At 46.0% G+C, this 69,029-nt stretch overlaps 2 protein-coding genes, 1 non-coding gene and 3 pseudogenes across 3 annotated transcripts; 2 read left to right on the forward strand and 4 right to left on the reverse strand.

Moving 5' to 3' along the window:
- Positions 1 to 7,798: 7,798 nt before the first annotated feature.
- Positions 7,799 to 18,578, forward strand: LOC120689066 (annotated as a pseudogene).
- Positions 18,579 to 19,364: 786 nt separating this feature from the next.
- Positions 19,365 to 20,741, reverse strand: LOC120693315 (annotated as a pseudogene).
- Positions 20,742 to 22,978: 2,237 nt separating this feature from the next.
- LOC120692856 (2-oxoglutarate-dependent dioxygenase 11-like) lies at positions 22,979 to 26,492 on the reverse strand. The gene is made up of 4 exons (XM_039976252.1): positions 26,096 to 26,492; positions 25,764 to 26,011; positions 25,304 to 25,634; positions 22,979 to 23,415 (listed from the first exon to the last, which is right to left on the reverse strand). The coding sequence occupies exons 1-4, from the start codon at positions 26,354 to 26,356 to the stop codon at positions 23,170 to 23,172; spliced, it is 1,086 nt and encodes a 361-aa protein (XP_039832186.1). The 5' UTR covers positions 26,357 to 26,492; the 3' UTR covers positions 22,979 to 23,169.
- Positions 26,493 to 31,267: 4,775 nt separating this feature from the next.
- On the forward strand, positions 31,268 to 31,804 carry LOC120689067. The gene has a single exon (XM_039971411.1). The coding sequence runs from the start codon at positions 31,268 to 31,270 to the stop codon at positions 31,802 to 31,804; it is 537 nt and encodes a 178-aa protein (XP_039827345.1).
- Positions 31,805 to 33,315: 1,511 nt separating this feature from the next.
- Positions 33,316 to 41,263, reverse strand: LOC120689068 (annotated as a pseudogene).
- Positions 41,264 to 58,379: 17,116 nt separating this feature from the next.
- On the reverse strand, positions 58,380 to 58,486 carry LOC120693710. Its single transcript, XR_005683164.1, has one exon. It is a non-coding gene; the product is annotated as a small nucleolar RNA R71 (small nucleolar RNA).
- Between the last annotated feature and the right edge of the window lie 10,543 nt (positions 58,487 to 69,029).

The raw sequence follows: 69,029 nt of genomic DNA on the forward strand, positions 1-69,029 counted from the left end.
ATGAGTTGGAACACTTCACGGGGTGCTCAGATCGGACCAGTCCGAACTACATTGTTCCAGAATAGTCTTCACGAAAATGGGCATAAATCTCTCCATACAGCGTGAAGTTGGAAGTCAGATCGGACCGGTCCAAACTATGTAGTTTTGGAACAGTCTTCACCAAAATAGGCATAACTCTCTGCAAACAGCTTCAATGTATGTGTGGTTTGTTGCATATGAAAGTAGACTTCAAGAAGCTTCCAATGGTGTAGGATAAACATTTTTTTGAAGGAAAACTATGGGGGAGTTCCCCACAGCGCTTCATTTTAATTTTTTTTAAAAAAGGAACTGTACAGAGAATTGGGATACTCACAGAGTTACATTAGGGGGGAAGAATGTAAATAAAAAGATCAAAAACTCTAAACAAGCGTATCTAGCCATTGTACAATTTGTGGGTGCAACGATTGCTTCACTCTTAAGAGCTGAAGGTGAACTTGCTTCTTGAAATTGAATAACCATCTAGACCTACTAATTATCTGCTGATAAAAAATTCTATCATTTCTGATCTTCCAAAGCTCCCAAGCAGCCACCAAGAAGATCTCCATAAAGAAAGGGCTATTAAAAGCTGTCCTGGCAGAGAGAAGTTTAGCATGTATATCATGATCATCTGTCCACTGTATCTGAAGAGAGAGCCAGCAACTTGTTGCAAAAGGACAATAAAAAAAGAGATGCTGAATGTCCTCTTCAAGATCATGGTTACACATCACACGTGAGTAGCCAGCATCAATATGGAAGTTCCTTCTTCTCAGCATATTTCTAGTATTAAGCCTATCCACAAGTAGGAGCCACCCAAAGAATTTTATGTGAGGAGTACATTTTGATTTCCAAAGCCAGGTGAAAGAGCATGGTACTTGCAAATTTCTGAAGGCCAGAGCATAGAATTTCTGAGAAGAATAAACATAAGAACCCCACGTGAAGGTCCATCTATCCAGATCTTCAAAGTTATATGGGACTGATACTACATCAGTCTGCAGTGTGTGCAATTGACTAAAGGCCTGCTCTGAGAGGGGGACAAAAAATAGACTATCAAGATCTTCTGTCTCCATGACTTCTTTGACAGATATTCTTTGATTCTTCACAAAAGAGAACAGGCTTGGGTACTTCAGAGATACTACTTCAGTGTTCCAAAGGTCTTCCCAAAACATGGTGAAACCTTCTAGATTGCTACAGTTCTTGCCTTTAACTTCTGTTGCAAAATCTGGTGCCATCACAAGGCCTACATCTTGCTCTCTGTCACTTGGACAGACTTCCCATGGCCTGCTCTTGGAACCTAAGGACAAGAAAGGAACTTCCATTAGGTAGTAAACAATTCTTAATAGAGGGATGTTCACATTCATTAAGTACTAGATTCACCTCATCTTGTAGAAGTTGTACTCTTGCTTGAGTCAACAGTTCCTTGTAGACATCTTTATCTTGTCCATCATGTGGGTTGTCATGTTCATCATTTGGGATGTCCTCATCACCCACGGCCATGGCGACCACACGCGGAGATGTCTCCTCCATTGTCATCCCAACGTCCTGGTTTGCCTCAGGGAGGGAGGGGGAGTCGGGCACGATGACATACGGGATCACCACCGCAGGCTGATCTTGGCCACCGACAGACGTCTCCTCCCCGGGGACCGATTGCTCAGGGGGGGATGGCCTGGGTATCGCCCTCCTGGTTCGCTGCCTGCAAGGGTGCGGCGCGGCCCGGCTGTGCGCCCGCCAAGGACGCGGCCCCTGGTAGCGCCTGCTGCTTCCTCACGACCTTCTTGGGGGCCAGCTGCAGGGATCCGAGCGAGCCCGGCATGCTGCAAGAATGACAAACAAAATCAGAAATAGGGAAGCAAAACGCAACAAGACGAGCCGAGAAGCATCACAGACACGAGTTGCTCATCACGCCCTGGACGACCGAGCCTTCTTCGGGACCTACTCCCTTGATGAGGACTCGACTCCACCACGGTGTTTCCCTAGCTTGCCGGCCGGGGCCTACAAGCCGAGCGGTGTACCCGAATCCTCGGGGGCGCCGGATGCCGCCGGTGGGGGAGAGGGCCTGCGCGCCGCATCGACGGCCGGCTGTAGGTCCGCCACAGACTCCTCCCGGCTCGGATCGCCCCCTGACCCTGAGGGGGGAGGAGATTGCCTCGTCTCCACGGCGGCGGGCGGTTCACTAGTCGGCCCGCCGGTCTGATCGGGGTTCCCGACACCATTGCACCCGAGAATGCCTGCGCGTTCCTGGCGCTGCTCCCTTCCCCGTCATCCCTCGACACGAGGTCCCATTTGATGTCCTCGTACTCCCCTAGACTGTCATCGCTGTCGTCGCTGATGGGTCCTCTGGGGATTCGGCCTCGCTGTGGACTTGCTTGCCAGCGTTCCTACGCCTCGCACAGTCAGCCTGCCTCTCCTGTTGGGTGACGTTCCACTATTTCTTGGTGTTCGTCTTCTTCTTCTTCTCCTTCTCAGCGGCGTCCCGATTCACTGCCCGCTGGACCTCATCCCCGGGTAGCGGAACCCGGGTGACCCGGAAGTGAAACACGTCCTGAGTACGCACACCAAGGGGAGCTCCCATTACCTCGCAAATCAAAGAGGAAGTTGGAGCAAGAAAAAAAATCCTGAGAAGGAGGAACACTCACCATTGGGACGAATCCTTCCGCTGGACGCATCACAGGATGGCGAGGGTCGGGGTAATCGGGGATGGGTGGCTTGAAGGCCCCTCTGAGCTGCTGCTAGATCTTAGAGTCGCTGACATCCTTGGTCGCCAACACCGTCCCGACGAGCGCCTCGGGCGAGGCATCGGGCCTCATCTCGTCCAAGGCGAGGGTCCGCACCATGATTGGCGCAACCCGCCTCTTATGATAAGCACCAACTACGCCACCACCAGTCAGGCCCCGCCGCTTCAGATACCTGATAGCGGCGATGTAGTCGGCGAGGTTCTCCTTCTCTTTCTGCTTCGGGCCACGGGCCCACTCGAGTTCCTTCTCAACCGGGGACTGGCCTGTGTAGAAGGGAAGGGAAGCGCCCTCGTAGCTCTTAACATAGAACCACGTGGAGTGCCACCCCTTGTTGTTTCCCTTGGTGAGGGATATGGGCATGTACTCCTCCTCCCGAGCTTCACTGCCTCTGCTGCGAAGGTGGATACTGGTGCACCCAATCGGGGCGGGCTGGTAAATGTTCCCCACCTTCCCCTTGACGAATGAAACGGCGAAGAAGTACTTGAAGAGGTGGAAGACGGGGCGGACGCCGAGAATACCTTTGCATAGGGCGATGAAGGCGGCAATGTACTGCATCCCATTTGAGTTCAGGTGCTACAGTTCCAACTTGTGGTGATGCAGCAGCCCCCGAAAGAACTCGTGGGAAGGGATGCGAATCCCCGCTCGTGGCAGTGGGAAAATGAGACCACATACCCGGGCGGCGGTTTTGGCACCCGCTCGCCTTTGGGGAGGATCCACTCCTTCGCCTCCGTAAGGGGCACAAGAGCCCCTTGGCCACCAGGACCTTCATGCACGACGGAGTCACGTCGGAGGGCACCCAAAACATCAAGATGAAGGTTTGTGCGGAGACGGCTTGAAGGCTCTGGGGCTCGCTGGCGCAGAGGGCTCGAGGGCTCGCCGGCGATAGGCACGACGGCGAAAAGGTGAGGGGTATTCCTCTTTTCTCTCCTTTGTCTTTTGCGAATGAGAGCAGGGGTGGCCTGCCGCCCTCGTGGCTCGGTATAAAGAGGGGGAGAAGGCGAACCGCCTCCGCGATTCCCGTGGAAGACATCATGACGACGCTCCCCACAATGCGCTGCACCCGCCAGAGCCGGGACCCACGTTCCCAACAGTCGCGGCCCGTTGGGTGTCGCGCTGAATGGCAAAAGATCAAATTGCCCCAGGTAAGAGGGGATCTGGGCCAAAAGCAAGCCCAGACGGCCCGCCAAAGCCTTAGGGTTCGAAAGCCGGCCCACCTTTAGGCTCGAGGCTGCCCGGGGCACCACTGAGCGAGGGGTAATGACGGATGGGTCCCAGCGGCCAGTACCCAGGCGCAATTACGTGTCCTGGGCACCTTGATTTACGTCTGAGTCTTGATTAATTCCTGACCCGTGTTTTCCCCACGAGGGAAGGCTGCGATCCGTCGGGATCGGTCGAACGACCCTGATAACTGTGATGGTTGGGGTATCAAGAAGTTTGGGGTAAGTTGCAAGCCGATTCACTCCCCCCCCCCCCCCCCCCCCCCCCCGCACTCGAACTCGCCGGTTACTAGCTCCACGAGCAGCACGCTTCGACCTACGACGGAAAGCATGGTCCGGCTCGACCCTCCCTCTTTGAGCGAAAGAAGTGTGCGGAGGGATAAAGCGAAATAAAAACGAAACAACTCCCAGCCAGTGACCCGGAAACGAGCGGGAAGCCCGGGGGGTCGGCATCGCAGAGTAGATCTAAACAAGATCGCAATAAAGCAAGGGTCGGATTCCTGACCCTTGTCGCCCCAACCCCTTGGGGTCGGGTCTCGGGAGCTTGCATAATCGGCACGAATGACAAAAATCCCGATCCACAAAAACAAGGAAATGACTTAACGATAACTCGGATTGATAGCGCGATTATATTACATAAGAAGTTCCAAAAGACCGCGCAGGGTCGGAAAAGGAGACTACTAAGCGCCATGCACATGGCGTCTATCCTAGGAACGAAGCCGGGGCTCATTGAAGGACGTCTGAAGCTGATTGGTGAAGGTTCCAGAGATTCCTCGCCACCCCACCTCCTCCGTGGCACCAGGCCCGCCTAGCCAGCCACTACCGCTCCACCCAACGCCGCCAGCTTGCTGCAGGAGCTCGGTATTGTCCGTCTCAGAAATGATGTGGGCGGTAGGTCCACCGAAGTCGCGGGCAAGCGACTCCCGCTCCTCCATGGTCATCCTCGAGGGGATCCTGAGCCTCAGGAAGCGGAGTTCCTGGCTGGACCGGAGTTGCGTCGCGGTGAGCGCCATGGCCGCGCCGCGGTGAACGCTCAGGTTCATCGCCCGCCCCCACGTGGGACGGGAGGTCGTGGAGGCAATAGACCACCTCCTCCCCAGGCACCCAAACCGCATTCATGGCACGGAGCGCGGTGCGGTTTAGGATGTCAAAGCGACCCTCAAGGTCGTCGTAGCGGCCCCCAGTGTCGCGAACTCGCGGCGCATGGAGGCGAGATCATCCTCTAGGTCCTTGACCTGGGCGCGGGCCTCGGCGACCTCACCCTGGGCAACCGTCATCGCCTTAGTCGACGTGACGAGGGCGGCCGCCAGGTCGGCGACGTACGATCGCAACCGGTGGATCTCCTTCGTCGCGACGGAGTAGCGCTCCCTGGCCTCGGCACAGTCCCGCACCAGGTCCCGAATGTCCCGGCGGTGTCCCTCGCCGGCGTCCGCGAAGGACGATGTGCTCGGCGATCTGGGTCTCGAGCCTGCGACGCACGAGCGGCGGCCCTAGCCCGAGAGGGAGGGCCACGGCCGCACCCGCTGGACCCCTCGATGCAGAGACGCTTGTTCTCTGCCATGGAGACAAGATAGGCAAGAGCAGGAGAAGGCTAGCAGCAAGAGAAGTTGCTCAGAGAGACGAAAAGGAGGGCAGGGATTTATAGCCGCGCCGTGATGTTTCGCGTCCAACGCGAGGTCCCAAGCGCCGCACCCTCTTAATCTCTCTACGCACATTCCCAGGAACGCCGCGGGGGCGTCGGGAATGGCGGACCCAAAAATTTTGTAGAGCCTGGGCACACACATACGGACCACTAACGTAAACAATAGATTGATTTTGGGGAGTCCAACATGCTGCAGTCTGCATATTGCTGTGTTGGATGCAGTCTTGCCCGGTTACTATTGGCCCATGCTAACGATAATTATTTTGGGATTGTCCGGCTTAACTAACTATTGTGTGCAGCTGCTTTGGCTCGCTTGAGCCCGGGCACATGCCCGGGATCGCCGGGCCCTGGGTCCGATGGGGAAATACGATACCTTAACTCCTCCGCACAGGAACCCACAAAGCACGTCACGTGCTTTGGCTCGTCATCATGATGAATTATTACAACGTTCATGGGGCGCAGTGTCAAGGGCTCAGGGCCAAGGCCCCTACAATCCCAGCCACAGCCCAGGTGTGGCTCACGATTCCACGAATGAAGCCAACTCAGAAACTGCGAAACACCATACATCTACTTAGTGCCCAACGAAAGGGACACAAGAAAAAGGATAATCAGCATTTTATTCATGATGGATAAAATGGTACAAAGAACATGTGGCCAATAGCCATTACAATCAGCAAAACCATTGTCCTCCACCGAGGATGACAATTTTGCCTGTCTTGGGGGAGATCACGACTAGAAGGAGGCAGGTTCGGGGGAATGCCCTCCTCGCAAGCCTTCTTCTAACTTCTCCCCATCCATAGGCACTGCGGCCGGTGAGGTACGCGGCCAGCTTAGCCGCCACTGCTGTCGAGTCACCTACATTGATGGCGCGCCCTGGAGCTGGAGGGAACGAAGACATCGGGCGTACTCATTGCCTTGGATGCTGCGAAGACATGTCCCAGCTGCATAGCAACCCAAGGACTCTCTCCAGCAATCACCCGCCGCTCGCAAGCATTCTTCTAACACCAAGATATGGGAGATCCACAAACTCCCTCTGGAGGGCGAACAAGGGCAAAGCAACAAGCCATTCTATAAAGCACAAGTGTGGGAGACGAAGCTAAGTTGGATGAGGAAGAAGGCCCAAAGCGGCCCTATTTATAGCCAAAGGGAGGGCAGGAAACCAGTTCGAAGGAATCTAGACCCCACTCGGCAGAGGCACAATGCCTCATGAAGCGAACAGCGGTCGTCTCCGGGCGGCGCGCTGCAAGGTGACCGATCAGGGTGGGCCCCGATGGACGGGTCCTGTTTGGGGCAGACCCCCGACCGCTGCCTATCTAGACAGACCTCGCCACAGACCTACGGGCATGCCTGCGAGTCCACCGATCCGAGAGGAAAATCGCCGACTATAGCCTCTGACTGATTCTCTGATTCGCTCAGTGGCTCGGGGGCTACACCCACTGGGTGCGCTCGCGCGCACCCATTGGAGGCAAACCGACCAGCATCGCATCCCATCACCGGACAGCTGGCTCAAGCCAGCTGCTGCGGTCCCAGAGTCTTCTGAGCGAGGCCAGAGGCTGGCGCAGAGACTCGGGGGCTGCGTCCACGATTCCCCCTTGTGTGTACACACCAAGAAAAAGGGCGGCGGCGTTGCGTCCCGTCAACACCGAGGGTCATGCCCATAATTACGGTCAATGAACCCACTGAGCGAATCTTCACATCGGCAGATGGAACATCAAAAAACGAAGGGGCGATCCTTCGCATCGGCAGACGGAACCCCCCAGCATGCCCTCATTATGGACGCGAGCGGGGTCGGGGGCTACTGATGGGGGTAAAAGTAACGGGTACCCCCTAATCACGTGTCAACACCAGAGGGATTAGACTAGCACGGCCCAGCAAGGGGACCCGAGTCAACCTCGGCCCATCAAGTGTGGCCCAAAGCATGATGAGGCGGCCCGTCGGCAGCAATCTCGGCCTCGTCCGACCCCAGTGAGAGCGTCTCTCTCTCCGACTCCCGCAGGGAGGGCTCCGCCTCGCCCGACCATCGTAGGGCGGGAAGGATTGCGTCGCCATGTGGCAGCCCGCCTACTCCGCTGTGCGGAGACTATCATTGGTCAAAGAAGAACCCACGAGGGTGGATGTGACCGGTCGCCCATGCCTCGGCACATGCCGGAACAGGCGCAATAGGACCCGGACGTGACAGCGCCTCACCGATGGGAGGGTACGCAACCACTCCCCCAGAAGTCAGCACCAATGACGGGAGAACCATCCAGATGAGAATGAAGACTAGACGACCGTCCCCTGCTGACACCAACGTCATCGACAGGGTGTCCGCTGACACCATCACCGCCAACGGGGCGTCATCTACAGTGCGCCAGGCCGTTTCCCATCCGCCATGACTGTTATAGGATAAAGAATGGGGAAGGATGACTGCCATCAATGTCAGCAAGGACCGAGGGCCCCACCTTGATTACAGGATGAGGAAAGGGGGGGTCAGATCACGTTCGACCCCCATGGTTTCTCCCTTTTTACCTTTCCACCATCTTTGTATCCGACCCCCCGCTTTCCCTGGGACTATAAAGGGAAAGGGGGGTACCCCTGAGTATGGGACCGAACTCTCACACGCACACACGCACGCTCACGCAACTAGAGACTTGGGAGCCTGTTCCCTCTCTCACCTATTTGTAACTCCTACTACAAACTTGAGTGCAAGAGCGCAAGAGCTCAAACTGGACGTAGGGACATTTTGCCCGAACCGGTATAAACCTTGTGTTGAATCCTTGCATTACCATCCGAAGTAGTGACACGCACACAAATTTACTAGCCGGTGATACGTAACACCGACAACAAGTGATCGTGAAGGATGGCCCAGAAGATTAGCTACCATTTCCGCTTTCTGATTGTTTTCCTTTAGCCCAAGGGGCTTGTAATCGGAGACTCGTATTACAATCCTTTGGATTATGTAATAAATAAGTCCTTGTAATGACTTTGTCGAGAAGTATGACTATGATATGTAATTGAAATGAGTTCTGTATGTGATAGCTACTGATCCAGAGACTATCACGAAGATACAGGGAGTCAGGTTCTCCTTGGAACCCTATTCATTTCACTTAAGTTATTCTGTCAAGAACAGTTTGCCGCTAGATCGGTTTGTGAGACCCCAACTCGAGTGCTTAATTAATTCATCTGCAATTTTCCAGATTATGTTCTTCTTTGTTCTTTCTTGTGTCTTCGATTCGCAGGCAAGGATTAGCCTTTGTGGTGAGATTCGTGCAGTGCACGGTTGATAACCAGAGGAGAAGTGGTGCTACGATTGCAGAGTTCGAATTTTATTGTTTGGAAGCCGAATCGTTTGTGACAAATTGGCAAATGCCCACCAAATCGATAGTTATCCCCATCTAACGAAAGCATGCCTAGGCGGAAGGGCGTGCAGCCTGTGCGGCCGCAAGTTTAGAGCATGAAGTTAAAAATATGCACTCTAGCAGACTCTCTACTAGACCCTCTATTTCATGGAGACCTCCAAATCTCCTCCTCCTTCCTCCATTCCTAGTGGGTCTCTACAGAGCCCTCTATCGTAAGTTACAACTGAGAGCTATTGTTGGAGTTGGAATAAATTTAGAGGCCTCTAAAAAATAGAGGCAGCCACATTTAGCACTTAGAGGGTCTGATTTAAGGACTGCTGCTGGAGTTGCTCTTAGCCAATCCAAATGTAAGTGGCAGACGTTGAACACGTGCCCCTAGCCAAAAGACCTACTAGTTTGCCCTGTTGGCCTCGAGTCTTTGCAGTTGCCAATTCATCTTCACACAATCACAACTTGTGCTCGAAGCCAACAAAGCAGCAGCAACGGTAGGCGATGAAACCAGGCGGCAGACAATGATCACGACGCCGTGCGACAACCAGGCGGCAGCACTTGGGAAGGCATGCGACGTGATATAAAGATCACTTGAAGTCATATCTTCCGCACAAGGCACCACTTTATGCGAGCACGACCCTGGACGTAAGATCGGGACCCCCTGATCCCATCAGATTCAACCGGTGCCTAGTCATTTATTCACTTGATCGCCTTGTCAACTTAGCATTGCTCCGAAGCATATCTTCTAGTAGTGTCGGTTTAACCGGTGTCGTTGGTTTTTCTGCACTTGGTCGTGGTTGCAATTTCTCAATGCACCGCCCTGTTGATTCTTGATACCGTCGGTTCAACCGGTCCACTAATTCTTGCTATCCTTGTCCAATTCATCTCAGCTGTCATTTGGATACTTCTAAAATATTCGATCTCCATTTTTTCACTATATTTTTGGACACTTGACAGCAATTCGGACACCTTGACTATGGATTGGACTACATCCGTGAGACTTGAAAATCCTATAAATATGCACTCACAAACTTTGTTAGTCCCATTGATTATATTATCACACAATCATCAAAATCACAACTATGGACTAATGGGGCCATGTTTCTTACATAGCACTACCAATAAGATTATATGCAAGGTTGCAAATAAGCGGGTTATAACATTTAGCAGGCTCTAGCGGCTATAGACAGCTATAGCGAGACACAGCGGCGGCTATTTCATTTGCTAAAATATATAAAAATGTTCTATTAATTATGCATAGAAACTTAGAATTAAGTAACTTATATATGAATACAAATACTCGAATATTTGTTTTGGGCTCTATCAGTGCAAGTTTCATATCATTACTTCATAATCAGGAACATAGTTAGAACTGTAAGTGGGTAGCATCATATTTATCCCATACTGTTAATTGTTATGTTTGCAGTATCAACATCTATTATTTTATTAATCCAATAGTTTTATTCCATACTGTTAATGGTTATGTTTGCAGTATCAAAAATGGCGAATTGAAGTTAGAAGACATTGTTCTTACAAAATCAATTCTGGAGAACACTAAATGCTTTTTACTTGATTGTGGGACTGAGCTATTTGTGTGGGTTGGTCGGGTAACACAGGTGGAGGACAGGAAAACTGCCAGTGCGGCGGTTGAGGTAAAACCTAGAACCCAAATTGCTTGGTTTGTTGCCTTGTTAAAAAATGTTTCCTTATATAAAAATTACCTCCTGTAGAAATTCATTATTAAAGAAAATAGGCCAAAGACAACAAGAATAACTCAAGTGATTCAAGGTTATGAGAATCATACATTCAAGTCTAAGTTTGAGTCATGGCCAGTAAGCAACACGGCGGGGAATGCCAGCACGGAGGAAGGCCAGATAAAAGTTACAGGTACAATATTTATTTATTGGTATATTAAAATTGACCTTTTGTCATTATTAATAGCGTATGTTTTATGTAGCACTACTGAAGCAGAAAGGCGTCGATGTCAAAGGAATCTCAAGAAGTAGTGCGCCAGTAAATGATGAAGTTCCTCCTTTGCTAGATGGTGGTGGAAAACTTGAGGTTTAGCTGAACTTGCTTTGTACTTTCTAAGTTGCATTTTCTTATCAAGTACAAAAGGGATTAGGTAATGCATTAATAGAAATGAAACCATAAGAACAATCTGTATATTTCAGGTTTGGTGTATTAATGGCAATGCAAAGACTGCTCTTCCAAAGGAGGAACTTGGAAAATTCTACAGTGGAGATTGTTATATTGTTCTTTACACATATCATTCTGGTGACAAAAAAGAAGAGTTCTATCTAACTTATTGGATTGGAAAACACAGTGTCCGGGTAGTTATAGTTTTTGTATATAAATGCTTAAGACACAACTCAAATTCTCTAACCCCCCCCCCCCCCCCACACACACACACACACACCACCACCACCACACACAAAAGAAAAAACTTGTGAAAGTTTGATTATTGTTGATCCTTTACTTTACATATTGTAATAGTATGGCATGTATACTATACAAGGGTTCATGGTGGACTTAGTACCCATACAATTGTTCTGTGATGCAAGAACTTACCCTTGGTTTATATCACATAGGAAGATCAAGAGATGGTTTTTCAAATAACTAATACCCTTTGGAATTCGATGAAAGGAAGACCTGTCCTGGTACTGTATTCATTTTTTTGGTGACACATACAACATTTCCTATGGAGGAGTTTCATGTATTGGTTGCATCATTTTAGGGTCATATTTATCAAGGAAAAGAGCCACCTCAATTTGTTGCACTTTTTCAGCCAATGGTTATTCTTAAGGTATGATCCTCACTGTGACTGTGCCATGTTTAATGACAAATGAGTGCTGCTCCACAAAGGAAATCATGGAGCAGTCAATAGAGCTGAAGAATAATTTTACTATCAGATAAATATATTTGGTAAATCATGCAGGGTGGCATTAGCTCTGGTTACAAGAAATTTGTAGAAGAAAAGGGTCTGAAGGATGAAACATACTGTGCTTATGGCCGCTCTCATTCGAGTTTCTAGAACATCTCATAACAATAAGACACTTCAAGTTGATGCGGTATTATTTTATATTATTTTATAAATTCATAATAAACTTAATATCCCTTATATCCCTTCTCTTTCACTTCTTATTTTGGTGAACCTTGGATTTTTTGTGGATGCTAGGGATGTTATTGCTTTGTTGCTGTAGTGTTTTGTATGTATATGATGGATTGGTGACTTTGTATGGTGTCATGATCACTTGAATATAAAAATTTTAATTTAGATTTTTATTCCCTCTAGTAATTTTTAGTGAACAATGAAATTCTTTCTTAGCATGTAGTTCTATACACTATAAACTTATGATTGTTATATTAAACTTGCCGATTATCATAAAAGCTAGTATAATAAAGTGTAGACCCATGGGTGACTCGTGGGTATCCGTTAACCTGACGGCCATGGGTTTGGGAAAAATTCAAAACCTATCACTGTATATGGTTTTAATGGGTTTAGAAATTTTTCATGGCTCTAGGTTTGGGACGGCAAAACCCAGTGGGTTTGTACCCGTTGCCATCCCTAAGTGTTAGATGTATATATACTTTGTGTAATTAATCAGTAGTCTAGGGTTCTATCTGCACTTTTTTGTTCTTCATATCTGCCCCTTTGGGCATGGTAATAGATGAGTTGCTCATTTCTAATAACAAGCAGCTTTATCCTTAGCTAACAGACACTCGAACTATAAAGAACTAAGAACGACACAAAATGTTACTCCCTTGAACTTATAGTTATTTTTACTTTCTAGGTCTCAACATCCTTGAATTCCACGGATTGTTTCATTTTGCAATCCAAAAATGCGTTGTTTACATGGATTGGCAACTCAAGTTCCTATGAACAACAACAATGGGCTGGTAAAGTTGCCGAGTTTTTTAAGGTAAGGAGCAATGAAACTGATTCTGATATTCCTATTTTTCTATTCCAATTTACTTGGTCTTAGTCTTTTAGGACATATGAAGTATGAATAACCGAAAATAATAAATTATTTTGAAATCAGAATACCTTGGATGTGAATCTGATATCATGAACCTACTATACATGAAAGACAAGATATATAATTTGGTTTTGCAATAAGCATTCCAAGGAAACCAGCGAAACATTAATATACAATAATATGTTAACATTTGTATTCCTTATTTTTTTTCTTTTAGTTAGGAATAGTGTTTACATAATAAACCGCTGCTTAATGTCTATTATATTTGAATTATGATTGTTACTCACAATTTCTGTCATCAATGAGTATCTATTTTTCATTATTATACTTCCAAAAGTTATACTAATTTCATTTTTCATGTGGTAAAACGTTGTAGCATACTTGACAACTCCAATTCTGTCACATAACTATGTTGGTGTTAATTCCTCCTTCCCCGGTCGCTCTGATAAAACTGAAAGTAATTGATACTCCCTTACCCTGGCCACTATTATCACTAAGATCATCTGTACCCCCAATCTTACAGCCTGGTGTTGCTGTCAAACATTGCAAGGAGGGAAATGAGTGCTCTACGTTCTGGTCAGCTATTGGTGGAAAGCAGAATTATACAAGCAAAAATGTTTCAAATGATGTTGGTATCAGAGAGCCTCATTTGTATACCTTCCCTCTTAGGAATGGTTAGTAGTCATCAAAACCCTTATATCCGCATTTCTCTTATTGCTATCACATTCTGTTTCTCATGCTCTATATTGACTCTAATTTTTACTTCTATTTTTTTTCTGGCTTCATTACAATAACATCTTCGCCATTTACCAGGGAAGCTAGAGGTCTGTTGATGTATTTATTTGATTTAAATTTGTCATGTTCCTGGCTTCCAGCAATCTCGTTTTTATTAAAAAAATTCTGAAAGTTCGTTTTTATGCAGGTTACTTAAGTTTTCAATTTTTCACAAGAGGATTTGTTGACAGAAGACATGATGATACTGGATACACACTCTGAGGTTTTTGTTTGGATGGGTCAGGGTGTGGAGACAAAAGAGAAACAGAAAGCATTTGAAATTGGTGAGGTGCGATATCAAGTTTAACCTTTCCGTTTTTCAGTTTTTTAACTATTGTTCAACTCCTAGCAATGACTACTTCCCCTCCAGAAATATGTAGAACATGCAGTGGCCTTTGAAGGTACTAGAATATTCGGTGCGCTTTGCGCGCGTCATTACGTTATTAATGTTTTAGTTATCTTTAGTAGAAGAATAAGCAAATGCATATGGATTCAAGTTTTAATAGTAATGTAAATGGTAAATAACGAAAGATCGACCTAACAATTTGCACATAATTCCACTGATTAACCGAAGATGACAAAAAAAGAAGTTAATACATCAGAGCCAATTTAAAACTGAACCAAGGTATTATTCCTGTTGGCTGTGGCAGCGACAATAGTTCACATGGATATAACATTATTCAGGTGGATATATAACATAGATAAATAAAAGCACAACCAAAAGCACTCAGATTGCAACTTCCACAATAGTGTGACACATGGTTGGAAATACCTGAGCTATAATAGCTTAGAATAATATATTTGGCTTCCTCTTGGTGCTCTTCAAGCCCGTGCACCTCGCCTGCAAAAATAAACGTCAAAGACAAGTCAACTTGTGTGTGAGAAGGGTACTAATCTTAGTTATCTCATATTGTGGAGGAGGTATTGGATTACGGACTGGATATTGACATTGCACACTATTGCGCCTCCTCTACCTTCTCCTCTGCGTGTCTCCATACGAGCTTCTTGTTTGCGCTCGACCTCGTGCTGAAGCCTCCCTCCATTTCCTCGCAACTACCTCGTGTTGGTAGCGGCGTAGATAGGGATGCGGAACCACGATGAGATGCCGTAAAGGAAGGGGACTTCTATTCTCAGCATGTCCAACTTGCTGCTATATTATCGCAGAGCACTACACCCACCACTGCTACATGCACCATGTATAGTGAAAACTGCTACAGCACGTGTATGGACGTTCTAATTAAGATTAGCAAAAGCACTTGGTAAAAGAAGTGTATATCATAAACAACAATTTCAAATATAATATAATTTATATTATTATATTTCAAATGATTAGATCTTAAAATAAGATACGCATTTTAAATATATTCGAACGTTTTTTTAATTAGAACAATTTGGTGGCGAAGCTAGAACAAATTTCATTAAAAATATTGTTATACCTAAATAATATAAATTGTTGGAAAACAAATTAAGTTCAACAGGAAGAATTGTTTTGAATGTATTCCATCAAAAATAAAAGTTGGTATGTGAATAAAAAATCCAAATAAATTGTTCTGAAATAAATAAAAATATTTTATTAAAAATTTTATTTGAATATAGTCAAGTGTGGTCTAGTTTTGAAGAGCTCAATGTAAAAAATAAAATGGTGCAATCAAAATTTAATTTTGATAATTAATTTGTGAAATATAACATTTTTTGTTTGAAAGTATGCTTTGCACGAAAACTGAGGCATGACACATGAGAGAAAGGCACGTGGGAGGAAGAGATGTGGGGGCCACTGCATGCTACCTGCCTTTCTCAAGGGTGTGTTCTCACCTTTTTTTTTATCAACGTGGCGATCCCTGAAGGCATGAGCACCTCCGTGGGTTGCGGCCGTGCGAGCAGGAGCTAGCAGGTTTTAAGAAATCCGATTTCTCCTGATATACCTCTCTATAAAGTCATTGAAGGGAATGAACCTTGCTTCTTCAGGACATACTTCTCCTGGGATAGCACACGATCTGTGGTAACTCTTACATATTTACTTCTGTATTTCAAAATTTAACTTGTGCTTCTAATTCTGCTCTATTTATCAATATATGTATAAGATAGATGATATTTTGAAGGTTTTACCTTTTTATTTAAGGGTAACATATATCAACTTGTATAAGCATAAAACTTTCTCATGTTCTTTTTGAGGAGAAAAAGCTTTCCGATGTTAATAGCTAGAGTACTTTTGGCATCAGCTTGATGTAGATGAATTCACGAAAACAGGGAACCAGTTATCATTGCCTTTCATAATTTTATTTTTTTTACTAATTTAAGTTGAGCTGTACTGCACAATAGAAGTTATTTCGTGGTTTGGGGAGGCTGGACAGGGTTATGTTGACATTTCAATTTGAAAAGTAATAGGAAGAGAATACATAACATATATCTTTGTCTATAAGAAATAAATTGTGTAGTTACACAAAGGATATTTATTGTTATGACATTACCATTTCTTATTCGTTGTTAGTGTAAATAGACTTTTTCCTTATTTTGAATATGATGTGTTTTCTGGCCATACCTTTCTCTTTACTTGCGCCTATTATGTTATAAAAATTCAATCCTTGAAACAGACTCATGGGAATTCATTTGAGAAGAAACTTTCAGTCCTTTTTGGAATGCGTTCAGAGGTAAGTCCATATTTCTTTTTCAATTTACGAAGTGACTCATATTGTTTTCTTTCTTTCTTTTTTCATTCATGTCATTTTTAATTACTTGCAGGGTGGACCTAAGAGCTCAGGTGATGGTGGGCCAACTCAAAGGGCATCAGCACTGGCAGCTCTTTCATCTGCACTGAATCCATCTTCCCAAGGAAAACAGGTATTGCTAATAATTTCCTTCCCAATTTTTCTTATCTGCTAACCACCCAATACTGTGTTTCAGTCGGATGAGAGGCCCCCAAGCTCAGGTGATGGCGGACATACTCAGCGTGCATCAGCAATGGCTGCCTTGTCCTCCTCCATTAATACATCGTCAAAATCACAGACACAATCTCATTCAGGCCAAGGGTCCCAACGAGCTGCTGCTGTTGCCGCACTGTCCAATGTTTTGACCGCCGAGGGATCTCATAGCTCCCACCACAGTAGGGCGTCCCCAACAGCAGGTAAGACTTGTCGGCCAAAATTTGGTTTGCAGTTTCGACACTTTTAGGAAGACAATATTGGATATTTTTCCTGATATTATTCCTGTGTCACCAGTAACTCCGGTAACTAATATTGGCTATTTTTAGCTCTCTGCATCCTTTTTTTTAATAGAAGTATTAAAAGTCGTGTCTGTTTTGTTCGCTGTAGAAGAGTAAAAGGAGATCTGTAATCTGCTGTAGTGCTTTGACTGTGTTTCTTTGCGTTTTGTTTATAATAATGAACAGGGTGCACTGAGTAACTGAAAGAAAGTAGATGAAGATGGCAATGGGAGAATTCTGTGGTTACATTCTCTTTTTCCCCTAGCTTGATGCCAAAGGTTGACACCTTCACTTGATGCAGATGCTGCGAAGACTGAATTAGCTCCTGCTTCTCCTCCATCAGAAACAGAGCCTGATGCCACAGAAGATGGCAGGACAGAGCCTGATGTCTCACAGGAACAAACTGCTAACGAAAATGGAGGCCAGACGATCTTTAGCTATGAACGCTTGACATCGAAGTCCACCGACCCTGTTAGTGGGATAGACTACAAGCGCAGAGAGGTTTACCTTCTACTGCCTCCTTGAAAAACATTCTGCTTTGTTACCTCATTTCCTTGTGAAAGGGCTAAGTATTTGTTGTAATTATAGAGGAATTGGGCATTTTACTTTAGTATTTATTGGATCCTGTTTCCTCATCCCATAAGACAAGCTAATAGAATTTCTTTGCTTTAGAAATTTATTATAAGCTCTGCATCAAAGTCAAAATTCCGAGAGGTAACTGCTGGTTACTAATTTCTCAGACTTAAAATTTAGAAAATAACAGTCAGGATTGTAGGCATTTTGCAGCAATTGCTGCTAGTTATGAAGAACATGAGGGTATACAAAGGTTATTGCAAAAACTAAAAAAATGAACTAGAAAAGAAGTACAAAATGAAAGAGTCAAGACCTGAACATAATCACAGCCAAATTCTTGTTTCTAGAACACCAGAAAATGGAACTTTTCAATTTTTTTATCGAATACACAGGATAGCTGTGTATCATCGCATTAAGAACACAGAGAGTACAGCACCCACATCTCAACCCACATGCACACCCATTGTTTCTAGAACTCCTGAAAATGGAACCTTTCTATCCTTAGTTCAGAGTTATCTATACCCGCCAAGATAGTGATGCTTTTAGTAATTTTTAGGCCTTCCTTAGTTCCTCATGACATCTTAAACCATGATTCCCTAAGTAGCACAACCAGCAGTTCTGTGGAACACAAGGAATAGTGATATTTTCTCTTATTGAAGTACAATGATTAAGTCAGGGCTTTTTTATAGATGCACCTAAATTGATGATGCTTTTTAATAGTTATCGTCTCTTATTGGAATATGTATCATAATGATGGCAGCCTCTTCTACATTTACCGCCCGTCATGTTTCAAACGATTTCGAAGTCTAACTTCGTTCTGATCCTGCAGACATATTTAGCGGACAGTGAATTCCAGACTGTGTTTGTTATGACCAAAGAGGAATTCTATGAGCAGCCAAGGTGGAAGCAAGAATTGCAGAAAAAGAAAGCCGATCTTTTCTGAAACATGGCTGGCCCTGAATGAATCCCTTCCATTCTACAGAATTACACACTCCTACCTCTTCTTTTTCAGAAGAGAGCCCACGCTTTCCAGCGTTCTCATCATGTTGCAATGATGATCACCAGCAGCTCGTTCTGCTGTTTTTGTGAGCTGTATAGGGTACTTCTTTATTTGCACACGGTTTGGCCACGTTATATAGGTCCATGGGTACCCTGGCCCCTCCATTAGACCGTCCACAGCGATAGGAGGAAATGGAGGAGTAAATCTACTGTTTGGCACTGTAGATGTACTATTTGGCACTGTAGACAGAGAGGGCGTGGGAAACGAGGCAAGAGCAAATTTGCTCTTGCTCTTGCCATTGTGGACAGCCTTATTCTGAGCTCCTACCGAGCATTGCCTGTTTATGCGTTTGTTTTCTTTGTTTATCAAATTGGTGCAAATGGTTTCGTCGAAATTATTTTTTGGTGCAATTGACATTACTAGTGAGATTTTGTAAGGTAATGATGCATTGGCACCAAGGTGTATGAAACATATTTTTGTTAAGACTTAAGCTTCTATTGTCTGGTGCTGTTCTACGGGTCTAAGTCTTAACCATCTTTACCGCTCAGCAGTGCAGCAGTGCTTATGGGACATGAAGGATCCATATGGTAAAACAGTGTTCTCTTAAAGGCAAATATTGCTATGATACGTTTTATTGTCGTAGTTGGATGAGCAGCGTAGGAGTTTTATAATCTAGAAATGACACCAGAAAAGTGTCCCATTACCTACTATAAGTGTAGCTCTTTAATCTTATACAATGCAATAGCTATCAAAATGCTGTACGCTTTCTAAGTATGAATATATGTATGGTGATGAACTGATGATAAAATTCCCAATTAGCCCTTAAAAAAAACTAAGTTCCTGCGAACTATTGTAATTTCTGAATCAATTGTGAGTATAGTAGCAGTAACTGAATTTTGCTAGCAGGAAATTGTAATTGTTTTTCATCTTCATAAATGAGGTTATTTTCCCCCTGAAAGATCTAAAGGTGAATTAATACCCAGCAATCAGTTGGCTGCGTTTACCAGCTCACAAGCATGCATTACATCATTTCTGAAATCCACATTATACAGAATGATTTACGCATGTAGAATTCAGCAACTCTGCAACTACCCTTCAAGTCAAACGTTCTCAAACTTTCTATAGCACATGGTGCAGATGGCAGCAAATATTGTAATGCCACTGACAATACAGAGTGTGTCAAACCGGAATTCGCTGCGTATCTTCTCTTCTTTCAGCTCGCTCTGTGCCTTCAGATACAAATTGCAAGACTCCAGCACCTCATCGTAATTCCTACTCCGATGGCAGCTGAGTGCCTCCTTGAGAAGGAGGAGGCTGCAACGCCCATTGAGATGAACGCCACCCATATCTTCGATCTGCATACTCAGTTCAGTCAATGCAGGCGTCGAAGGTTTTCCAGCCTCCTCATTCCCCATGCTTGTCATGTGGAATTTCATCAGCAGAATGCATTCTGCTACCTGGCACGGCAGGACCTCCTGTGCTGGAAGGACAGATCCAAACCGTAGAACAAAATCAGTATCAGTTGGCCAGTGCCTCTGCCCACCCAGTGGGTGCCAACTTGTCAGGTTCACTGCCCGCTTCATCTTTCTGTTGACAATGATCCAGCTCAATTTTATGCCATCATTCAGTTCCCTCCAAAGTTTCCCATATTTCCTTTCTTGCTCCATTGAGGGCACCGATGGTAAGTCACTGATGGTTGATAGGAATACCTCTCCATTATTGTTCTCGTTGTTCTCAGCTGAGTGATGAAATAAGTCTATACGGAATGGACAGTTATAGAACCATCCATTGGCACCATCTGAGTTGGGAATTCCCCATATGACCTTCGAGTAGAGCACACGGTCTTTGTACCATATATCAATTAGAGATACAAAGTCTGAAGGCTGGGAGTTTTCAAGCTCATCCATGTCATCATATAGTCAGACTCGGCCCATTCTTCTGCAAAGGGATTAGTTTCATTTGTCTGAACTACAGGAACATCTTTGTTCAATATAAGGGTGAAACAATCAGCATAGAACTTCCTGAATCCACCAACAGAAACAATCAAGCTCCTAACATCATCAAGTCTTGTCGATGGCCACAGAGATGTGCAAGCATTCTCCCACAAGTCCTCTTCATTTGATATGGCACGGAAGTCAGCACAAGCACAGCCTGCTCTTGCCAGAGCTGCAGCATCAAGACGCTTGAGTATGTCATAGAAAAGGTCAGCACTTAGTGATGCCATGATCACAACTTCTCTTCGTTGCGGCTAAAAGAGATTATACCTAATCAGCTGTTGCATGAGGACAATTGTCAGTTATATCCCAGCATGCCAGTTGACATATATCCACAAATCTTCAAAGTCATCCAACAAGTCAATATCCGATTTTAGTGAAATGTTGTTCCGAAAACAAAATATATGGTAGATTGCTGAAAACTTGGACCATTAAATTTCTTGGAAGTCCCAACTCCCAAGGAAGTGGAGAAAGCATCATAGCATTAGCAAAAACATATAGCAATGTGGTAAAATTGCATTAGCAAAGCATCATAGCAGTTAGTTTTGTAATTAAACTTCATTTAATACTTATAAATATCAAGATTCTCTTTGATGTTTCATTGTGTTTCCTAGCACTCAGATTGGGGCGAATTTTCGTCTGTGGGTAAAAAAAACCCTCTTGTTGTGCTCGCCGCAAGGCATGATCCTTGGGCCAGTCCTAGTGCGGTTTCATTGTGTTTCCTAGCACTAGGAAACAACGCCCCACTCATTTCGTCGGGATGAAACGAGAACCTTCTCTTTCTTCTTCAATTTCCTGCCATGTCATCCAGTATGCTGATGTGTCACACCAAATAATGTGCATGAAACACCTATGAAACCTGCACTGGGACTGGCCTAAGGATCATGCCTTGCGGCGAGCACAACAAGAGGGTTTTTTTTTTTACCCACAGACGAAAATTCACCCCAATCTGAGTTTGAACTCGCGACCTGCGGGGTGCCAACCGGCTGCTGTCGCCGCTTGGGCTAGCAACCTTAGGCCGCCATAGTGTCACTTGGAAGGGAGACTAGCCATTCATTCTGAATGCAATAGCTACCATTGGATCCCAAAAACACTTTGAGGATTGTGCAATTTCCATTTTGTTCTATATGTAGATAAATGGAGGCCACTATAATCATCACAACATTCATTATAAAAAAAAATCATCACAACATTGACAGGACATGTTAGGCAAGTCCAGAGTAATACTGTTTACTTGGTATCCAAAAACAGATTTGTCGAAAAATTGGTAACCACACTGGTAAGTAGGAGCCAAAATAAGGATGGCTTTTGAAAGAGTGCCAACTGTAAGTATGTCAAATAGCTAAATACTCCATGTTGTTTACACAAACCCCCACTAAACTTCTCTTCCTTCCAAACTGACCACCCTTCTCTCCTTCATCTTACACCCCCCCCCCCCCTCTTTCTTTTTTTGGCACCAAAACGGAATGAAGTGCACCAAAACATGAGTTTAGGGTTCAATGGTGTGGATCGGGAGCGTTCGTTGCGAAAAATTTTGACGTGACTTCGTGGTACAAACTTTTGCATTAATTGCATGAGTTCGGCCCGTTTTGCACCGAGTTTGGGCCGGGTGTAAGATGAAGGAGAGAAAGGTGGTCAATCAGGAAGGTAGAGAAGTTTAGGGGGGGTTTGTGTAAACAACGGGATATTTAACTATTTGCCATCCTTATTTTGGCTCCTACTTTTTTCTACTAGTCTGATTACTACTCCGTATTATTAAGCTGTCCCGGATTTGTCTTTGCAAGTTTGCTTCCAATACTATGTCCGTATCCTTTTCTATAACCGTGTTCCGTGATGAGTATTTTTTTCTTCTTTTTATCTTGTTGCCCATCTGTAAGCTACTTACACAATCTTGTATCATAACTTACGATATTTTCATGACGTCCAATCTTGTCTTTCGGAAAATAGATAGGTGTTAGTATTTCCAAAATCCACTAGATCCATTTAACTTGATCACTGTAGCTCACCAATTTCCCAATCTGAACGTTCTCCAACATCTTGTTACACTCGATGCGACAATCCGTGGACCATATATCGATATTTTAATTAAAAATTTACACCACCGCCTTGCCGGGCCAGAGCTACAAGATCATCGCCTTGAACAAGGATGCTTTGCTCTTATCTGAACCGAACACCGCACGTCCAGTGTTTTGGGAAAACCTGACTACCTACCAAAGCATGGTCTTGTTTTCATTGTTGGTACTAATAGAAAATAATTAGAAAAATTGTATGCTCCACTTTGTAGTTCTTGATCCGGTTTCTACATTATTTCGTAGAAATCTCGACTTGTATTCGGTGTAAGATCTTACCACCCTATAAATATACCTATAAATATGGGAAACAGTTGCTCTGGTTTTTCTTCCTCTGCAATTGTCACTAACGTTTTGACCTAGATCCACACGTCAGCGAACACAAGCAAAAGTTAGGGGGGCCTCAGCAGAAGTTAGGGGAGCCTCGTTCTAGATACGAGGGGCCATGACCGATCGAGAATATCCAAATACTCATGTTTATTTTCTGGAGGAATGCAGGATAGATGCATACATACATAAAGCTTGAGAATAAACACTACTCATGCTGTATAGTCGAAGATAGAATTATTCTCCGGTACTCATATTCGTGGACAAGATATTTTTTGAACTGCCATCCCTCACGATGTACGGTAGAAGTGGTAGCTACTGCTCCAACTTCAATCTCTCTACGTGCACCCTCCCATCAAGTTTTGCTGTGAAGTACTGCTTCAAGTAATCCTGGTAATTGGTTGATCTGTAACGCACTTTATCGCCTTTCATGAACTCTGGCAGAGGACCAACCACCATATCCTGGCAAGGATGGTGGAACAGTGCAATAGAAATTCGCTCTTTGGTTGGGTGTATCACGGCCCTGTGCTCAACACTTTTGAATTTCCCATTGCTCATGATCTGCGGCGAAATGAAGGATAACATCAGCAATTCAGTGCAGGAGACAATACACTACTACAAAAACTGATTTACTGTGACTTTTTATTAGCACCTCTGAGGCGGGCATAAAAAATAACCGCCTCTGTTAATGAGCAGCATTAATCGAGACGGTCATTTCTTATTAACCGAGGCGGTTTATACCCCTATTTTCGGAGGCGGACGCCTTAAAAAGACCCGCCTCGGTTAGCCTCGGTTAATGACTGAGCCCGGTAGAAGCCCATCTGAGCCCGGTTGCTGAGACAAGTATATAAATGAATCAAAACCCTAACCTTTTCTCCCTCCACTCTCTCTCTCCCTCCGTCCCTCCACTCCCACGCGGCGCTCAGCTCCTCCCCCCTGCGCCCCCATGGCTCCCGTCCCTTCCCCTCCCTACAGCGCCGCCGCCTCCCCTTCTTCCCTCGCGGCACGGGCGCTCAGGCGGCAGCCTGCAGCGCACTCCCGAGCGTGGCGCGGAGGCTCTCGATCTCGTCCCTGGGCAGCATCCCGGTAACGAGCTGGCCGCGCCCGTCGGTGTCGGGCTGCACCAGCACGGCGCCCTCCTCGCCCACGCCGTCCATGCCGTACTCCACGTGGACCGAGCGCCGCAGTACATGAGCACATCCCCCGGGAACGCCACCACCGTGGTGGTTTTGTCGACCACGCCCTTGGCCAGCAACGCCGCTAGCTCGTGGCACGGCGGGGCCGGATCCGCCGGTGGCGTAGCTGGATCCGGCGGTGGCGCGAGGCGGCGGCACATCTGCGGCGGGGCAGCGGGCTGCGGCGGCGGCGCTGCGCGGACGGCGGTGGCGGGGGCCGATGGGCTCGGCGGGCTCTTCCTTTTTTTTAGTTTTTTCTATTCGATTAACTGAGGCGGGTAGGCAACCGCCTCAGAAAATATCCCATTTACTGTGACGTTTACTCAGAGGCGGTTAGGGTTGACCACCTCTGTTAATGGTTTTTGACCGCCTCAGAAAATGTTTATTGTAGTAGTGATAGAAATATAGGCCTAAACTAGGCTTTCTCTGGTAGCCAGGAACTTATGACATCTTACTATTACTAATTGGAGGCTCTTTTTGAAATCTCTACATGAATCCACCTAGAATCCTATATGGATATTTAAAAAATAGAGAAATCATAGAAATTTTTACAAAAATTAGAAACATCTGGCCATCAATCTGACAACTCTAAGCATAATAGTCATTGGATACGTTATCTTTCCTAATAAATTATCCACCTCTGCAATTATAAAAATAGAATAAAGTAACCTCTAAATATGTATCTAAATTACCCACCCCTACAATTGTAAAAAAAAACTAAAGTAACCTCTAATCTTCATGTAAATTACCCACTCACGCTATTATAAAAATAATGTAAATAACCCCCTAAATTTGCATATCATTATTCAGTTATATCATTATTAAAAGTTAAAGTAACCCCTAAATCTGAATCTAAATAATATAATTATAATAAAATATTAAAGTGCACCAATATAAATTCTAAATTATTATTTCTATCATTATTAATTTATTATTTATATTATTTTTATATAAAAATTTATTCACGATATGTGTCACTATGTATTCATGTATGATGAAAAAGATAATAATATCAATTCACAAATAAATAGTTGATATATCAAACACATATGGAGGTGTGGTGCAAAATGAAATCAATTGCAACTAGATAATGATAAATATGTATTTTAGGTATGTGTTAGAATATTTAATAGATAAAAGAGGACATGAGATAGATAATTATAATTATTAGCTATAAATTTTATTTTTTATATTAATTCTAATTAGCCCATAGAAAAACACGGGTTGATAATTATAAATAAAACTTCTCACGAGTCCACGTAAGCATCACCTACCTCAATGACGTCACCAACGTTGACGATGAAGGCGCCTTCGAGAGCCTTCACGGCGAACCACTTGCCGTCCTTCTTGACCTGCAGTCCCTGCACGTCGTGGTTCGTCTGCAGCAACAACGTCAGGCCACACGCGTCGGTGTGCGCCGTCAGGCCCAGCACCCGGTCAGCCTGCTGCCGGCACGGCGGGTAGTAGTTCACCCTCATGCCCTGGGTTTGCCCTTCGAACACGGCTCGCAGCGACGCCGGCTCGGCGCCGGCGCCCCTGGCCATGAACTCCAGCAGGCGATACGCTAGCTGCCTGGCCTCCGAGGAGTACACGTCTGCGGAATGCCTGATGAATTTCATCAGATTTGAAATTGAGATCAGAAAGATATAAATAAACAGTGGATGCAAAAGTTTTAAACTCGTGGAGAAAATTTGAACTCATTTTTTACGACATGGTTGGTTGGAAGAAGATCACCTGAAGGATGCAGGGCGAGTAGGCCAGAACCGCAGGTCCCTGGACTCGGTTGGATGGACCTGCAGGTAGAGCATGTCTGCCCAGTCCAGCTTCTGGTCGTCAGACACGACGAAGGCCTGGCCATAGCCTTCGAGGCTGCCGACTTGCTGTGAGCATTCCTTCTTGTCTTGGAGCGTCTGCTTGAAGAACTCGACCACGTCATTCATCAGGTTTCCAGTCACTTCCTCTGGGAGTCCATGGTTGATGAGCTGCACGTATTCGTTCCATGGTTTGGTTTTGGAAGCAAGTATATTATAAGCTGAGCTGACAAAGCAAATGGACGGTGTACCAACCTGGAAGAATCCCCAGTTCAGACAGGCAGACGCCAGCTTTGCGCACTCCGCCGACGACGACTGCGGGTCCCGCAGCTTGCAGAGGTCGATGACCGGAATCGCGCAAGAACCGTCGCCGCCGGTGACGACCTCCTCAGAGCTGGGATCCTTGCTGAGGTACCTCTCGGGCACCTGCTGCTGGTCATCGACCCCGCCGTTGCAAGCCTCCGCGAGCACCTGCACGTTAGCCACCGGGAGAGACCCAGCTGCTCTTTCCCCCATTCCGGAGCTCCGGCTGCCGCTCCTCCTCCTGCTTCGCCTGGCGCTTTTGGGTACTTGCTGAATGCTGATTAATGGCGACGTTGGGCTATAAAACGTAGTGTTTGTTGATCCGTCAAAATTGTGTGACAATTTTAAACTCTAGAAATGCAATTATTATAAGAGGGAGAGATACACGACGGACGGGAGGGGAGAGAATCTCCACCTGCTTCGCCTGGAGTTTTTGGGGACTGGCCAGATGCTGATGGCGACGTTGAGGTATAAAATGTACTCCTTTCGTACTTTTTTTATTTGTCGTTTTCGATATACGTGTCATAAATTTGACTTAATTTATAAAAAAATATATGTAACATTTATATCTTCAAATAAATTTATTAAAAAACTAGATTAAAATATTTATCTAATGATACTAATTATGTATCATAAATATTAATATTTTTTATATAAAATTAATCAAAATTATTTCTCGGGAAGCAAAAGCGACAGTTATTTAGGGACCTATTGGGGAACGTGAAAGCGGTATTCCCTCGGCAGCAGATGTGACCATGTGAACGGCCGGCTTTAGATCCGTTCCCGGACCAGCAGCCAGCGAAGAGCTGTACCCGGCCAGGGTGGCGCCTTGTTGCCCCAAGTGAAACTTGTCAACCTGTGCTAGCTCATCTTGCCGAGGAGCCAACAGAGTACCAAGTCCATCTTGCTTGGCATCGGATATTGCTGTTGTTGGCAGTAAACTGAGACAATTTCTTTTCACGCCGAAAGCCTCCAACAGCTGCGCAGATCATACGATGGCCAGATTCGATCAAGTGAGTTCTCAAGTCTCGGTCGGAGCAATGATTGTAGTTTTCAACATTTTCTAGAATGATAGAATTCATTAGTTCCTGGTGTTGCTGGGCCTTTATTATTAGTTAGTTAGTGGGCACTTTTTTTTCTTTCTTGTTTCTTTTAGTTTTAGTAGGTTGTTTTCATTGTTTCAGGAAAAACAAACTAGGTTTGTTTTGATGGGATGTGTGGAAGTGTTTTTGCCTAAGGGCTGAATAATGTTTTCCCTGTTCCTTTTACTATTCTTCAGCTGAACTTTTTTTTCTCTTAGATTACTTTTGTTACTATTTAATTTTTATAATATTTTAGTTTTTTAGATTTTACGTGGTCCATGTTTTTTTAATTGTTTCCTCTGATCTTAATTCGCAGAATTGTTCCAAAATATACCTTTTTCTTGTTGTATTCATTGCTAGGATTACTTCTTACTAAACTAATATCAGTATCGGTTCCGGAAATGGTCGACTACTAAACTACTCGCTAGCGTGTGTCGCGCGCTATGATCGGATGTGGCCTAGCGTACAATGACTCGAGATTTATACTGGTTCGGGCTTGAATGCCCTATGTCCAGTTGGGTGGTGTCGGATTGCTTATCCGACAAATCCACTAGGGGTATGCCCTGCGGTAGAGTTTAGGTGAGGGAGATCGCAAAACCAAGAACTTGATGGTAACACAAGACAACAATTTAGACAGGTTCGGACCGCAATGTGCGTAATAACCTACATCGTGTTGGGGGTGGATCTGTATTGCCTTGCGTTCGGTATGAGGAGCCGCCGAGGCCGGGGCCGTCGTGGCTGGTGTAGAGTACAATATTGTCATCTGTCCTCCTCTATAGGTATCCCCACGATCCCTTTATATAATCTAGGAGCCTTGGATTACAAGTAAGGGATAAGATGTACTCGAGTTGTTTGCAAGGAAGCTAGCCAATTAAGATCCCTAAGAATCCGGGTGTCTTGTTCCAGCCTTCATCCTGATCCGCAGAGGACCCTTCTGTCGTCTCAGCCGAGTGTCTGTCCGCCGGGTAGTCTGAGCAGGGTAGTCTCTTGGAATCAGGGACCCTACTCGGCAGTGAGATACCTGGGTCTACCTCCGTCAAGCCCCCGAGCACCGAAGGGCTGAGTTAAATCTTGATGCTGCTTGTGAAGCCTTTTTGTGCTCATGAAACACCATTTCTAGTCCTTGATCCGGAATGAGATGCGCCCCTGGGCGCACCCGTTGGGTGTATCTGTCAGACCCGGGGCAGCGGGACTGCTTATAGGCATAGAATATTCTAGAGTAAGGGATAGCTCATGGATGTACCTTTCTTCTCTTGTAACTACCCGAATAGGTGTAGAACTAGCTGCAGTACAAAGGAAACTACCCGACTGTGTTGTAGTAGGATTCCAACTGTACTCAGCTAGGACTTTCCATGTAACTCTGTCCCTCCGGATATATAAGGGCGGGCAGGGACCCCCTCAAAGGAGATCAACATCTAAGGCAATACAAACCACCACACAGGACGTAGGGTATTACGCAACTCGCGGCCCGAACCTGTCTAAATCTTTGTGTTCCTTGCACCATCGAGTTCTAGAGCAGCCGATCCCTACCTACAAACCATACTGCTAAGGGTATCCCTGAGCAGGTTTGGCGGTAAACACCGATAGCTAGCGCGGCAGGTAGGGGTCTCGGCTCGTGGGTCTGCGTCGCTAACGGTTCGGGCGGCTTTATCAGCCACCTAATTCATCCACACACGCTGAAGGCAGCCACGTCGGAAAGCTCCAACAAGCTCACCGGATCTGACGATCACGGTGTCATGCTGCTTCCCGACCTCACCAAGGAGATCGAGAGGAAACTCAAGGACAACTCGGGTTCTACTCGGACTTAGATTGATCTCAAACTGAATTCTACTCGGATTGAGACTCCTCTTGCTCAACCCGTCCATGGGCTGCGCAATGCATCATCTACTTATAAACAGATGATCAGATCCATCTATGAAAATAGCTTGGATCATCTCCTCTACGTCGAGAACCACTCAGTTACCGCTAGCCGGGAGGCACCCGTTTTCGATGTATATCCAGATCTAGTCGAGTTATCTCAAGACGGCCTGGATTTCATCACCAATGTGCTGGCCAAAATCCAACTCAAGTCCTGCCAAAGTCATACTCTCACAGAACTACTCGATAACCTTCGAGAAGTTGCCAGCATCGATGATCTCCCGTTTCAACACGGCACTCCCCTTGCAACCGAGAGGGAAACAGGTTCCGGGGAAATTGTCCTAGCTGATTATGAATCAGATCTAGAAAGCTTCTCCCCCGAACGTCTGGTTTCTGTGATCAACCAACAAGCCGGAGATGCTCCTAGTTAGCACAATCCTAACGAAGCTTTGGATCAGATTTTAGAAGACAATCTGACCCAAGATGCTCCACAAGATGAGGATGAAGCTACTCGCACAGCTTGCAGGGCAAGAAATCAACATAAAGGAGAACGCAGGGCTCGAGCTGCTGAGCGCGCTCGCCTTCCCCCGCGTAACCTTAACAACGAATTCAAACAACGTTGCGGATCCAATCTTCACCACCCCAATCGCCGCGATGACGGAAGCAACCCTGCGGCTCATGCAGATGCCTCAAAATCCGGAGATGGAACGTGTCATACACCTTGCCAAAAATGCTATTGAACAACTCGGGAGACAAAACCCGTTGTCTTCGCTTCATGGCACCCGGTCGAGGGCCACTACAACAGTTATTCCTCAAGCAAGCCGTACTCCCGGAGGCCATCACCAACAACAACAGCTGGAGCAACAAAATCAAAGATACCACCGGCAAACCAAGCTCCTGGACCTCAACCAAGTCGCAACAACAACTGTGGGCACAATAGGAAGTAGCCGATTCCATAGTGGACGCACGGGACATCATCAACGCAAGAAGCAAATCGCAGCTTGCAGACAATTCCGATCGCTTCCAAGCTCTCCGCAGAGTCTTCGACAACGTTGAGTACCCGAAGGATTTCAAGCCAACGAACATCCAGAAGTACGACGGTAAGCAAGACCCTGCTCAATGGTTACGTTTATACTCGACCGCTATTAGTGTTGTAGGAGGAGACACCAACACCAAGGTCCTCTACTTCTCGATGGCCCTGGAGCCCGCACCCCTCACATGGCTCGAGAGCTTGGCGCGCGAGTCCATACACTCATGGGATGATCTGAAGAAGGCCTTCATCGACAACTTCTAAGGGTCTCTACATCGAGTAGCTACTCAACACGCCTTGTCAATGTGCAAGCAGGAGCAAGGTGAATCGATCAGATCCTACGTCAAGTGCTTCTTCGACACAAGAGCCACCATCCCCAACGTCGCCGCCGCCGATGCCATCAAATACTTCCAGAGCGGCATTACTGTCCAGTCTCTATATCGTGATTTCGGGCGTAACCGCCCCAAAACGGTAGTAGAGCTACACGACATGATGCAGCGTTGGGCAGACGAAGATGAGCAAGAGCAAAGCCGCTTCCCACGCCGTAACAACGACAACAATGGAAAGCGTCATAACGACTGTGGAGGGCCAAGCAACTAGCGGGATCCGGCGCGCAAGCGCAAGCCTGACGATACTGTCGGTACTATGGATCGTACCCTACGTGGTAAGAAGAATGAAAAGTCGTAGGATCAATTCAACAAGATCCTTCACAACAAGAGGTGCCCAATACACCCCAAGAGCAACCACTCGATGTGGGATTGCACAATCCTACGCAAATCCTTCTAGTCAGCACCGCCAGATGCTCCTAAGAAAAAGTAGAACAAGGATGATGAGGACGACAAGAAAGACTCTGACGGGTTCCAACAGCCTCAAAACATCGTCAACGTCATATTTGGAGCAGATCCCAGCTTCTTCAAGTGAGCCTAGAAGCTTCTACTTAGAGAAATCCTTTCAGTTGAGCCAGCAATTCAGAGGCCACTAAAATACAGCGAGGTCCTCATCACCTTCTCCAGGGAGGACCAATGGACCAGCTTCTCTGAACCTGGAAAGTTCCCGCTAGTACTCGATCCAGTTGTCCAAGGGTCCAAGCTCACTCGAGTACTCATTGACGATGGAAGCGGGCTCAACTTGATCTTTGCGAGTACATTGGCCAAGATGGGTCTCAACTACATGAGCCTACTGACTCCAAGCAAGGCCCCGTTCTACGGCATCGTTCCCGGAAATTCTTCTACACCGATCGGCTCGGTCACCCTTCCGTTCACATTCGGTACAGAACAAAACTTCCGGACGGAGTACATCAAGTTCGAAGTAGCTGACTTCGAATCTTCCTACCACGCTATACTAGGAAGACCTGCACTGGCTAAGTTTATGGCAGTGCCACACTATGTGTACCTACTCCTCAAGATGCCAGGCAACACAGGAGTACTTTCCCTTCGAGGAGACCTCCTCAAGTCCTTTGAGTACGACAAAGAAGCAATAGATCATGCTGCCACAATTCGAGTTCCTAGTTCTGTCAGCGAAATACTTGCTGCCGCTAAGGAACTCTCACTCAACAAGGACTCAATGCCATCCAAGAAGCCAAGCCAGTCGTCGGTTAAGCCAACCGGTGACGTGGGCACCAAAACTATTCAGCTACAAGAGGGAGACGACTCCAAAACTGCCATCATCGGTGCTGGTTTAGCTCACAAATAGAAACTCGAGCTCATCAACTTCCTTAGGGCTAACCGAGACGTATTCGCGTGAAAACCAGCGGATATGCCAGGGGTGCCCATGGAGTTGATCGAGCATGCCCTGAAAGTCGACCCCAAAGCCACACCAAAGAAGCAACGACTACGGCGTTTCTCCCCGGACAAGCGAGAAGCAATCAAGAAGGAGCTGACGAAACTACTCGCAGCAGGGTTCGTAAAAGAGGTCTACCATCCCGAATGGTTGGCCAACCCTGTTCTCGTCCAGAAGAACAACAATAACGAGTGGAGGATGTGCGTCGACTACACCGACTTAAACAAGCATTGCCCAAAAGATCCTTTCGGGCTACCCCGCATCGATCAAGTAATCGACTCCATGGCGGGATGCGTTCTGTTATCCTTCCTCGACTGCTATTCAGGCTATCATTAGATCGCCTTGAAATAAGAAGAGCAAATCAAGACGGCATTCATCACCCTTACGGGGCATACGCCTACAAGACCATGTCCTTTGGGTTGAAGAACGCTGGCGCCACTTACCAGCGTGCGATACAGCTGTGTTTCGCCAATCAGCTACACCGCAATGTTGAAGCCTATGTTGATGATGTCGTGGTCAAGACCAAGACCCATGATCAATTCATTACTGACCTGGAAGAAACCTTCAACAGCCTCCGAAAATTCCGTCGGAAACTCAACCCAATCAAGTGTGTCATTGGCGTACCTTCTGGAAAACTACTCGGATTCATCGTCAGCAACCGAGGAATCGAGGCTAATCTAGAGAAAATCAATGCTATGCAACGGCGAGCTTGGTGCAGACCCCGGCGGTGGCGTGCTCGGCACAGGAGGCGGGCGGCGGCAAGCTCGGCACAGACCCTTGCAGCAGCGAGCTCGGGGCGGAGGCGGGCCGCGGCGCTGGAGGCGGGCGGGCCGGCAACTTTGGCGCGGACCCCAGTGGCGGCTCGCTCGGCATGGAAGCGATCGGCGGTGAGCACAGAAGCATATGAGAGGCGCATGAGGATGGATGGGACACTGACAGCCAGGTCCACAGAACGGACGGTATATGAAGAGTGGGATTTAGCTAGGTTGTTGGTTCTTCACTTCTTTGGCTAGTTTTTTATATGTTTATCTAGTGTTTTACCTAGTCATTTTACTAGAAAGTTTATCTAATTTCTTGGAGTAGAAAAGGCCACTGGCCGGAGTGCTCCCACCCAGGGTTCGAATACTAGGTGCCGGACCTTTTTGCTTTAGGGGTTTCCCTTGGAGTTTTTCTAATAAAAAAATTCTTGGAATAGCTCTAAGATGGAAGAAATTGAGGAGGGAGAGAAGGAGCTAATAAGACAGAATAATGAATTTTCGCATTAATCTTATGCTGGCTAGTATATGAGCGCTACACCAGCATAAGGATGAATTTGACGAAAAATAAATGTTGGATTGGCCAACTTAAAGTTGAAATTAACTCTCGAGTAAAGCGGAAAGACCAAAACACCTATTTTGCCTTTATAAGCAAAACAACACATCTGCTTCGTTCCCTTGTTTGGTTCGGTCCTTGGCTCCTTGCTTACATTAACTAGTATGTATATAGGTACGGCATTCTACATACAGTAGCTTGAGACTAGCAAAATGTGATCCATGAAATGCAACATAGTAATATACTGGGGCAAAAGAAAAAAAAAAGAAAAAAAAGGCGCTACTGGACAGCTCAGTAGCAGGTTATTCGATTATTGATGTAGCAGTAGCAGTAAGCAAATCAGGAGGGGGTGGTGGTGGTTGGTGGGTCCTTGCCGAATCCCATGAGGGCGTGGGTGAGCAGCATGGCTCCCCGCCAGCGGCAACCCCACCGTCCTCCGGTTCTTCAGAGACTTCTTGTTCCACCTGCAAAAAAAAAAAATCCACAATCAAGGAACAACGCATCAGTTTGATCAACAGACTATTATCCGGTCGATCCATGCTAGCAGCACAGAGCCGGAGACCAAGCGTACCAGTCCTCGTGCCTGACCACCTTGCCGTCCTCGACCTGGATCCTGATGAGCGACGTCAGGTCCACCGGTTTGCCGAACACCTTGTAGTGCTGCTTGTTGTCGATCAGAATCTGAAACACGCAGATGCGTACCCTGTTAGTAGCACGCAGATGCTCCATGATTGTTCGGTCTCCCGCTGCGTGTATTATTACCAACCTCGACTTTGATCTACAGGAGACCCCACCCCACAACTCGCTCACACAGGAGTAAAACGGCGAACTCCAGTGTGAAGACATTTTCACACTGGAGTATACAAAGCTTCTTCATAGGGCCAAGAAAAGAAAATTTTTCCCACCATCACTCGGTGTTTTGATCTACAGTTGTAATCTTTCTCAGTTGCAACAAAGGCGGAGCTGCTATACTCGAGCACCGAGCGCCGCCCCCCACGTGCCGCCAGCCGAGCTCTCGCCTAGCATATGAACATGGGCGTGTACTTGCTTTTGATCACAAAGCATGAAGAGATTCCTGCTAGGGTTACACAATTTCACTATTAGAAAACTGCATATTCGTCCGTGGACGTTAGTACCGGTCACGGTTTCGGCCAGTACTAACATGCCAATTTAGTACCGGGTCTAACCTACAGTGCCCCTGGGAGCCGTTTAGTACCGGCTGGAGGCACCAGCCGTCACTAAAGTGCACTACCGACACCGGCCCCCAACGGCTAGCGACCATTTAGTACCGGCTGGAGCCACCAGCCAGTACTAAATGGCCCCCAGGGAATTTAATACTGGCTGGTGGCTCCAGTCGTTACAGACTAGTGCGCTTTAGTACCGGCTAGAGCCACTAACCGATACTAATGCGCCCACTATAAATTGACGCCTTCTTCCTCCCCGAGCCCGAGCCAGCCATTTCTCTCGAGAGCTAGCTCGAGCTTGGTTCTTCTCCCATATTAGAGTGGTGCGGCCATTTGATCCATTTTTTGTGTGATTTGCACTCATCCAAGTGCGCCAAAGGTTTGCAACTTCATCCTCTCTTCATTGATAGTCTTTATGCTTCGTTTTATGCTCCATAGTTAGAGAAATTTGTGACTTTTGGAAGTAGTGAGGATGAGCATGTTTTCTTTGAATTATGCAATGATTAGAGATATATTGATCCGATGACTTGAATGAAGGAGTATGTTTATTGGCTAGGTTGAATGTGGATAATTCATAGACATATTTTTCAATCATTTTCTATATATTAGAAATGACCGTAGTATATTTTTTATTTTTAGATTCAGATGAGCACGTGGATAGTAGAAATTTTTAGAATGAGTGTAAACACTTCATGTGATTGTAGTAGATATGACCATAATGTGGATAATTAATTTTTTATAATGAATTATTGAAAGAAGTATAATAGAATTTTTTTATTATGAAAGGATTATTTTGACACTCTAGTGATGTATTTATTTAAGCTCACATTGAAACCATCTAGAAGCTTAAAAACTTTTTATTTCTAAATAAGTATACGTCGTTAATCTCCATTCAACACGGTGATGGCACTATATTTCGGGAATACACGATGCGCTATAAGGACGTTGCCAATAGATTGGTCGCAACACCAGCATTTGCGATTAATCCGAACATAGCATTTGGCACAGTCAGCGTGGCCGTTGTTGCACTGAGAGCATATCAATGAGCATGCTGCTTATGCAAAGTGCTGTGTTCCTATTAACTGAAAATGTTGGTGTTGCGACTAGACTATTGGTGACATCCTTGTACCGCACCGTGTCCTCCAAAAGGCAGTGCCATCACCGCAAGGTCGTGGTTACCGACATTTACATTTTCCGAAATAAAGTTTTTTTTTCTACTAGATGTTTCTGGATATTGAAAAGAGTGGTCGCCTGAAACTGAAGGGTGTCAAAATAATTAGGAGATATAGAGATTTATTTCAATTAATTAGATATTTATTTCAATTAATTTATTCAGGTTTTTTTGATTGAGAATTAATGTGATTTTGCATTGTAGTTCACATACACTTACCAGCAAGTGTGAAATGTAAACGAATTAGTGTTGCTATTGGGGCATTAGTCACATTGTGCCTCCTCTGTCACAGCTCTTTCTAGACCCTTCATTATGTAGATAGGGTGAGGTCAGGACCGACGAAGAATAAGGGCTTAGACAGAGCTGTGACATAGCACGGCATACAATGATGACTAATGCCTCAATAGGAACTCTAATTTGATTACATTTCAGACTTCATGGTAAGTACCTGTGCAACTCGAATATGAGGATATAATGATGTACATATTTTAATTGTAATTGTGAGAGTAATTCTTCATCTTTTTTATATATTTTCATTGTTATTTGTAAGAGAAATTGATCTGATCATTGTAATTGTAATAGTAATTAATATTTGCATTGTAATAGTAAGAGTTTTTTCAATCAATTTGCAAATTAATGTGATTTATTTTAATTAATTTATTCAGTTTTTATTGTAATTGTAAGAATTTATAATGTTGTGAAAAATAATAGTGTTTTCCGGTAAAATATGGCTTCAGCAGCTGGAGGGAGTGGCACCGGTGGGGTGATCGTTGTCCTTCTGGAGAGAAGGGCACAACTCAAGTAGGTCATCGGTGCAAGAAACCTAGCGTTTTTCATAGGGTAGCGCTCCGTTATTTGGAAAAAGAATATAGAGAAAGTGTGGCAAGGGGCGAGGAATCTCCGTTTGATCTTGAGGATTTGTTGCGGCATTATAGTTCATCACCACCAAACCCGGAGGTTCCAGCCCCGCCATCTTCTTCTAGGCCAGCTAGAAATCCGTCAGAGCATTCTGTGTTCCCACGCAAGGACGGTTTAAAACCTTTGTGTTGTTGTGCGAATTTTTAAGTTGCATGTTTGTTTTTGGGATGTTTGTGTTAGTTTTCGAATGCAATCGATGTATGTGTTGTTGAATAAATTGTGTTGGATGTAATAAAAATATTTGTTATTACAAAATTGTCAAGTTCTTTTCCACTGAATGAAATTGCTTATCCAACGAGAATATATTATTTGTAGATGGATCGACAATGGATGTACGGCCAGCGGTGCACAATGGCGTGGATTAACAGTCTTAAAACTTTCCTCGATGCTGCTGAGACCCACAAGTTGTCGAAAGGTTTCATGTTGTGTCCATGCCGCATTTGCAGAAATCAAAAGGAGTTCTCAAAAAGACATACTCTACATGTCCACCTTTTTGAGAAGGGTTCCATGGATAACTATACTCTTTACACCAAGCAAGGTGAACCTGGAGTTCCGATGGAAGACAATGAAGAAGATAATAATGATGATAACATCCCAGACTGGGCTCACTTGTATGAAGCAGGTGTCTTTGAAGATGAACCAATGCATGAGGCAGAAGCAAAGGCTGCAGAAGAACAACAACCACCTGACGAACTAGGTCAGGTTTTAGTCGATTCACACAAAGACGCGGAAACTTTGAAGGAGTCAAAGAAGTTTGAAAAGATGTTGGAGGAACACAAGAAAATGGTGTATCCAGATTGCAAGCAGGGGTTAAAAAAATTGGGCACCACACTGGAAATGCTGCAGTGGAAGGCAGCCAATGGTGTTTCAGATAAGAGATTTGAGGAGCTACTAGGACTTATAAAGAAGATGCTTCCAGAGGGGAACGAACTGCCCCCGACAACTTACGAAGCCAAAAAGGTTGTTTGCCCTCTTGGGTTGGACGTACAGAAGATTCACGCATGTCCTAATGATTGTATCCTTTATCATGGTGAATACGAGGAACTGAATGCATGTCCTGTCTGTGACGCAAAGCAGTATAAGATCAGGCATAATGATCCTGGTGATGTCGACGTTAAGCCCGCAAGGAAAAAAGTTACCGGCTAAGGTGACGTGGTATTTCCTGATAATACCACGCTTGAAGCGCTTGTTCAGAAACAAAACAAACGCTAAGTTGATGCGGTGGCACAAAGAAGAGCGTAAGCAAGATCAGCTGATGAGACACCCTACAGATGGGTCTCAGTGGAGAAATGTGGATAGACAATTCCCAGATTTTGACAGCGACCCAAGGAACATAAGGTTTGGTTTAAGTACAGATGGAATGAATCCATTCGGTGAGTGGGGGAGCAATAACAGTACATGGCCTGTGACCCTTTGTATGTTTAACCTTCCTTCTTGGATATGCATGAGGAGGAAGTATATATTGATGCCAGCACTTATCCAAGCCCAAACAACCTAGCAACGATACTGGTGTGCACCTTGACCATTGGTTGATGAGCTTTTATTGTTATGGAAGCCAGAAGGTGTACGTGTGTGGGGCGAGTACAAACAAGAGAATTTCGACCTCCGAGCATTGCTTTTCGTAACCATCAACGATTGGCCTGCACTTAGCAACCTGTTCGGGCAGTCGAACAAGGGATATCAGGCCTGCACCCATTGCTTAGATGAAACCGACAGCTTGTATCTGAAAAATTCTCGGAAGGTTGTCTATATGGGCCATCGTCGATTTCTGTCCCTCAAACACCCCTTGAGAAGAAAAGGGAAACATTTCAAAGGGGAACCGGAAACTCGTGCTAAGCCTATGTTCCGTGACGGAAAGCGTGTTTTCTCGATGATAAAGGATGTTCATGTAGTGTTCGGAAAGGGTCGCGGCAGCCAACCAGTTCCGAATGATGAAAACGGCCATGCACCGATGTGGAAGAAGAAGTCTATATTGTGGGAGTTTTCTTATTGGGAAGCCTTGGAGGTCCGCAACGCAATTGACGTCATGCACCTGACAAAGAATCTTTGCTTGAATGTACTAGATTTCTTTGGTATTTATGGTCAGGGAAATGATACACTCGAAGCAAGATGCTACCTGAAAGAAATGAAACAACGAGAAGATCTTCAACCTGAGAAGAGAGAGAAGGGACAACACTACTTACGCCCTGCTAGCTACACTCTCAGTAAAGAGGATAAGCAAAGCATGTTTGATTGCTTGAACAGTATAAAGGTACCGTCCGGGTACTTGTCAAATATACAAGGAAGATTAAACATGAAGAAAAAAAAGTTCACAAATTTAAAGTCTCATGACTGTCACGTCCTGATGACACAATTGCTTCCAGTTGTGTTGAGGGGTATTCTATCGGAGAATTTTAGATTGGCAATCGTGAAGTTATGTGCTTTCCTCAAAGAAATTTCATAGAAGGCAATCGATCCGGAGAAGCTCATACAACTACAGAATGACGTTGTGCAATGCCTTGTCAGCTTTGAGATGGTGTTTCCACCTTCGTTCTTTAATATTATGACACATCTCTTGGTTCATATTGTCAAAGAGATAAATATTCCGGAACCTGTATTCCTACACAACATATTCCCTTTTGAGAGATACATGTCAGTTCTTAAGAAGTATGTTCGCAATAGTTCTCGACCAGAAGGATGTATCGCCAAGGGCTATGGGACATATGAGGTCATTGAGTTTTGTGTTGACTTTATTGATGATCTTGATCCAATAGGGGTCCCCATGTCATGCCATGAGCTGAGACTAAAGGGAAAGGGCATACTAGGGAAGAAATCTAATATGCACATCCCAAAGAGTGAAATCCGCAAAGCAAACTTCACAGTTCTACAAAATTCATCCCTCGTGGCTTCATATATGGATGAGCACATGAATATTGTAAGGTCTGAAAACCCAGGGAAGCATGAGGCCTAGATTACAAGGCATCACATAGATAACTTTATTGTTTGGCTTAGAGCAAAATTGATGGGTGACGGCACAATTGCAGAGCAACTTCAATGGCTGGCAAGGGGCCCATCAATGACAATTATGCAGTACCAAGGGTACGAGATTAATGGGTATATATTTTACACAAGAGCCCAAGACGAAAAGTGCACCAACCAAAATAGTGGTGTGCGTATGGACGCAATAGGCAATGATGGAAATAAGGACAGCTACTTCGAAGTCAAAGAGGAGATATGGGAACTAGAATATGGGCCTTTGATGATTCTTTTGTTTCAGTGCCAATGGTTGAACCAAGCTGGAGGCGGCATAACGATAGACCGGTATGGGATGACAATTGTGGACTTCAAAAAGATTGGATATAAAGACGAACCATTCGTCCTAGCCAAGGATGTCGCACAGGTGTTCTACGTGAAGGACATGTCAAGCAAGCCTAGGAAAAATTTAGTCAAGTCCGACGACGAGCCAAAACGCCACATAGTTCTGCCAGAGAAACGAAAAATCATTGGAGTTGAGGATATTTCGGACAAGTCAGAAGACTTTGATCAGTTTGATGACCGTCCTCCGTTCTCGGTTGATGTTGACCCAAGCAACTTATTAGCCAAAGAGAACGCTCCTTATTTACGCCGCGACCACGACCAAGGGACGTTCGTCAAAAAGAAAATTGTAAATGTTCCATTAAATAATGTTGAGTCATAGTATTGTGTATCCATTATGTTTTACTTTATTGTTCATTTGATGAAGTGATTTTTGTAATATTTTTTTTTATTTTGTGATCATAAATAATATAAATTAGTATTGTTTACCTATGTATTAATTACTCGTTCTGTGTTTGCATCTTCAACATGATCCCCTTCAATGTCTACTCCACTATTACCATTTTTCTTGATCTAAATAACATATATTAGCATTTCCATGATTTTTTTAAATATGTTACATACCAAAAACAATTAAAAGGAAAATAAAACAATTTTTTCGCATATACCTATATTCTATAATTTTTCATTATGCAAAGTGCCCTACAGAATTTTTGCATGTTCAAAATATTATATCCTTCTATTTTTTAAAGCCTTTGTCAATTTATTACATGACAGAAATGCATAATCCATAAATAAAATAACTGCTGAAAATTAATAATTTTGGTGTTTTAGTACCGGGCAGGGCCTTGGCCCGGTACTAACCTGTCTCCACGAAAAATTCCCGCCAGTGGGAGCGGTTTAGTACCGGGCAGAGCCTTGGCCTGGTACTAATGTGACCAATTTAGTACCGGGCCTTGATTGCGCCCGGTACTAAATGCCCCAGGACACAGTTTAGTACCGGGCGTAGGCACAGCCCAGTACTAAACTGCCCTCCGTATATAACCCCAGACTTAGATCGATTTCTCGTCCCCCTCGCGATCTCCCTCTGCGTCTCGTCGTCGTCGCCGGGCGCCGTCGTCCCGCCCGTCACCGCCGTCCCGCGACACCGCCGCCGTCCAAGACGGCCGCCGTGCCATCCCACCCGCGCGCTCCTCGACCGATGACGCGCGCTGTGGTCGTCTCGGTCGTCCTCGTCAACCGCCACGCCGTCCTGCGCGGCCCTCGACCACCAACCCGCCGTTGCCACCCCTCAACGACCTCAGCGTCGGCCCTCAATGATCCCCGCGCCGTCCCTCGACACCGACCGCGCCGGACCTCAACGCCGACATCCGCCGCCGACATCCACCGCCGGACGTCGATGCCGACCGCGCCGGCCCCCTGGACGCCGACCGTGCGCGCCGCCCGACCTCGACCGCCGCCGTGCTGGCCTGTTGCCTCCCCGAGGTCGACCATTTCCGCCCAGCCCCCCTCGAGCGACGCCGCAGGAACCCCGCCACTGCAGGACCCGCGCGCCGAGCACCGCCGGCCAAGAAGCTCGGGCTCACGTAAGCCCTGGCTGACGTCAGCACTGCTTAGTGCTGACGTCAGTGGTTTTTTTAATTATATTGAAATAGGTAGAAATTATAGAAAATCATAGGAAATTGTAGGCAATTATTTGTAAATCATAGAAAATTGGTGAAAATTGTTGGAGGATCATGGAAAATCGTAGAAAATAGTTGGAAAATCGTAGAATCATGTAGTTATTGTTGAAAATTGTAGAAATTTATTTGTAAATCATAGAAAATTGTTGAAAATTATTGGAGGATCATGGAAAATCATAGAAAATAGTTAGAAAATCATAGAATCATGTAATTATTGTTGAAAATTGTAGGAATTTATTTGTAAATCATAGAAAATTGGTGAAAATTGTTGGAGGATCATGGAAAATTATTGGGAAATAGTTGGGAAATCGTAGAATCATTTCCTTATTTTTTGAAAATTATTGGAAAATCATAGAATCATTTCCTTATTGTTGAAAATTATTGGAAAATTGTTGGAGAATCATGGAAAATCGTAGAATCATGTACTTATTGTTTAAAATTGTTGGATATATTATGATGTACTTATATCTGAGTTTAATAATTTTCATATTGTTGCATTATGATGTATTTAACTTATATTTGAGTTTACATAATTTTCATATATTATGTAAATTTTGTTATTGTTGGATTGTGTGTCAATTCATGATGTATTCAGCTTGTAAATTTAAATTGTAAATTTATCATACTTTGTTGCTTTAATTTCATGTAATTCCATACAAGAACTCCGCATCATATATAATTCCATACAAGAACTCCGCGTCATATATAATTTCATGTATCACACGTATCTCCGCATCATATGTTTGCATCGGGATCGAGATGGATCCCTTTCAATGTGATTTCGAAGACGAGTACGCCCTCCATGAAATGATCCAAGAAGGCACCCAGGCCATAGGGTGTTTCCAAGAGGATCAAAATGAGGATGATGGTAGCCAATATCTCAATGATACCGGTGATGGCGATGCCGAAACTATGGAAGAAATGCATGTGGAAGATGACATCCCCGAGGTATATGGAATTCAATCACAGGATATGAGATACTTATGTATGTCAAACGTGTAGTAATATATATATATATATATATAATTTCAGGCTTCGGATCGAAGAGCTCCAAACGCAAACGAGGCTCGAAGAAAAAGATGGAGGGGCGTACCACGATCACCTCATTGCATCCGGATGGTGAACCCAAGTCTCCCAAGGGGGTTAAGACAACTATGGTGAATCAGTGCAGATGTTATGTCAGGGAGAACATCCCAATTAGCTTCAAGCTCTGGAAGAAAACCAAAAGCACTATTAATAATGCTGATATCGTCCCTGAAACAGAGAAGCAAATGCTATGGGCAAATGTCAAACAATACTTCAGTTTCCTAGAGGACAAAGAATAAATCTTTAAGGATTGGGTCATGAAGAAGATGGCTATTTCTTTCCAGACGTTCAAGAAGAACTTGAACAAAGACTACATAAAGAAGGGCCACGTGCCAGAATTCGAGAAGCACTTCAAGAAACAACGTCCTTTTTGGGATGCATTTGTGCAGTATAAACTGTCCGAGACCAGTGAGAAAAGGACAGCACAAGCCAAAGAGAACGTGAGCAAAAAGAAACACTTTCATCATCTTGGGCAAGGAGGTTATTCGACGGCGATCCCCAAATGGCAGAAAATGGAAGATGACCTCACTGCAAGGGGAATCATACTGGCGACTTTCGACTGGCCACAGCGAGCAAAGCATTTCTTCTACGCTCATGGAGGCTCCCTAAACCCGGAAGATGGCTCGCTTATCACTAGCGACACCATAAGAGAAGCGGCCAACAGGCTAGATGAGGCACTAAAGGCCGTGTCCGAAGGCAGTTTCAAGCCGGACAGAGAGAAAGATGAGTTGACGTACGCTCTCGGGACACTGGAACACATAGGACGTGTGCAAGGTATGGGTGTAGTTCCATGGAAGCATGGCTTCAGTGCTGACATTGAGACCTATCGAAGTCGATCCAGGAAGAAGGCTGAATAGGAAGATGCGTGCCCTGGAACAAAGGATAGCTTCGATTGAAGGGGTAATGGCATCTAGCAGCCAGGCACACCAACAAGAAGCCAGATCAGCCGCCAATTTGGAGAGTAGTCTCGGCTCGCAACGCCGTAGCAGCATCACTTCCACGGAGCACCCAGCCGGAGGACAACCCACTGTGGTTGCGGACGAGTCAAAACTGATGAGGACATCGCCATGCTGGACATGCACGAACCGGCCTCATCTCCAAGTTACAAGTCGACTCCAACTCGATTTTCACGTTCATCTCGGATTCAGCCAATACCCCTGCACGGTTTCGGCGATATCTCCCTCACACGGAGTCTAAATGAGGTGATCTTGGATGCATTAGAATCGTGACAATGATATCCTTCTTTTGGTTCTAGTCCTAGCTCCAGAAGCCTCGTGGATCATTCTGTGTGACCATGGGAAGGTGCTGCGACACCTGTTTTGGGCCTTTTTCAGGCTTTATATCGTGTCAGGCCTTAAGCCCAAGTTGTGGGTGCCCCCCTGGTTGCCCCCAACCCTAGGACACCCTCTTCACCTTTAAACTCATTAGCCGCTGCCGTTTAGACTTGGGTTTTGTTTAGTTCTTGTGTTTTCCTTCGAGAAATAGAGATTGATTCGTTGTAACTGTGGCGACAAGTCCTTTGACAGTGATCCAGGGCCCCCGTTCTTGATCTCCTCCACTGTGTCGATTAGTCCTTTGGAATCGAGTTCTCGAACCCCACTTTGATTCGCTTCATTCATATTTGCAATATCAGATTGCGTGTTTACATCTTTTTGCTTGTGTTCTTCGATTCGCTTGCAGGAAAAGCCTTCTCGGCGAGGTCAATTAAGTTGTGCTTGGTTGATAACCAACGGAGCAGTGGTGTAACAGTTGCTTGACTTCGAATCGTGCTGATTAGAAGCCGGATCGCCAACGTCACACACTCCACCAATCGAATTTAGCTCTACCTCACGGAAGATCGGGCCTAGTCCTCATCAAGTGGTATCAGATTTCAGGTTTCCCATGAGGTATTACCCTTCATTTTTCCCTTTAGATTCGTTTCGTGTCACTGTCCTAGAGTCCACAAAAACCCTACAAAAAAATATCACTATCCTAGATCCGTTTTAGCCTTTGCAATTTTGTTTCAGATTCGCTTTGTTGAGTTTTTGTCCGTGGTCAAGTCTTGTTGCTGGTTTAGTGTGTTCGTAGTCGTAGTTCAATCGCCCGTTACAGTTTGTTTGCTTCCGCCGCTATCCCATCCACTTTTACCCAAACAACAAGTCGATCCACCCCATTACTCGACTTGCCCTCACTAGCCGCCTTGCATGAACTCTCGCCGCGCCAGCCCTAGATAGGTTGCGAACCGCCTTGTTTTTTTTGCCTTGCATCGCAGCATTTCTTGATTTCATCTAGCGATACCTATTGCTGCATATACCAGGGATACTTTGCCCTAGCTGAGACACTTTGCTTAGTTGCTTTGTGTGCCGGGGATAGGGAAGCTTTGCCCTAACTGCCGCCGGCCAATCTGCCGAGTTGTGCCATTGGAAACGCGTAACTTGAGTTACCTTCGGTAAAACAGGCATAACTTTTCGCTCGGTGCTCCGTTTTGGCTCGAATTTTTATTGCAGAGAGAAGACAAAATTCTGTACAAATGATAAAACCACTTCGCTGTTTGCAGCAGATCTCAAAAAATTCAAAAAAAATCGGGAAGAAAGAGTTTTGAGGCTTCCAAGTGATTTTCCAGTTTTTCAGAAACGCTCCTGATTTCCTGATTTTGAGGCCACATCTCACCTCTGTTTAAGGTGCAAATTTTTGTGGTTGGAGCTTGTGTTACATCTGTTCGGAGAAAAATATAAAAAAATAGTTGAAAAAAATAAGAAATCTGGATTCCTACTAGTCCTGGAGGTTTTTCGGGGAAAAGATTAAAAACAAGTGCATAGAGTGCTGTTTTGCTTGTTCTTTGAGCTTTATCCACCGTTCTTTGTTCCAACTTCTTGTGCTACACCTAGGACACATCTTAGCCAGCAATTGTGACTTGTACATTGGATGCTTATTGAACTTTGCTAATCTGCATTCGTTATTTGCTACTCCTTTCTACATATTGTGCCTGTCCCACAGCTCCACATATACTTCGATCAGTACAGGTTCATCTTGCCACTGTTACACCCAGCTCAACAACAGATTGTACCATCCTGTTTGGCTTTGGTAAGAACACTTGCAAGATGGTAGTAAGCCACTTGAGATTTTGCTCTCCACTTTCACCATCACCCAGTACTTGTTAGTTGATAGGGATAATACTTTGGTGTTGTCTTTTGCTGTCTTCTAACCATGACAGGGTCAGGTAAAGGAGGGGAGTCCCCTACGGACTTCAATGAATGCGTCTCCACGGATGAACTTAAGAAACTTGATGACCAGCGCACCTACATCGACGGGAAGTTCAATGTGATGATGTGTAACACCCTAATTTAAATTTCAGCATTTAGTAATAAATTTAATTGGCTTTATTTAATTTTCTAAGGTTTTATATGCTTAGACTTGCATTTAAATTAATTTTCTCTCACAAGTAATTAAAAGTTTTCTAGGTTAAACTCGTTGTTGCATTCATGCTGGTGCATGGTTTTATTTTTGCTTGATTGCTAGGGTTGAATTCAAATTTGAATTTGAATTCAAATAATTTGAGTGGTTTGGATTAGAAAAGTAAAGGAAATAGAAAGGAGAAAGAAAATAGAAAGCCCAAACTCTTTAGCAACCCAGCCCGGCCTCTTTTCCTTTCTCACTCCAGCCCAGCAGCGCCGGCCCAGCTCTCTCCCGTGCGCGGCCCAGCTCCCTTCTTTTCCCCGCGGCCGTTTCTCTCCCGCACCGACCAGCCCACCAGCAAACCCCGTCCCGGCCCAGCGCACCTCGCTCATGCCTAACCCGCTCGGCCCGCTCCAGCGCATGCGGCCACGCGTGCGTCACCCCTGCTGACTGCTAGGCCCCGCCTGCCAGCGTCCAGGCACGCTCGCGCTCGGCCGCTCGCCTGGTACCCCGCCTCTCTCGCTGAGCTCTCGGGCCCACCTGTCGGCCCCTTCTCCCTCCTCCCGCACCCCTCGCTCGCGCAGCAACGTCCCGCCCGCAATCCTCGCCGGCATCACGCCCTGGCACGCCTCCCCGAGATCCCCGGCCTTACCCTTTAAACACACCCCCGCGACCCCTGCGCCCTCCTCCCATCCGCAGCCACCACCTCCAAACCCTAGCTCGCCGTCTCTCCTTGCTCCGCAGCGCAGAGGCTCTGCGCCGCCGCGGCCACACCGCCCTGCCGCACCCTGGACCCCCACAAGTCGCGTAGCAGCTCCGCATCGGGCCCAGGATCGCCCCCGAGCCCGCTGCCCTCGGCTTCCGCCACGACCGCGCCGGATTTGCGCAAGGAACCGCCGCGCAGGTGAGCTCGGTCTCCCGAGCAATTGCTCACCGCCGGTGAACCTCACACCTCCCTGATCCACCTCTCACCTTCGCAGCACATCACCGCACCTTCCCGTGGAGATCCGGAGCCCGGAGGACCCCCGCAGAGCCCGGACCGCGAACGCAGCACCGAGCTCCGCCGTCGGACCTCGTCGCCGATCGTCCCGCACTGCAGCTCCGGCCACCACGAGTCCTCGGTGAGCCACACCCCTACCTCCTCTTCCTTTTACGCTAGCTGGTATGCCCTGTCGCGTGCCCTAGACCCTAGAACTCCGGCACGCCGGTGCAGCGCCGCCGCCGCACCGCGAGCTCACCGTGGCGAGCCCTGCACAGCCCCGCACATGCTCTGGTTTTACTTGCAAGCGCATCACGCACGCGCACAACCTCGATAGCACCCGGATTTGAGCCCTGGGATAGCCTGCACGCCACGCGCCGGCGAGCCCCGCCGCGCAGGGCTGCCGCCGTCGCAGTAAGCGCCTCCACGAACCTCCCCCGAGGCCCGCAAAGGCCCCAGGTGGACTACACGTGCCGCGTTGGCCACCCCAGACCCAAGTTCGGGTCGATTTGACCCCCGGACGGCCAAGTTTGGCCAAGTCCGGTGAGCCCCCGCCGCGGGAGCACGTCGCCGGCGAATCCCGCCGCCGCCCCGCGCGCCCTTTGCCCCTAGCCGCCCGATCTGGAAACAGCGGCCCAGATTAGAACGTGGGCCAATTCGATCTGATCCGCCAGATCGTGATCCAATGGCCCACGCCCAGAGATACCAGTTCGGCCTGGTAATCTTGGTAAAGAGCCCCCCAGCTTCCTTGATATCAACCCGCAGTCTAGCTTTATTCAAAAAGTATTTCCAGTTTAGTCCTGTTTTATTCATTTAGGCCCCTGACCTTTTTAAAAATCTAACCCGCAGTCCAGCCCGATTGTTTTAGTGCTTTAGCCCTCGGATCTTTTCAGTTTTTATGTATAAGTCCCTGATTTTTGCCCAGACCCCCCTGTAGCTCAGTTTTTCTCGCAGATAAGCCCCTAGATCTTGTTTTAAGCGTAGTTTTCACGTTCTAGCTCCGTTTTATGCGTTCTTTATGTCCACGCAATCGTTGTAACGCGTAGAATAGTTCTAGCTTAGTTTTGTTTGCTGTTTTTATGTATTGTCATACTATTTCTTAGTATTTGCACTTGTTTGCTTGTATGTTTATATTGTTGCCTTGTTTTTTGCCATGTGTTCGTGAGTAGACGTTGAGCTACCGGAGGAGACTCAGTACCAGTACCCGGAGCATCCATCTTCTGAGCAGTTTGAGCTGCAGGTGCAGTTCGAGGAAGGCAAGTATAACATGAACAACACCTATCAATTTAAATATATTTTTCATACTGCATTTTAATACTGTATGACTATAAGGACTTTCGTAGCCACTTTATTACCTTATATATATCCCTTGGGTTGCATTTTGGTTAGTTGTGCTAGGTTGCTGCGAAATCACACATAATGGTCTTTTTTGATTAATTTGATTAATGGTATATGCAACTTAATTCTGGGAGTGGCCCTCTGAGTGGCTCACGTCTCGTTAAAAGTATGTTTTGTTAGAAACATGGTTTAGGGGGCCAGCACGGTGCTTACTTCTTGGTTGGCCACTCTCCCTAAGGACCGGTTCATAGAGCGACAACCTGGGACAACAGCGCTACCGCAAGACTGGAATGGGACGGTCTTGGCTTACTAATTAGGTCTTTTGGTTTGGAGTAACTTACCGACGGGGCAAGGGTGGTAAGCTTCAATGGTCCCTGCTCCTCCGGCTTGGTCTGTGCTTTTGTGTCTTGTACCCCCGTGAGGTGGGCCCCATCGTCGCTGATCCAACTCTTCGCGGTTACGCCTTATCAACGAGATTCTTTGTAATGGCCTCGTAGTGTGCTTGCTAGCCATCTAACCTAAGGAAGTGTGATGAACAACTAGCGTAGCTCACGACTTGTGGGTAATGATGTGCAACCTCTGCAGAGTGTAAAACTGGTATACTAGCCGTGCTCATGATCATGAGCAGCCCAGATCCTCCTTTTGATTAGTGGGGTTATCTTCCTTTGATTAGGGGGGTTCCCCGGGTGGTTTGGTTTGGTTCTCAGTAGTACCATAATTAATTCTGATTAATTACTATGTAACTGGGGTATGGTAACTCATCAACTTGTAGTAAATAGCTTTAATAAAAAATTTTCATAATTAAAAGCTAATGCAGTTGAGTCAGCCAAACCTAGAGCATCATAGTTTGTGTTATACTTGTTGAGTACAAGTTGTGTACTTACACTTGCCTTCTCTACTCTTTTTCCTCTTGTTCTTTTTGGGGATACTCTACTGCTGCTCAGTTCCTGCCGACGTGAGGGAGTTCACCCGGAGCTACCAGTCGACGTCCCTGTGGCGCCCAGCTTCCGAGAGTTTTCGTATATGTATTTGTTACGCTTCCGCTGTATCAGACATTTTGTCATTCATGTAATAAATAACATTCATACTCGCTTTATTATATCTTTTTACGTGATATGTGCTGTGATATACTGTTCATTCTGTTGTATATACATGTGACTTGATCCTGGCACGTATATGATTGCTCGGTTTATGTCCTTTTATAAACCGGGTGTTACATGATGCGCAGTATCAATGGAGTTGTCACACGCCTTGAGCATATTGAACAACATCCCCCTCGACAGCGACACCGACGCCACCCTCTTGATGGTGATGAGGACGAGGATGAGGATGCCGTCCTTGATGATGATGAGGATCGTGATGCGTACCGTCTTCGGCGCAATCATCAGGGTATGGGAGATAATCATAATTGTGGTAACAATGATTCTTTTGCTAAAACTAAATTTACCATGATTCCTTTTGATGGTACTGCTGATCCTGAGGCTTATTTAGATTGGGAACTCGCTGTTGAACAAAAGTTTAATTCTGATTTGGTTCCTGCTGAGCATAGAGTTAGACTTGCTACTACTGAATTTACTAGCTTTGCTTTGTTTCGGTGGAATGATCTTTGCAATGCTGGTAATGCTGCTGCTGTGCCTCAAACTTGGCCTGTTTTGAAACAATGCATGAAGTCTCATTTTGTTCCTCCGTATTACTAGCGCGATCTACGTTTAAAATTGCAAAATTTAAAACAAGGTGATAAAGGAGTAGAGGAATATTATCAGAAATTGCTTATTGGTCTAGCACGTTGTGGTATTCGTGAGGATGATGATGATACTAGTGCTAGATTCTTTGGTGGTTTAAATCTTGATATACAGGATATTCTTGATTACAAAGACTGGACTTGTTTTTCCCAATTGTACCATCTTGCTCTTAAGGCAGAACGGGAAATACAGGGATGCCGCATTGTCCAACATTCTTTCAGGTCCAACACTGGGAGATCATTTCAGCAGTGTTCCGACGTTGAGAAGCCCAAGGCGCCTGTTGCTAAGCCACCAGCAACACCACCAGCTCCTGCGCCAGCTTCTGAGGTAAGCAATGTGTCTACTGTGCAGGCCCAACAACACAAGAAGCATGCTACGCTTGAAAGGGGGTCTTCGAGTAGTTCATCTACAAACATCATGTGCCACTGCTGCAAGGGAATGGGACATGTCATGAAGGATTGTCCAAGTACTCAAGCTTTCATCGCTGCACCTGATGGTAATGGATATGTAAGTGCTAGCGATGTTGAGGATGAATTGGTTCTTGCAGCTAACTTTGTTGCAGATTCGGAGGACGAGGGTGAGGCAATTGATTCTGCGGCTGCGACAAAGGACCTTCCTAGTCTTCTTGTGTAGTGTGTGCTGACTTCTAAAGCGGAACATGAGGATGAGGAAAAATTCCAATGCAAGAATTTGTTCCACATGTTTCTCCAAGTTAAGGATTGCCGTGTTCTCACCATAATTGATAGCGGAAGTTGCAGCAACTTGGTGAGTTCAGATTTGATCAAGAGGTTTGGTTTGCCCACTCGTTCTATTCCTCAGTCTTACTATCTTGAATGGTTCAACACTAATGGTAAGACTAAGGTAACTAAATCAGCACGCATACACTTTTTGGTTGGTTTTTATCATGACTATGCTGATTTTGATGTTGTACCTATGCAATCATCTTCATTGTTGTTAGGACGACCATGGGAATTTGATAATGATGTTGCACACCATGGTAGAACTAATACATACACTTTCATGCATAAGAACAAAAAGATTACTTTGCTTCCTTTATCCCCAGCCGATATTAGGAAACATTTTAATGAGTTTGCTGCAAATGATAAGAAAACACCTCCTAGTAATGACTCTTGTGATGCATAAGTCCTTTTACAGTGATCCAGGGCCCCCGTTCTTGATCTCCTCCACTGTGTCGATTAGTCCTTTGGAATTGAGTTCTCGAACCCCTCTTTGATTCACTTCATTCATATTTGCAATATCAGATTGCGTGTTTACATCTTCTTGCTTGTGTTCTTCGATTCGCTTGCAGGAAAAGCCTTCTCGGCGAGGTCAATCAAGTTGTGCTTGGTTGATAACCAACAAAGCAGTGGTGTAACGGTTGCTTGACTTCGAATCATGATGATTAGAAGCCGGATCGCCAACGTCACACACTCCACTAATCGAATTTAGCTCTACCTCTCGGAAGATCGGGCCTAGTCCTCATCAAAAACATTACCCGGTGGATGACATCACCGTGAGGACACCCTGCGAGCTTCTGTATCAGCAGAGGAAGAAGATCAAACTGGTCACGCACAACATTGCTGAAGTGCCTGTCCAAGGTGGGACAATTCATGGCAGGCTGATTCCGGAAGGATGTGCTAGGGTCATGGTCGATTGAGTCAAGCCAGAATGGGAAGACCTCGACCTCGACATCCCTAGAGGCGTTGGAGAAGAGGAACTTGGATACGCCGTGCACACATGGATCTATTGGAACAAGCGGTACATACGATTGGCCTTTGGGATACAATTCGCCGATACACCAACTCCCGGCTCCGAGCCCGTCAAGTCACCGGCAGCCCAAAGAGGTCACAGTTCGAGTCCAGCTCCGAGATCACCACCGACATCACATAGGAGTCCCAGTCTAGCTCCGAGATCACCACCGGCAGCACATAGGAGTCCCAGTCCGGCTCCAAGAACAGCACCGGCAGCACATAAGAGTCCTAGTCCGGCTCCCGATGATGCAAGGGACTCAAGTGCCAGCTCAGGGCCTTGGGTCCCACCGTCACCGCCTCCGAAGGCGAAGAAGGAGAGCGTGAAGCCTTCGGTCCCACCGCCACCGCCTCCGAAGTCAAGGAAGAGCATAAGGGTCGCGCCGCCTCCTAAGAAGAGGAACACTCCCAAGAAGAAGAAAGAAAAGCCTCCATCACCGAAGTTAGCATACCATTTGACTCAGGAGGAATTGGATGAAAGTGTGTGCGAGCATGTCAGAGCTCATTTCGTGCCAAAAAAGCCTCCACCGGTGCATCAATGGTCAGAGGCAGATAAGAAATACTTCAGATCTTTACTCCAACCGAAGTATAGGGCACCCCTATTGGACTACGACCGCCAGATCACAAAGTCCTGGGAGAAGCCAATGAACCGTCTGCGTAACCAAGTTCCCTCAGCTCGGACAACAGTCCAAGCAATCGATACCCCCGCTCAAAGTGCTCTCCGAAAAGGATGGAGCTACTGCTCAGTTTGTGCTGGAAAGCGGCCTCACAAAAGCTCAGCTGCTCGAAGAGGCTTCAATCAAGGTTCACCCCGGGACAAACAAAAAACATTTCAACTTGGGGGGAACCTCTTATGTGGGAAGAGTTGATTCCGACGCTACCAACTAGGATGCGTGAGTTGCATGCATGGTACCTGAAAGTAAGTGCATCAAAGGATGTAGTGTTCCGTGCCCGAATACAAGATAGGCATTTCCATCGGGGGATGGATAACATATGGATTGAATTTATGTAAGTGTACTTTGTCCTACACTTACAAAGTACCATCAAGACGCCCTAGACAAGTCTCTCCTCAGTGTATTTTGTATGTAAGTGTACTTTGTCCTACCATTTGTATATAGTACCATAGCTCTACAAATTATGTGTTTTCTCATCCTCTTCTTTCTTTTTTAATTGTGAAGGATGAAGGTTCAACAATGCCAGAGAAAAGGGTACTATCACGTCGGCTTCATAGACCCATATAATATACATGAGGAGAGTGTCAGGAAATGGCCTAATCGGACCGAGAACAACATACTCAGGGCCTTGCATAGGCAGAATACTTGTCAATACATTCTGTTTCCGTACAACTTCGATTGAGTTCTTTATCTTTTTTCTTGAGTTCACTATATATATGTATATATATCCAACATTTCTTATACATATATCTGTATGAAATAGGTTCAACTGGATCCTTCTTAATATTGAGATCGATAGATGCCGAGTTCGGGTGTACGACTCCTTGAGGAGGCCAACATATTATTACCAAGACCTCATAAACATCATCCAAAAAGCATGGGCTCGCTTCCTCGAAAAACATATAGGAATATCGTCACCTCTAGCCCCGCTAGAATTCACCACTAACTGGCCGGTACGAATACATATCGCACATCTACTGTCGTTTCTTTAATCAATATAAATATTTCATAATCTATCTATATATATATATATATTATGAGACAGGCGCCAGGAAACAACCTATGTGGCTACTACGTACGTGAGTACATGATTGATTTTTGCTACCGCAGCTCGATGTAACAACATGATTTCAAAGTACGTAGAGCAACATTACTAACAATTACTTGCATTTAGTTCCTTCTAGGTACTAATTCAAAATATTAGTGTTTGGCCTTGACAGATTACTTGCATGGCGGATGCCCTCATCCAACCGGAAAGAATCAAAGCAATTCAAGAATCAATCTGTGGATTCCTCCCAGATGAGGTCATAAATCCAACGGGAGAATTTTATGCGAATCCTAAGATAAGTGTGGGTCGAGCGGATCCGAATAAGGACATCAGCGATGATGAGGCGCCTAAGGACCCTTAGTATCTTGTAAAAATTTATCGGACAAAACTTATGTGCATGACGACTTGTAAATATATTATGAATCCCGAGTTTATTATTAACATATTTATATTAGAAGTACATATAATATTTCAAGTTTATGTAATTATAATAAATGTATTCAATTGTATGCTAGATACGAATATATACGAATACGTAGACATACAAGAATATGAATACACAGACATACACGAATACGAATATGCAAACATATACGAATACAAATTTGTTGAAACTCAAAAAATGAAAAAAAACAGAAAAGAAAAAAAAAGACATTTAGTACCGGTACTAAAGTGCTCCACCAGCGGCGAATGCGTGGCAGGCACTTTAGTACGGGTCGGTGTTACCGACCGGGACTAAAGTGCACCTATAGTACCGGGCCACCTGACCGGTACTAAGTGGCAGCCCACTTAGTACTGGCCAGGCGATACCGGGTCGGCGCCTGGTACAAATCGGGGGTTCCGGCCCGGTACGTATTTGCCTTTTTCTAGCAGTGTTTGACAAAACTCAATGAAATAACAAACAGCATATGGATAAGGTTTTGCAATAATTACTCATATGGATCTGGTAGGTATTTTGCATCATCGAGGAACTTACCTTTCTTATTTTATATATTTTTTGCAAAAAATCAAACCCTAGACTTCAAGCATCACTTAGAAAAAGATTATATTGCTCTATTTACCATATCTAAATTCACAACAATTTAGACTTGGATTAAACATATGCAACCCATAGGATTTTTGATTTTTAGCCAGAAGTTTATCAATCCATCAAAATCAAAATTAAAAAAGCTCCAAAGTTATAAACTAGACAGAAAAATTAAGCAGAAAAGAGCAAATTTTCATCCCTTCAACTCTGAAGAGATCAAACATTTTACAAACATATTAGAAAGGGAAATAAATTTTTATTTTATTTTATTTTAACTAAAAAAAGTAGTAAAGGATAAATGGACTTGGAGGAGGGGACCTCCCCCAAGATAGCTCTTGGTTTAGGGTCCGATGAGCAGGACCTTTCTCCATACCTGGTTAGGTTGAGGTTGATTCGTCCATATCTGCAGAACTGGTGGTGGACGATGACGTCTTCTTCTTGTGCTATGCCTTGTTAGTCTTCTTTGGTGTTGTAGGTGGAGTGGGAGACAGATTCTTGAACGGTTGGTTGTAGGTTTTCCAAGTTGATTCCGTTGGTGGTTCACGAATCTCTCCTTCTTCCCAGCCTGGTTCTGCTGGAGACTCGCGGATCTCCCCTTCCTCCCAGTCTGGTTCTATTGGGGCTCATGAATTTCCCAATCTTCCCAGGTTGTTGGAGGCTCGTGTACCTCCCAGTCTTCACAGCCGAGTTCAGCATGCAGCTCTTCTATTATGTCATCCTCATGTATCAGGAACAATTTTTGCTTTTTGTTTTGGGACCTGAATTTCATGTTCTTTCCCATGATGTGGAGGCCGATCGTTCTAGTTCTGACGTCAATTATTGCTCTGGCGTCCCTCAAAAATGGTCACCCAAGAATGAGAGTACCCTCAGGGTATCGTATGGTAGAGTCAGCCAGTTGCACGCACATCATAGTAACGGAAAGAGTAGGATAACTGAGTTTCTCAAATGTGGCCTTGGGCATAATGTTGACACTTGCTCCAAGGTCACATAGAGCCTGCTCGAAATGGCAATCATAGATCGAGCAGCTGATCATAGGTGTCCTGGGATCTCCTCCGACTGATGCTGCTAATTCACCCCCGATCCTCTTTTTGGTCGTGTGAGCTTCTCAATATAGCTGGAGTAGTGTGCCTTTCGTGGTGGCTTCCGCCATATCGCAGTTACTATGTTGACACTTTCTAAGGTGAACTCAGGTTGACCCGGAATCTTCCCTGAATCAACTACAGGGGTAGCAGTAGCCAGCTGAGCTAGTTGGGTTTCTAGCAACTTGTTAAATCTCAGCTGATTCTTGATAGCAGTGGAGAATCCGTCAACTTTGGCCTGAAAGGTCTCCTGGGACTTGTCATTGGCAGTCAGTTGTTCTGAATTGTATCATTGATCTTTGCCTGACCATAGACTAAATCCCTTAGGGTAGGCTGATTAGGATTGAAATTTGTGTTTCCATTTCATCCCTATAAAATGGGCGTAGTTGATTCCACCCCTGAGCTCCTTGTGGACGAAACCCATTGTTGTTGATGAGCATGGCTTCTTCCTGGGTTTCTCGGCAGTCCTTGCCCGAATGTCCAGTATTTCCACAGACCTCTGTTGACGGCCATTATCTCACATTTTGACCGTCAACTTCTCTGAAATAAATTGAGTTTTGCACTATGTTCCATGCATATTTTATTTGATTCTAATAAGTTCCACAAGTTTTGGATGAGTTGTGTTTGCAGGAATCCAAGGTCCAAAGGTGGTCGAAATCAGAGAAAATCCCGGCTGCCCGGCACATTCCGTGCCGACCGGCCTGACACCTCCACATACATGGGTCCAATAATTTCACTGGCGCAATGTGACATGTCCATAAGGTTCCAGAACAAGGTGAACATTTCATATCCTGTCGGTGGACCCGGAAGGCACAAGGATCAACCCAAAAGCCCACCTGCCAGTGCCAAGAGCGTCAAATGAGGAAGACACCCAGTCCAGAGGTAGTGTGGAGCGTTGATGTGGAACGTCGGCGAAATGGAGGGCCGAGTGGCCCCGGGACCAGGCCACCCGGCCTCCCCCAGGCCGCCCGGCCTAAGATACTAGAATCTGAGGAAGATACCCGAAGCACCGACGTCCAGGAGGGATCAATGGCCACCCACAGAAGGCCTAGGTTGGGCCACCCGGCCCCACCTTGCAGCCTCTCGGTTCCCGGCTTCGTGTGGAAGTTAAGCACCGCCTCTATAGTTGCGTGCACCTGGCGCCAACGAAATTACCAAACTTCTACCTACCTTGGAAGCCTATAAATACCACTCTCCCCCTCACTTGTAAACACACACTCAAAAGGAGCAATTCTCTCTTCTCAAGTCTAGAGTAGGTTAGTAGTTGGGAGTTAGAGTCGAGTCGAGCTTGTCTCGGGGATCCGGAGTCGTCATCGGAGCTCAGTAAAGCTCTTGTATCTTTTCCTTTGACTATTTTCAATATAAGTTATCTTCTGTATTTACTTGAGTCAGCTTTACTTTCCGCAAGTTTTATCTTCCCAAGTACTTGTACTTGTCTGCGGGAGTAAGTTTTTACCTCTAGTTCAATTTAAGTTCCCTTTCTTGCTTATCGGGGTTAGTTTTTACCTCTAGTTCAGTTTAAGTTCCCTTTCTTGCTTATCGGGGTTAGTCTCAAGTTAGTTCACTAGGTTGAGGGGGATTTCTCTTGAAGGCCTCAAGATAAATCCTAGTACCGAGAGCAAACGTGGTGTCTGACTCAGTGCTAGCTGGAAAGTGTGTTCCACCCCACGGTACCACAGTGGTAGGCGGCAAGTGGTGACAGCCTTGTCCGTCCCTCTTAGTCCACCACGTTCGGGTGTTTTCATAGCAGTAGGATTGCCAAAAGTATGTTGGGCCTCTTCTCACCTCTGTCTGCGGCCTTCGCTTAGGCCGCCGAAGTAAGCTCCTAGTTCCGACACCAAGTTAGAGGCTTAGATTTGTTCTAGTGAGGCTAGCTCAGTAGTTTAGAAGTGTTTCATGAGTCCTTTCTCGCTCGTTGTCCTCCCAGCTAATACCTCTCTAAGGTATAGAATCTCCTATGTGTCGCACGGTCATAGCCTGGCCACTTATCAGTTATCTGGCTTACCCCTGCTGGATTAGTCGGTTGGTAATTTCAGTACAAGTTGACACTACGATTTACGATACACTTTACCATAGTGCTTCCCTAAGGATTTTCACGATACCCTGAAATACTCCAAGGTGAAGTGCTACACCGGTGAATTCTGTTCGCTTGCAGAATACCTATTCAGATTGAGCATAAGAGACACCAACAAGCATTTCTGACGCCGTTGCCGGGGAAGCAATTGGCTAAAGTTATCGTATAATTGAGTGAGAAACCATACTGTTTTATCACCGCTAATTTTAGCGGGATTACCATTGCTCTCTCTCTCTCTCTTGTTTACTCGATGCAGAGCAATGCATGACCGGTTTTGATCTACCATCCAACTTCGATCCAAATCCTCAGAGAATTGGGCGAATTGTGAGACACCGCGTCGTCCCACCCCAGAAGAAACCCACTTGGAAACGTCATTTGTCAGTCTCAGCACCACCCATGGCCAAGACTCTCAGGCAGTACTCGGCCTTGTCCAGCAGCCACATTCCTACTGGACTGAACAATGACCAAGGCAATGATGGCTTTGAGCTCAAGTCGGGACTGGTGAACATGGTTCAAGCGAGTCCATTTTGTGGAAAGGGATCGGAGGATGCCAACGCTCACTTCAAAATTTCTTGGAAGTGAGCAGCACTATCAACCCCAGAGGTACCACGATGGACAACGTCCGTCTTCGACTGTTCCCATCCTCCTTGCTAGGCAAGGCGAAGATGTGGTTTTACACCAACAAAGCAGACTTCACTACATGGGAAGCTTGCTCCAATGCATTCCTAACGAAGTATTTTCTGGTGGGCAAAATCAATGCCCTCTGAGGTAAAATCTCTGGATTTCAACAGCTCTCGGATGAAGCTATTCCGGAAGCTTGGGAGACATTCTAGGAATACATTGCAGCATGCCCCCACCATGGCATGGAGGAATGGTTGATCATTCAGAGTTTCTTCAATGGCCTGAACATGCCAGCTCAGAATCACATTGATGCAGCATTAGGTGGTTCCTTTCTTTCACTCAGCGTACCTGAAGCGAAAGCGCTGGTAGAGAAGATTGCTTCCAACCAAAGTTGGAAAGGTGATAGGCAGCAACAACCCGCAAGGGAGTTCATCAGATCGATAGTATCGATATGCTTGCTGTTAAGATGGACCTTCTCATGAAGAGACTGGAGTCTCCACACCAGGAGGCTAACCAAGTTATGGATTCTCGCATGACATGCGAGGTGTGCGGAGAAACTGGACACATGGGTAACTCTTGCCCAGTCACTCAGGAGGAAGCTCATTTTGTTGGGGCGAACAACTCCAACAACTCAGGCTTCCATCCTCAACAGGGTTGGAATTCAAAACCCAACCTCCCCTTCAGTCAGCAGCAAGGTATGAATTTTAATAACAATTTCTAGGCTTCTTTAAAGGACCTAGTTTATGGCCAGAAACAAATTAATGGCAACATTAGTAAGAAATTCCTTGCTAATGATAAAATATTGGAGTCTTTGGCCTGACAACTAGAGGGAATAAATTTTGTTATTAAAAACCAGTTGAGCTTCAACAAAATGATAGAAACTCAAGTTGCTCAACTAGCCTCATCTTGTCCTAACAATAATTCGGGAAAACTTCCTGGGCATCCAGAAGTTCCACCGAAAGAGAGTGTTAGTGCAGTAACTACGCAGACGGGTAAGCCCACGCAAGAACCACCATACCCTAAAGATGCAGGATCTCGGTGGAAAGCCGTACCCGCCAGCAATACCTCTGCTGCAGACGAAGATCAGGAGGAGGCAGAAGAGTCCAACATAACTACTGCCCAGGAGGAAACCGTGGAACCCCCTAGAACGTCACGGAAGTTTCAGGACACTACTGCCTTACCATTTCCGGAACGGTTAAGGAAACCGGTGGCCAACGAGCAATTCGGCAAGTTCGTCGAGGTAATACGGAAGTTGTATGTCAATATACCACTTCTTGATGCTATGCAGGTACCAACCTATGCCAAGTACATCAAGGATATACTTGGCAACAAGAGAATCCTACCCACCACCGAGGTCGTGCAACTCACAGAGGAGTGTAGCGTAGCTATACTCGATCCTCTCCTGGAGAAGACGAAAGATCTAGGATGCCCCACAATCACATGTTCAATCGGGAGTCAGCATTTCTCACACGCTCTGTGTGATCTGGGAGCAAGCGTCAGCGTCATGCCCAAGGTAGTTTACGATAAACTAAACTATCATGAGCTTGCCCCTACTGCTATGTGCTTGCAGCTAGTGGACCAGACAGTCCATTACCGCGCGGGAATTGCAGAGAACATTCCGGTTAAATCCGGAACTTCTTTATTCCCGTTGACTTCGTCGTCCTCGATATGGAGGTCAACGCCAAGACGCCACTCATTCTGGGAAGGCCGTTCTTGAGTACCGCAAACGCACACATTAATTTCGGAGCCGGAGAAATTCAGCTCAACATCAATGGGCAGACGGAGAGGTTCGCCTTCCGACCGAAGGTAGAACAATGTTCCCAGGTCAAATCATTCAACCGGAAGAAATCCGAGAAAGAGCAGGAGAAGCCATCAACACCCACCATCGATATGCTTGCCGAGCTCTTGGAACAACTAAGAATCGATAGGGAAATCAGAGTGCACAACTACAGGAACACAAGACGACGAATCCTTCGTAGAGAATTCCAGGAATAGGAGGCGAAAGCGATCAAAACGAAACCTGCCACCAAGAAGGAATGGCGGAGAGAAGTGTCTTCGCCTGGAACTCCATCCGGCGGCGATAATAGAACTCGAGGTATGGAGAGTCCCGCTCAGGACTCAAAACCCAAGCTATCACCATGAGAACCATGGTACATATCCATTCCTTGCATCTGCATATAGGATAGTTTAAATTCCTTGCATAATCTTTCTTTCCTAGGCCCTGTTCGCTTGTCTTGTCCCGGCTTGTTTCGGCTTGTTTCGGCTTGTTTTCTCTCACAGAATATTATTAAATCAGCCGAAATCAGCCGGCTTTCGGATCAGCCGAACACCCCCCTAGAGTCATGGCATGTTTACCTTTTCAAACTCAAGTTTAAATTTTTGTTTTGCATAAAATTTTGTTACATTGCATATAAGAAAATAAAAAAAAAATCGGCCAAATAGTAGGCCGGCCGGCCCCACCTAGGCCGGTCGGCCCCACATGCTCTCATTTGGCCAGGAGGCAGCAGGGAACCGGGGCTTTGAGTGCACAAGAGGCAAGCCAAAGTGGACGTGATCATGGTGCAGAGGGGGAGGCAGGCCGGCCGGCCTAATCATGGCCGCCCGGCGCCTCTCCACTGCTCCTGTCACGTCATCACCCACCGGAGCATGATCACCTGCAAGCCTACGAGCTAGACTTCGATGTCGAGCAAGGAGGGCCGCTGGAGGTGCCGCCCGGCGCCATGCAGGCTGGCCGGCCTGGCCCCTGCGCCCCTCTATAAAAGCCACCTCGTCATCATCGATCATCGCATCATCGCTCTGAGTACGCAGGTTACTCTCCCGAGCACATTTTCCCTCTTCCTCTCTCTGAGTTTTCTTGCTTAATGAAGCTCTTAGAAGTTAATTAAGCCAAGCAACTCAAGTGCTAGCCCCACAAAAATAATAGTAGTGCTGAGATTAGCCCGGCACTAATCCAATAAAATTAGTAGTAACCCTCTCCTAAAAAAAGTGAAAACCACAAAAAATATTTCCAGAAGAATAATCAAGCTCTGAATGAAGAACGTTTGTGGTGGACTGATCCCCACAAGGACGACTAACCACTGACCCCCTCTGGTTATTTTTTCCTGCATATTCTCTGTACTAATCTTTTGCAGGAGCCATGTCGCTGTGGGGGAACATCAAAGGCAAGGTGAAAAAGCTGGGCTCGTCATCCCGATCCCGTAGTTCGCGAGCGTCATCAGGCTCCCGGGATGACATGTCAGTGGACTCTGTCCGCCGACCGTCACAATTCCAGGAAGAAGAGGAGGAAGCCCCTGCCTCTCCAGCAATCCCGAGGCTTCGTCTCAAAATCAGAGTCCTGACGTTGGTCGATCAGATCGTCATCCGGACTGATTATGAGAAGGATGCCCTCGAGCTGTTGAAGAAGCAGTCATACGACCACGCCAAGCGGTTCGATACAGAATTCCTCATGATGACGGGACTCCGCCAGGACAAGAACCGAGCGTTCACTACCGCGGGATGGTCATGCTTCGCCGACATCACCGAACCAGGTTCGCACCTTCTCACCATGGAGTTCCTATGTACACTCCATGTCGAAACCGTTGGAAAAGAAACTAAAATCCACTTCCGCTTTTTCAATGAGTTCTTTGAAATGCTACCCAAAGACTTTAGTAATGCGCTAGGATTCAGTAAGAAATGCATATTAGAAGCTAATGCATTAACTGAATATGACCGTAGTGCTTGGTGGAATGAAATCTCAGATGAACCAGTGAGTAGTAAGAACAGCATAGTCTCCATCCATAATCCAACTCTGAGGGTTCTAGCCAAGTACCTAGCCATGGTAGTATTTTCCCGAGCAGACCTCAGGCTATGTAGTTCCTCGAAGCTCATGTGCCTTTATGCTATGGCAAAGAAGATTTGCTACTCACCGGTCATGGGCACGGTCGCACATTGGCAGAAAATGATCACGTGCAAATCTCCCATCGACATAACCTCACTGGTCACTCACATTGCGCGGTATGTCAGTGTTTTGGAGAATGCACAAGTCACACATCTGCCCGTGATGGATGAGTACCGAATCTTCATTGGTCTGGACCACTTTGTTCACGCGCACATGATGCATGATGGTCCCGGGAACTCAGTCTTCATGTGCTATCCGGGGTATGAGAGGGAGTTCGAGCTGCCATGCCCGAAACTCTCGCTCTACTCCGTGAAACGTCTTACCCTCCAAATGGAAAAGAAGGAGCCAGCACGCCATAGCATAGCTGGTCCTATGACATGTGGCAGAGCTCGGCGTGATGCATAGTTGGCCGAGGGTGGCACGTCACGGCAGGCAGGAGTTTCCCGTCAGGCAGGCACATCTTGCCAGGTAGGAACTTCTCGCCAGCCAGGAGTTTCACGACAGGCCCGTGCTTCCCAGGAAGCCGGACCATCACATGCTGCACTCTCACCAGATGCCTCAGCACGGCCTCACCCAGACACCACTCACATTAGCTTTAAGGAGGCCTACGGGTTTTATGACCAGGGTGGCCAGCCCTCGTACCAGCCTGAGGGTAGCACGGGGTTTGGGCACGGCCAGGGGTTTTACTACCCCTCGGGCATGGGCACCTCCCATGGCCCGCAGGATGGCCCGTCTGCGTCAGCACGCTTTGAGTACGACAACCCGCTCACACGGGGGTTGTCGGATCTCATTGCCCACATAGGTGCCATAGAGTTACGTCAGGAGGAGTTGGGACACAGCCTCAATCACAACACCAGTCTCACACAGGAGAGTTGGGGGATGATTTCCTCCATGTCCTATGATTGGCACCATGGTGCATTCTACCCCCCGCCACAATCAGACCAGTAGCCCCGAGCTTTGTTGAAGCTTGGGGGAGAGATCGTCAGTACCCAGGTAAGTCGTCATACCCGCTCGTTCCGTTCACATATATATATATATATATATATATATATATATATATATATATATATATATAAGAGAACTGCCATGCTCAGAATAAATGTGTGGAAATCCGTGCAAACTCTTATCTTGGAAATGATGAATAGTTGCTCTGTTTGATCTTTGCATGTGCCCCATTTACAGCTTTTTACTCATCTAGTACTAGAGCTAGTTGGCACATAATAGACACAATTAATCTGTTTGTGTGGGAGCATTTAACATGATTTCTAAGTCTACGTTGTTGTGGGATTCGAGATGGCCTACATTGGAATTAAAACTATCTACCTCAGTAAGGAAAATTCTCGGAGTAATATTAAAATATGATAAGGTTTCCCTATTGGTTTACATGTCCCATCCAGAGCCATAATGACATTTAATACATGAGCTACATAGGCTATCTTGATTTACTTTGAGCTTTGTCAAATGGTGAGTTCGCTTGAGAAAAGATACTTGTCATCTATCGGTCTTTCTCCTTTGCATATCCATTTCATTGCTAGCCTCAGAGTGTCTGGTATGACAATTACCTACTCCGGGTATTGTCATCCACTTCCGCCAGACAATTCCACCACAACTCAGCCCAAAATCTCCACTGTGTGCCTATCCACTTCCAAAAGGGTCAAAATTTCTTCAAAAGCTCCCTCTGAAATATTCTGAAATCAAGAAGGACATGAGATTATCTTCTTAAAAAAGAGAGAGAGAAGAAGAGATAAGAAGTGCTCATGATCCTTAGCAAAAGTAGAGCAAAAGAGGAGTTCAATAAAATGACCCAAAGATATTTCCAAAGTGTGAGTCCATTTCTCCCTCTCCCTTGAACATTTGTGACTCCATAAGATCGGAATTTGATCAAGTACCTACCTCTTGCGAACCACTCTTCGACTCGGCAACACAGGTAATCAAAGTATGCCACACTCTTCCTACCCAAAACTCCTGATATCAGCCTTAGATTAGGAAGAATTTGGTCAAGTTTCGACCTTGGTGAGGATTATACACCTTGAGCGATTGAGAGTACCTTCAGGGAACCTTAATCATTTGCACATCTAAGAAATACTCCGAGAACAAACCTGAACAGGGAAAGCAGGAAAACATTCCGATGAAGGTTGTTCAGTCCTCCAACCGCTCAAGACAAGGGATGAAATGTGAAATAAGCCAACTTACTCGAAGTACATACAGATAGAGTAATATGCTATGCACAGGGTACCTGCAGAGGGCAAACATTGACGCAACTCCTGATCCACTGAGCCTCAGTGGTAAGCTTTGCTCGAGGACGAGCAAAAGTTTAAGCTTGGGGGGTGTTGACGGCCATTATCTCATGTGAGTTTTGCACTATGTTTCATGCATATTTTATTTGATTCTAATAAGTTCCACAAGTTTTGGATGAGTTGTGTTTGCAGGAATCCAAGGTCCAAAGATGGTCGAAATCAGAGAAAATCCCGGCCGCCCGGCACATTCCGTGCCGACCGGCCTGACACCTCCACATACATGGGTCCAATAATTTCACTCTAGCAATGTGACATATCCAAAAGGTTCCAGAACAAGGTGAACATTTCATATCCTATCAGTGGACCCGAAAGGCACAAGGATCAACCCAAATGCCCACCTGCCAGTGCCAAGAGCGTCAAATGAGGAAAACACCCAGTCTAGAGGCAGTGTGGAGCATTGATGTGCAATGTCGGCGAAACAGAGGGCCAAGAGGCCCCGGGACCAGGACGCCCGGCCTCCCCCGGGCCGTCCGGCCTCCACCAGGCCGCCCGGCCTAAGATACCCGAAGCACCGACGTCCAGGAGGGATCAGAGGCCACCCACAGAAGGTCGGTGGCCAGGTGGCACAATCCTAGGCCGGCCGGCCTAGGTTGGGCCGCCCGGCCCCACCTTGCAGCCTCTCGGCTCCCGGTTTCGCATGGAAGTTAAGCACCGCCTCTACAGTTGCGTGCACCTGGCGCCAACAAAATTACCGGCCTTCTACCAACCTAGGAAGCCTATAAATACCACTCTCCCCCTCACTTGTAAACACACACTCAAAAGGAGCAATTCTCTCTTCTCAAGTCTAGAGTAGGTTAGTAGTTGGGAGTTAGAGTCTAGTCGAGCTTGTCTCGGGGATTCGGAGTTGTCATCGGAGCTCGGTAAAGCTCTTGTATCTTTTCCTTTGACTATTTTCAATATAAGTTATCTTCTTTATTTACTTATGTCAGCTTTACTTTCCGCAAGTTTTATCTTTCCAAGTACTTGCACTTGTCTGCGGGAGTAAGTTTTTACCTCTAGTTCAGTTTAAGTTCCCTTTCTTGCTTGTCGGAGTTAGTCTTACGGGTTTTCTCGCCCGTACTAGTGTAACTCAAGTTAATTCACTAGGTTGAGGGGGATTTCTCTTGAAGGCTTCAAGAGAAATCCTAGTACCGAGAGCAGACGTGGTGTCTGACTCAGTGCTAGCTAGAAAGTATGTTCCACCCCCACGGTACCGCAGTGGTAGGAGGCAAGTTTGACAGCCTTGTCTGTCCCTCGTAGTCCACCACGTTCGGGTGTTTTCATAGCAATAGGATTGACAAAAGTATATTGGGCCCCTTGTTGACGCTCACTAACGACCATTTCTAGGCGTCAACTTGATCAGAAAATCAGGAGAGTTTGCATTTCTTACACGCATCCTTATCCAATAAAGTCCCTAAAACACACTTTACCTTTTAGAATATGCAAGTTGTGTTTTCAAGCTAATATGCAGGTTACAAGCAAACTTTGGCCCGACATAAAATCACAGAAATTATCAGAGCACCGATTCAGGCTCAGATGGACCAAAAGTGATGCAAGAACCCAATTCAAACAAGTCAAGACAGGCCAACCCCAACGTGGATCAGACAAGGAGGCCCAAGACAGCCTGCTAGAAGAAGTTAGGGGCGGTAGGTGGCCCGGCCAGGCCAACCGACCTACCTGGACGGCCGACCTGGCCCGTGGGCCCCACCGCCTCAACCAGGGCACGTGGCGTCTCCCCATTGGTCGCCTGCGTCGGTTGTGAAGGCTTCACCCCGTGGCTCCCTGCTATAAATACAAGGGGGGGCGTGGAGAATAGGGCACACACACACCACACGCCTCTCATCTCCTCTCTTGCATTCCTTGCATAGTCTTTAGGCTTAGTGGAGTTTAGGAGAAGTCTAGGAGTCATCGAGTCGCCGGAGTTGCTCGAGAGTCTGGTATGGGTTCATCTCTTGCTCTCTCTTGTAATATTCGGTCATTTGTAATAGAATTAGACTTTGGTTACCGATATCTGCTTGAAGTATATTCTGAGTTATCGAGTATATGCTTCTTGTCATGGTTGCGTTATTATTCAATGCTTGCATTGCATGATCGCCCTGGCTGGAGATGGTTAGTCTTTTGTTCTTAGAACTCTATCAACTGCTCCAGTATTCATATGATTGCTCTAGTGTGATGTCTGTCCATCCAGAGGGTGGGGGCTCGCGTGGGACACTAGAGTATCCCGTACTAGTGTAGACTTGGTGTCTAGATTAGCAAAGAGTTGCTGGATGTCAACTATACCCACGGTTTGTAGAGGGTTCCGGCAGGTGGTGACAGCCCTATTCGAGCCTTTTAGTAATCCACCACGTTCATTATGGCGGGTAGGAGGTACATAAAGTCATCAGGGTGTACGGGCTCCACCCGTTACTTCGATAGCGATCTCCCTGTTGTGTAGTTTAATCTCTGACGAGCTAACCAATGAAAAAGTGTAGATATAGCTAGCCTAGCACAGCTGACTCGAGCTCTAACTTCTGCCTTGCTCCCGTCCTAAAGCATCTTTTATCTTTTATTTATCCAAGAGGCTAGTTTGTGTGTGTGTCACACTACCTCCTACCATGTTATTATCTTACCACTGTTTATGCATGAGAATATCCAATCTAGATAGAGTTCACCAACTAATCTATATATCTTCTCACTCATCGCCTTCCCTGCGGAAATATAAATGACACCCCGGTATACTCCCGGGTAAAATGCTACAGCGGTATTTCGTGCGCTTGCGGATTTATTCGTGGTTCATGAAATACTGCCACCCCAAATTGGCGTCTGCGGGCGTCATCGCTAGTGACGTTGGTAGGCGCCAACAAGCATTTTTGGCGCCGTTGCCAGGGAAGGCACAGAGTGAAATATATAGACAAAGTTGTGAACAAAATCGAAATTGGTATTCGCTTGCTAAACAAGCTAACTTGGCTTTGTTTTCTTGTCTTTGTTGATATGAAAATAGGGTAGTGTATGACCGGTTTCGACTTGCCGCAAAACTTTCATTCCGATCCAGAGTCACTTTTGAGGAGGACGCGAGTTCGTCTCGTATCACCTCGGAGATCACTCTCGGCAGTTGATCCAGTCATCGCATCATCGTCAGCTCCTAGAGCTATGGCCCAGAAGATACTCCGTGATTACTCTGCTTCGTATGCTAACCAGGTCCCCATCGGGCCCGAGGTTAACACCGGAGGAGAAAATTTCGAGATCAAGACGGGTCTCATTACGATGGTGCAGGCCAACCCATTCTGTAGCAAGGCCAATGAGGATGCTAGCGCTCATCTCCAGCAGTTCCTAGAGCTCTACAGTACTTTTGTTATCAAGGGTGTATCGCAAGATGCAATCTGGCTCCGTCTGTTTCTGTTCTCTCTCTTGGGGAGAGCGAAGCAATAGTTTTATGCTAACAAGGCTGCTGTGGATACTTGGGACAAATGTGCCAAGGCGTTCCTCTCGAAGTTCTTCCCGACGGGCAAAACCAATGCTCTTCGTGGTCGGATTTCGAACTTCCAGCAGGCATCAAATGAGTCAACTCCGGAAGCTTGGGAGAGGCTTCAGGAGTACATTCTGGCATGTCCGCACCATGGAATGGATAATTGGCTCATTCTACAGAACTTCTACAATGGGTTGACACAGTCATCCCGTGATCATGTGCATGCCACTGCGGGTGGAGCATTTTTCTCGCTGACCATTGAAAGAGCTACATCATTGATCGAGAAGATGGTTTCCAACCAAGGTTGGAGCGATGATCGCCTCCAACCGCGCCAGTGAGGTATGCACTCCGTCAAGGAGGCCGACATGCTCGCTATGAAGATTGATCTCCTCCTCAAGAAATTTGAGGATTATTCTCAAGATAAGGCTCAGATGCAAACACTTCAAGCCTTTGAAACTCGCATGATGTGCGAGGTCTGCGGAAATGTTGGACATTCGGGCAACAATTGCCTAGAAACCCAAGAAGAAGCTCTATTCCTCAATGGCAGCAATGGGTTTCGTCCACAAGGAGGTCAGGGGTGGAATCAACCACGCCCATATTACTAAGGAGGTAATGGGAATTCGAATTCTTTTGGTCCTAACCAGCCTACCTTGAGAGATCTTGTCTACGGCCAAGCGAAGATCAATGAGTCCCTTCAGAAGAAGTTGGCCTCTATAGACAAATCTATGGAGACTGTCCATGCCAAGATGGACGGATTCTCCACGGCTATGAAGAACCAGCTGAGTTTCAATAAGGCGCTAGAAACTCAATTGGCTCAACTAGTTGCTGCTACACCTGCTGCTGAACTAGGGAAGATTCCGGGGCAACTCGAGTCTACTCTAGAAAGCGTGAATGTCACCAATGCTATGTGGAAAGAGCCCCTTAGCAGGACACCCCTCAGCCATGCAGAGAAGCTCACACACCCAAGAAGAGGTGCGTGGGGCAAGTTAGCAGCCACAATAAGAGAAGATCCCGGAACCCCAGTGATCAGCTGCTCAATCTCTGATTATGAATTTGATCACGCCCTTTGTGACCTTGGAGCCAGCGTCAACATCATGGCCAAGGTTACTTTCGAGAAGCTAGGCTATCCATCAATTTCCCCTACCACTTTGTGTGTTCAGCTGGTAGATTCCACGATAAGATATCCAGA

Source organism: Panicum virgatum, chromosome 9N, assembly GCF_016808335.1.
Source record: "Panicum virgatum strain AP13 chromosome 9N, P.virgatum_v5, whole genome shotgun sequence".
Taxonomy (NCBI): domain Eukaryota; kingdom Viridiplantae; phylum Streptophyta; class Magnoliopsida; order Poales; family Poaceae; genus Panicum; species Panicum virgatum.

Coding starts and splice junctions, on each gene's coding strand:
- LOC120692856 (XM_039976252.1), bottom strand. CDS start 26,356: ATGGGGGAAAGAGCAGCTGGGTCTCTCCCGGTGGCTAACGTGCAGGTG. Junction 26,012..26,095: donor TGAACTGGGGATTCTTCCAG/GTTGGTACACCG, acceptor GAATACGTGCAG/CTCATCAACCATGGACTCCC. Junction 25,635..25,763: donor ACTCGCCCTGCATCCTTCAG/GTGATCTTCTTC, acceptor GAAATTCATCAG/GCATTCCGCAGACGTGTACT.
- LOC120689067 (XM_039971411.1), top strand. CDS start 31,268: ATGGGTCTCAACTACATGAGCCTACTGACTCCAAGCAAGGCCCCGTTC.